Source organism: Triticum aestivum, chromosome 1B (assembly GCF_018294505.1).
Source record: "Triticum aestivum cultivar Chinese Spring chromosome 1B, IWGSC CS RefSeq v2.1, whole genome shotgun sequence".
Classification (NCBI taxonomy): domain Eukaryota; kingdom Viridiplantae; phylum Streptophyta; class Magnoliopsida; order Poales; family Poaceae; genus Triticum; species Triticum aestivum.
Genome location: NC_057795.1, coordinates 639660247 through 639732335, shown reverse-complemented (window position 1 = coordinate 639732335; position 72089 = coordinate 639660247). Strand labels below are relative to the sequence as shown.

The following is a 72089-nucleotide window of genomic DNA, read 5'->3' as shown; positions in this document are numbered from 1 at the left end:
ATGTAGAAGCCCTCCGTGGTGGATTCCCCCACCGGCAGAACGTCGACGACGGCTCCAAGATGGGATCTCGCGGATACAGAAGGTTACGGTGGCGGAAATATTTCTTTAGGTGGCTCCTGGATGTTTTTGGGGTACGTAGACTTATATAGGAGGAAGAAGTACGTCGGTGGACGCCCGAGGGGCCCACGAGACAGGGGGGTATGCCCTATAGGGGGGCGCCCTCCTATCTCGTGGAGGCTCCGGTTGTTTCTTGACTTGCACTCCACGTCCTCTGGATCACGTTCGTTCCAAAAATCACGCTCCCGAAGGTTTCATTCCGTTTGGACTCCGTTTGATATTCCTTTTCTTCGAAATACTGAAATAGGCAAAAAAAACAGCAATACGGGCTGGGACTCCAGTTAGTAGGTTAGTCCCAAAAATGATAATAATGTATAAAATAAAGCCCATAAACATCCAAAACAGGTAATATAATAGCATGGAACAATCAAAAATTATAGATACGTTGGAGACGTATCAAGCATCCCCAAGCTTAATTCCTGCTCGTCCTCGAGTAGGTAAATGATAAAAGAAGAAATTTTTGATGTGGAATGCTACCTAGCATAATTCTCAATGTAATTTTCTTTATTGTGGCATGAATATTCAGATCCAAATAATACAAAATAAAAGTTCATATTGACATAAGAAATAGTAATACTTCAAGCATACTAAGCAAAGTAATCATGTCTTCTCAAAATAACATGGCCAAAGAAAGTTATCCCTACAAAATCATATAGTCTGGCTGTTGCTCTATCTTCATCACACAAAGTATTTAATCATGCACAACCCCGATGACGAGCGAAACAATTGTTTCATACTTTAATAATCTCAAACTCTTTCAACTTGCACGCAATACATGAGCGTGAGCCATGGACATAACACTATATGTGGAATAGAATGGTGGTTGTGGAGAAGACAAAAAAGGAGAAGATAGTCTCGCATCAACTAGGCATATCAACAGGCTATGGAGATGCCCATTAATAGATATCAATGTGAGTGAGTAGGGATAGCCATGCAACGGATGCACTAGTGCTATAAATATATGAAAGCTCAACAAAAGAAACTAGTGGGTGTGCATCCAACTTGCTTGCTCACAAAGACCTAGGGCATTTTGAGGAAGCCCATCATTGGAATATACAAGCCAAGTTCTACAATGAAAAATTCCCACTAGTATATGAAAGTGACAACATATGTGACTCTCAATCATGAAGATCATGGTGCTATTTTGAAGCACAAGTGTGGAAAAAGAGATAGTAGCATTGTCCCTACTCTCTTTTTCTCTCTTTTTCTTTTTTTCTTTCTTTTTTTTTCTATGGCCTTCTTTTTTTCTTTTTCTTTTTGGCCTTTCTCTTTTTCTCTTTTTTTCTCTTTTTTTTCATTTCATAAAGTTTGAAGTCTCATCCCGACTTGTGGGGGAATCATAGTCTTCATCATCCTTTCCTCACTAGGACAATGCTGTAATAATGAAGATCATCACACTTTTATGGATTTACAACTCAAAACTAGAACAAAGTATGACTCTATATGAATGCCTCCGGTGATGTACCGGGATATGCAATGAATCAAGAGTGACATGTATAAAAATTGTGAAGGTGGCCTTGCCATGAATACAATGTCAACTACATGATCATGCAAAGAGCAATATGACAAAAGTAATGCGTGTCATATGAACGGAACGGTGGAAAGTTGCATGGCAATATATCTCGGAATGGCTATGGAAATGCCATAATAGGTAGGTATGGTGGCTGTTTTGAGGAAGGTATATGGTGGGTGTATGGTACTGGCGAAAGTTGCATCGTACAAGAGAGGCTAGCAATAATGGAAGGGTGAAAGGGTGCTTATAATCCATGGACTCAACATTAGTCAAAAGAACTCATATACTTGTTGCAAAAATTTAGAAGTCATCAAAAACCAAAGCACTACGTGCATGCTCCTAGGGGTATAGATTGGTAGGAAAAGACCATCGCTCGTCCCCGACTGCCACTCATAAGGAAGACACTCAATAAATAAAATTGTGCTCCAACTTCATCACAAAGCGGTTCACCATATGTGCATGCTACGGGATTGACAAACTTCAACACAAGCATTCTTTAAATTCATAACCACCCAACTAGCATGACTTTAATATCACTACCTCCATACCTCAAAACAATTATCAAGCATCAAATTGATCATAGCATCCAATTCACTTTCTATGATAGTTTTTATTATATCCAACTTGGATGCTTATCATTCTAGGACCAATTTATAACCATAGAAAATATCATGATGTTCTAAGAGGCTCTCAAAATAATATAATTGAAGCATGAGAGACTAGCAATTTCTTCAAAATTAATCCACCACCGTGCTCTAAAAGATATAAGTGAAGCACTAGAGCAAAAACTATCAAGCTCAAAAGATATAAGTGAAGCACATAGAGTATTCTATCAAATCCTAAGCAAATAGGCTTCTCACAAAAGGTGTGTTACAAAAAGGATGATTGTGGTAAACTCGACGCTCCAAGCAAAACACATATCATGTGGTGAATAAAAATATAGCTCCAAGTAAAGTTACCAATGAACGAAGAAGAAAGAGGGGATGCCTTCCCGAGGCATCCCGAAGCAAAGGCTTTTGGCTATCTTTGATTATCTTGGGGTGCCTTGGGCATCCCCAAGCTTAGGCTCTTGCCACTCTTTATTCCATAGTCCATAAAAGCTTTACCCAAAACTTGAAAACTTAACAACACAAAACTCAACAGGAAATCTTATAAGCTCCATTAGTGAAAGAAAAAAAACCAACACATAAGGTACTGTAATGAACTCATTATTTATTTATATTGGTGTTAAACCTACTGTATTCCAAGTTCTCCATGGTTCATAAACTATTTTACTAGCCATAGATACATCAAAATAAGCAAACAACACACGAGAAACAGAATCTGTCAAAAACAGAACAGTCTGTAGCAATCTGTAACTAACGCAAACTTTTGGAACCTCAAAAATCCTACCAAAATAGGTATTCCTAAACAATTTGTTTATTGAACAGCAGCAAAAATAATCAATGCAAAATATCGTTTATGTGATTTATTGAATTTTTTCTCGTGAGCACAAAGTTTCTGTTTTTCAGCAGAATCAAATCAACTCATATCATAGGTTATCCTATAGGTTCTACTTGGCACAAACACTAATTAAAAGCTAAAAACACATCTAAACAGAAAGTAGAAACACAATTTAACACTAAACAGGAACAGAAACAAAGAACATAAAGAAAATTGGGTTGCCTCCCAACTACCGCTATCGTTTAACGCCCCTAGCTAGGCATTGAGATTTCAATGATGCTCACACTAAAGACAACAATTTAAACATAAAGAGAGCATCATAAAACATGTGACAAACACATCTAAGTCTAACATACTTCCTATGAATAGGCATATTATAGTCAAACAAATTTGCAAGGCAAGCAAAAACTAGCATATGCAAGGAAGAAGAAAGAGACGATAGCAATCTCAACATGACGAGAGGTAATTTAGTAAGATAAAAAATTCTACGACCATATTTTCCTCTCTCATAATAATTACATGTAGGATCATAAGAAAATTCAACAACATAACTATCACAAAACATATTCTCAACACGATCCACATGCATGCAAAGTTGACACTCTTCCAAAATAGTGAGATTAACATTAACTAAAGTCATGACCTCTCCAAGCCCACTTTTATCAAAAATTTCATAAGATTGATCAAAATCCAAATATGTGGGATCTAAAGTTGACACTCTTCCAAACCCACTTTCAATAATATTGTAAACACTATTATCAATTTCATATTCATCATGGGGGTTAAATAAATTTTCAAGAACATAAGAAGAATCACCCCAATCATGATCATTGCAACAAGTAGTAAACATAACAAAGCTAGCATCCCCAAGCTTAGGGTTTTGCATATTATTAGCACAATTGACATCAAGATAATTTATATTAAAATCATTGCAATCATGCTTTTCATTTAAGGAAGTACCAAGTATGGGTGCAATAGCAACGATCTCATGTTTAACATAAGGAACTATAGAAAATTAATCTTCATAAATATTGGCATCATGGCCACAAGAATAGCAAGCATCATGTTCATCAAGGGATATTTCAATCAAATCATCGGAATCATCATTATCTATAGATTCATGTATATCATTTTTTTCTTCCAAAGCAACTGTCATTCTCTCAATAAATTCTTTTACATAGACATTATGAGCATAGTTTCATAGCAATATTGAAGTATGCCGGAATTTTCAGACTTGTTGAGAGTAAAATCATACTTTTCAATCAAAGAAGCAACTTCATGAGCACCCTTAAAAACGACAAATTTTTCAATTTGTTCGATATCATAGTAACTATAAACACCCTTTGCATAAGAAGATAAGATTCCATTATCATTGAACTCACATAGGTAGGGAAGGTGTTTTTTAGGGTTCTTAGAGCAACAAGTAAAATCACAAATTTCACAAAGATTCCAAGCATAGCATAGCAAACTATTTATATGATACCATAAGACCTTCCCTTTTTCAGACAAACGATGACGCACAAAATGAGCATGCTCATCTAAAGATTTCCCATTAATGAGGCTAGTTGGGGTTTCAGCACGAGCGCATAAGGATCAAAGATGATCCAAGTAGAACACTTTAAGTGGATCCATATCAATAGATTTTTAGCAAGCAAAGATGCAAGCACATAGAAGGCACATGGAGACACAAGCAAACAAAAAGGCAAGCAAAAGAGAGGAGATTGGGAAAGAGAGGGTGAATAAAACGGCAAGGGTGAAGTGGGGGAGAGGAAAATGAGAGGCAAATGGCAAATAATGTAAATGCGAGGGAGATGAGTTTGTGATGGGTACTCGGTATGTCTTGACTTGAGCGAAGACCTCCCCGGCAACGGCGCCAGAAATCCTTCTTGCTACGTCTTGAGCTTGCGTTGGTTTTCCTCGAAGAGGAGAGAGTGATGCAGCACAGTAGCATAAGTATTTCCCTCAGTTTTTGAGAACCAAGGTATCAATCCAGTAGGAGGCTCCTCAACAGGTCCCACGAACCTACACAAACAAACAAACAACTCGCAACCAACGCGATAAAGGGGTTGTCAATCCCTTCATGGCCACTTGCGAAAGTGAGATCTGATAGAGATAATATGATAAGATAAATATATTTTTGGTATTTTATAATATAGATGGAGAAAATAAAGATGCAAATAAAAGTAGATTGAAAGCAATATGATAAGAGATAGACACGGGGGCCATAGGTTTCACTAGAGGCTTCTCTCGAGAGCATAAGTTTTACGGTGGGTGAACAAATTACTGTCAAGCAATTGATAGAAAAGCGAATAATTATGACGTTATCTAGGCATGATCATGTATATAGGCATCACATCCATAACAAGTAGACCGACTCCTGCCTGCATCTACTACTATTACTCCACACATCGACCCCTATCCAGCATGCATCTAGAGTATTAAGTTCATAAGAACAGAGTAACACATGAAGCAAGATGACATGATGTAGAGGGATAAACTCAAGCAATATGATATAAACCCCATCTTGTTATCCTCGATGGCAACAATACAATACGTGTCTTGCAACCCTTTCTGTCACTGGGTAAGAACACCGCAAGATTGAACCCAAAGCTAAGCACTTCTCCCATGGCAAGAAAGATCAATCTAGTAGGCCAAACCAAACCGATAATTCGAATAGACTTGCAAAGTTAACTCAATCATATAAAAGAATTTAGAGAAGATTCAATTATTATCCATAGATAAATCTGATCATAAACCCACAATTCATCGGATCTTGACAAACACACCGCAAAAAGAGATTACATCGAATAGTTCTTCACAAGAGAGGGGAAGAACATTGTATTGAGATCCAAAAAGAGAGAAGAGGCCATCTAGCTAATAACTATGGACCCGTAGGTCTGTGGTAAACTACTCACAACTCATAGAAGGGGCAAGGATGTTGATGTAGAAGCCCTCCATGGTGGATTCCCCCTCAGGCAGAACGCCGGCGACGGCTCCAAGATGGCATCTCGCGGATACAGAAGGTTACGGTGGCGGAAATATTTCTTCAGGTGGCTCCTGGATGTTTTCAGGGTACGTAGACTTATATAGGAGGAAGAAGTACGTCAGTGGACGCCCGAGGGGCCCACGAGACAGGGGGCACGCCCTAGAGGGGGGGCCCCTCCTATCTCGTGGAGGCTCCGGTTGTTTCTTGACTTGCACTCCACGTCCTCTAGACCATGTTCGTTCTAAAAATCACGCTCCCGAAGGTTTCATTCCGTTTGGACTCCGTTTGATATTCCTTTTCTTCGAAATACTGAAATAGGCAAAAAAAAACAGCAATACGGGCTGGGCCTCCGGTTAGTAGGTTAGTCCCAAAAACGTAATAATGTATAAAATAAAGTCCATAAACATCCAAAACAGGTAATATAATAGCATGGAACAATAAAAAATTATAGATATGTTGGAGACGTATCAGCGCGTCGTCCTTCTCCTCCGCCTCGTAAGAAAGGAAAGACAGCCGCAGCCGCTCCGTCTGCTCCGGCGTCTAGCAGTACAAACCAGAGGCAGGCAATAGAGATACGGTCCTTCTCTGAAGACTCGAGAGAAGTTACCATACGAGAGGAGCCAGGAGGAAAACGCGAAGATCGTGCAAGCCAAAGTGACCAACTTCTTTGAAGGGGTCAAAGCAAAGAAAAATCCACCTCCGGAGGAGAAGATAGATCCGGTAAAAGCGAAGCGTACTCTGGCTGCCCTGACGAAACCACCAAAGTCTCTGGTGAAAGACAATTATGAGCGCATTCTTACAAAGTCATTTGTCGAAGCGGAGCGGTCGAGAAGTACTGTCAGTGCTCAAAGGTTAGCAAAACAACGAGCTGGGAAAAAAGTTGCCCAACTCGGTGAACAAGCGAACCAATCGTTGCCCCCGCTCCAGGTGTCTAGCGTCGTCACGAATCATCCAGGCGGGATGGTGCCCGGTTATAACGATCTTGGAGATTACCTGCCTGACGATGCACATTTTGATTTCTTGGAGGTGGACGAACACAGATACGTGTACGGGAAGCCTCTCGTCAAAGATGAAAAATCTCTAACAACGATGATGCGAAGATTCCATGATTGATATATGAAAACCTGCAGAGAGTTTGAGGGGAGGAATATTTTGACGCTCAGAGTTAAAGAGGAGCATGACCTCGTTGGAATTGATCTGTTGAATGTTCCATTTGAGGAGTTCTTCGAGTTTTTCAATCTAAAGGCCCTCGATAAGTTAATGATCACTTGCTACTGCCTATAAGTAGTACTACTTATGTCATTAAGTCTATATATATGGGTCAGCTCTTTCATTGCATGTATTTTTAATTATTCTTACTATATTATGCAAATTGAAGATCGCCGAATTGAAGAAAAGACAAATAGGTGATATTGGGTTCATTAACACAAATCTCATAGATGCATATATGGTTAAATTTCAGGCCAAAGATACCGAGGCCAAGCTGCTACAATCGTTTATATTAAATCAAAACAAAGCTATAATACTCTTCCCTTACAACTTCGAGTGAGTGTTACTGTCTTGTGCATATTCGGTTTCCCTTATTAGTTGAGGTTATAGTAATGTAATTGATGAGTTATGCATGCGTGCGCAGGTTCCACTATATTCTCCTAGAGATTAAGCTTGAGTAGGGACTAGTAACCGTCTTAGACTCGAGACGAAAAGATCCAAGAAGTACCCGGACATGACTGAAATTCTAGAGAAGTAAGTTAAATCGATCATTATCGCACCATATCGACAACTTCAATTTGTTCATTTCCTAATATCAAGTAATTGTTTTCTTTGTCTGGCAGGGTTTGGAATAAATTCACCTCAAAAACTCCAGGACTGCCGAAGAAGCTGCAATTTAGACACCCGAAAGTAAGTACTATAGTAGCATATATGTTCCACGCATCTCCTAGTGATTCAAGCGCTAGTTTCATCAATACCATTTAGCATGCTTGCTAATTATCAGTTTGATTGACCTCTATTTCTTGTAAAGTGGTTGTGGCAGGAAAAAGGGACTAATTACTGTTTATACTACATTTGCGAGTCCATCCGCCACACGACCTGTGAGCGGGGCTACTCCGAGAAATAATATGAAGTGCGTAAATAATTATATTCACAATTTTATTTTATTACCATCATTTGTGTTCAGTTTCATTTATTCATATATATGTATTGACCCCCTTCTTCAAATTAGATATTTCGGATGCGGGATGAACTCCTAGCACCAGATCGTATGCGAGGAATTCAAGAGGAATTGGCGGCATTCTTTCTTGACCACGTGATCGCTAAAGACGAAGAATACCATGTGGACCCTGATGCGTTCAATTTTAATTAAGAGATTATATTGTAAAAGATACTTATATTGTATATATGTAGCCAGTAGCGTCGGATAGATATACGAGAACTTGTTGTTCGACCAATCTCTCAGAGAAGGAGAGGTGGTCGATATCACTTCTCTTTGTATGCATCTGTTCATGACGATCTTCTGTTTCCTTCATTTGCTTAACTAGCTAGCATGTCTAGTCCTCTCTATACGTATCGTACGTAGCGTCGACCAAGCACGAAGATAAAAAATGACACTTCTCTCTATTAATTAGCTAGCTAACACAATATATGAAACACCTCAATTAACCCCCCAAAACCCCCAAACCCTCCCCCCTTTCAAAAAAAACCCAGCACCTGAGATGCTGACACGTGGATGCCTATTGGTCTCGGTTGGTGCCACCAACCGGGACCAAAGGGCCTCCTGCCTGGGCTTGCCGCATCAGCCACGTGGAGGCCCATCTGTTCCCGTTTATGCAAGAACCGAGATTAAAGATTTAGGGCATTAGTACCGACACTTTAGTCCCGGTTCAAAAACCGGGACAAATAGCCCTCACGAACCGGGACAATAGGTCCTTTTTCTACTAGTGTACAAGACAAAGTCACAATTGGCCTCATTATAGTGCAATCTCTCCGTTTTTATTTACTCTGCATGTTAGCTTTGGTCAAATTCAAACTTTATAAACTTTGACAAAGTTTATAGACAAAATTATTAACATATACCATAACAAATCAATACGATTAGATTCATTATTGAATACATTTTTCCATCATATAGATTTGCTATTGTAAATGTTCATATATTTTCCTATAAACTTGGTCAAACTTTGACTTCAGTGAAATCTAATATGCAGAGTAAATAAAAACGGAGGGAGTAATTAGTAGTACCAAAACCTTTTATTAGGCAGGTTAGTTAACATTTTTCTTATGCAAATGAACTTTTTTTGAGCAAATGCAAATTAACTTTTGTGATGCGTGGCATTACAACGACGCGGATTTTTGGGACATGCGGCCACGCGCAGCCGATATCGAGGCCGTCCTCCCGCGTGTCGCAATTCCTAATTTTAATAGGACCTCTGGCAATACGCCGCTGCATGATTCACAAAGGTGAGAATACGACTCGTTATATGTCGTGCCGCCTGGCCCATGTTGCATTTAAGTCTCGTATGAATACACGGGCGAGATAGCCCCCCGACCTGGGAATTACTGTTTCTGGGTGTCTGGTGGGCGTGTTTTGGAGGGTCATCCGGTGAACTCGCAGCACATCTAGCTTTCCCCACTCGCCCGTCGGCAGCAAGGTGTGGAGATGGAGTCCGCGGAAACGGAGATCAGGTCAGTACCTCTGCCCCAACATCTTTGTTGTGTTCTTCGTCTTCCCCGTAAGACTAGCCACAATGGAGAGTAACATACACTAGTAACATACACATATCCCTAGACTATATTACTACCTCAATAGTGGGTAGTAACATAAGCGTAGTAACATGCAAAGCTTCATTTATTAGGTTATATACTCATATTGCATTGGGACATGTGATGTTACAGTAACTAGCTAAGTTACTAGTACTACATCTCTCCTCATTAACTCATTGCCACATAAGCAAATTTGCTGAGTTGAACTCGATGTTAGTACCGAAGTTACTCCCATTGTGGCTAGTCTAAGTTCATGCTCACAGAGGAATTCGTGTGTTGTCTTTTTTCAATCCTCCAGTTTCTTGGCCCCCGGGTCTGGATCTGGGACATCCGATGGGTGGAGCGAGCCGCCAAATTCACCAGATTCGCCGGGTTTTGCAAGGCACTCGGGAGCACTGGGCAGAGTTCGAGAGGTCGCCGAAGATTTTTGGGACATGCGGGTGCGAGAGTGGTGTGGAACAGAGCGACGAATTGGGTGATGGGTGGATTTACATTCTGCAGGGGCAGCTGCCGCATTCATTAGTCCGTGCGTATTTATTGTGCTGCCCGAGTGATGAATTATTGCCGGTGCACTGCGGGAGGTGGGTGCGGTGTGTGGGTTTGGGTTAAATGCATTTTCATCCTCTCAAGCGATCCGTCGAACTTAATTAACAACATGCATCATTAACAAAGCCCGTTTTCTGCATCTAAACCGGCATGCATACACGGTACACACGTGATACAAATGAATGCCTAGGAGATAACTACTGCATGCTGGAACTACATCTAATCCAGTACATAAGCTGGAACTGATGACTCCACTACAAATGCTAGAACTGCTGAAACCACTACATAGCTGGAACTAGATATTGGGGGCGGTAGTTTTCAGAACTTCTACTTGTAGTTCTGACCGAATACAACATGTTGCTTCAAGAGAAAGTATCATGTGCAACGACAGAATCTGTGCACCTGATGCACCAAGTACTCATGGGCCTTTGGATGAAGAACAAAGGGACAAGATTCAGACCCGTGGTAGGCTGTTGGTACATTTGCAAAAAGCACCTTGTTCTTTGGTAGACCGCTATTTTTTTGCATAATGGAACAAAGCAGGAGAAAATCCGTTCCTCTGCAAACCAACTTCGCTACATGCCTACATCTCTCGTTATTTTAACGGTTCACAAGAGCTACTACGGGAAGGCGAGGAGTTCATTTCACATAGCTAAAGCTATATGCAGTCACGCCATGTCCTCTGTTAGTTGCATCCGTACTATGCATGTGCAAAGAAATGTACCAATAACATCTCGGATGTCTCATAGCAGATGCTTTGTACAGTTCTTACAAAACAGCAAAAAAAACATGGCAGTAGTATCAACGGATTGGGCAGAAACAAACCATTAATAATCTAGTTCATGACTTGAAAATCACATCACCAATTGATTGGATATATGTATAACTTGATGCGCATATTTGGCATACAAATTCTATATATGATGGCATACTTTACATGAAGCATTAAGTGCCGCTAATTTTTTTTTTTAGAAAATGTCTTCAAATAATTACTTCCTCTCACCGCACACATGGGAATACTCGTATTCCCTCTGTTCCAAAATAGATGACTTAACTATGTACTAACTTTAGTAAGTTGTACTTCATAAACAGGGTCTTTCAGACTATGCATTCATATCATAGAGTTACTTCACTGTTCTGTTACACAAAATTTTGAAATCATGAATCTGAAAAAAATTGGAATCATGAAATACAAAATGACTGTCAAAATAGAATGTTGTAATAGAATCAGAGACGAGAACAAGTAGTGATGCTTTCAGCTAGTTCTGTCAAACATAGAAGAACACTCTTCATTTAAGCTGTCGCTGTTGTGTCAAACATTTATATATAAATGGACATGATCCTTTTATTTAATTCAGAGAAACCACAAGGTTCAGTTTACAAGTGCACCAGCAGCCCAGATTGTACCTAGATCTTGTCCGCTCATTCTCAATCAAATGGCCCATAACTCGCTGGTGCATCTGGTGCACCAATTCCATCGTTGCATGGGATACGTTCTCGTTGCTTCAGAACTTGTGCATACAACATATGGCCATTAGCACCATGTTCAGCACGCCCAAGATGAAAATGTTCCTCAACCATGCTTGGTTCTGCTCAAGCAGAGTTACATGCCGACACACAGATGCATGTGCGAGAGTAGATGCCCCCAGTGAGTACTGAAGTACTGTACATACTTGTTCTCCCACTTCCAGAAATGGCATCCACCAAACTGAAAATACACAAAAGAAAGTTGGATTGAGACGACGATCTGCGGGACAGCGAGATGGACACAAAGAATCTCGAAATACTTACTCCATGGCGTTCGCACTTGTAGAAATGCCTCCCTAAGTTCTCTACCATTCCAGAGACAAACCAGAGCACATTGCCAGCGTTGCAGTCCGGGCAGCGGATCAGACGCAGTGGTGGCATCTGGGTGGAGCTATGGTGTGACGCCCGGGGGGGGGGGAGCTAAGCTCATACTTGGATGAACACATCCTTGCGAGGCAGAAGGGAGGAGGGGAGATATGAAAACTTGAGCGGGATGTGTATCTACAATGAGTGAGGCAGTTTAAAAAGACCACGGTGGAGCGTCGTGGAGATAGCCGTTGGAACTGCCATCCTGGACGCCCGCCAGGCTTTTAAATTCTTGCCCTGCGTCGTGGGCCACACACGGGGTGTGTCAGCGGCAATACAACGTGAATACTGATTCTATATGAATAAGTGATCTGATTATACAACAGAAACGTATTAATATTGCACGAATCTCGCGGCGTCGTGCGGTTGGATATCACCCGCGCATGATGGCATGTCCACACGTGATTATTCGGGCATTACAACTTTTAGTATCCAACTTAATTAATATAGTGAGTACAACAAGTACAGGTAAGACACCAAATTAAAATTAGGATTGACATCTCATGCGTGTATAGGACCTAGGAACCGAAAGGCTACTTAGACTAGAAATCGTAGGAGTTACTAGGAGTATCCGGCAGGTGAGGCACTGGCCGCTGGCAAATAATTTGAAATAGGTCCCACAGTTTGGCACATGAGGATAAGAATCCAAGGGCATGTACAATAGAAAAATACACACGAGCTCCTGGGTGTTCCACACCCCTAGAATATTACATGTAAAAAGTGTAAAAAAAACAAATTAATTTAGAAATTTGGGGATATCAAATATGGGTTCTCAATCTACTTCGGTGTGAAGTTTCGTGAAATAATGCCAAGAAACGTATATGTGGCGAAGGAAATATTGTCCGAACAAAAATCCATTCAAACAGTTTTTTTTTTACATAGGAAAGTTTTGTCTGTTTTGCCATGAATATGTTTTCTGTTTTTTTTTCACGAAATTTCACACGGGAGTAGATCGAGAACCCAGGTTTGATATCTCAAAATCCTAGATTTTTTTTTCAATTTTCTCGGTATTTTTTGATTTTAATGTTCGTATAGGGGTGTGGAGCACCGGGGTGCTACAAATCCGCTTCCATGTACAATGATGCTATAGTAGGAGTGTCACGTTGATGTGGAGGAGAGAGAAATAATAAGAAAAGGCTTATCTTCTCATAATTAAGAGATGATCTCTTAGCATAATATGTCTCACCATGTTTTTACGAATAGCTACTTATTGAAGTTAAGACTAAGAGATAACCTATTGTAGACATGCTTTTATTGTTATTATTTTTTTGCGTTCGAATTGAGAGCTTTTTATTCAACAAAAGAACTCCTAGCGTCATCAGCCAAGAGGCTGGTGAGTAGGAATGAAGGACTAGAAACTGTCCAGCTCTCGATGACCATCAACGAGCAAGCATGCTTCGCGCAAAGATGGGCCGGTACGTTGGCAGATCTACTTACATGCTGAATAACAAAGGAACTAAAATGAGTAGCTAGCTCTCCAATCTCTAAGAATAAAGGTGCCACTATAGAAAGACTATTGTGGCGAGTGTTCCAGAGGTTGACAACCTCTAGGCAGTCTGTCTCCATTATCACATGTGAGAAACCCTGCAAACTTGCAAAGATGACACCGTCACGGAGGGCCAGGGCCTCACCGATGAATGGATTCGTCACCCCATCATGGGGTTTACTCCAAGCTCCCAACAAAGCCGAGGCTGTGCGTGCGACACCTCCCGCTCCTGCCTTGTTGGAGTCCATGTTTATAGCCGCATCTGTATTGATTTTGACAATCTCACCTTCTAGCGGCCTCCACCCGTGTCCAGGAAGGATCGAGGCATGTGAAGAAGGGATGTCAAGTACCGCCAAATCTTCTCTGATGCATCTCACTGTAGTCAGAGGATCAAGCTTCTCTCCATCATGTGTGATTCTGTTTCTGGAGTGCCAAATCGCCCACATTACAGAGATCATTTGCGCCCTCTCCACCACTGTGAACTGACTATCACAAATCATGTCCTTAGCCCATGTATCTGGGTGCAACCTTGGTCTTCTCACACCAAGTAGTGTATGTGCTTGTTCCCAGAACAACTTAGCATGAGAGAAATGCACTAAAGCATGCATCAAATCCTCATCCATCGCAAGGCAGACGTTGCATCTGCTTATGGGTCGTATATGCCGATGTTTTAGAGTGCTTTCATCTGGGAGAATGCCCCTCACCACTCTCCACCAAAAGACACGAACCTTCGGCAATACCTTGAGTTTCCACAACAACTTCCACATCTGTTCATCAGTCTGTGAGGTATTAGTAACCGTCACTTCATCTAGAGCGACACGCTCTTTCTGATTCACTAGAGCACGGTACGCAGATTTGACAGAATAGATGCCATTGACTTCATAAGCCCACACACGGAAATCCTCACCCCCCATTGCGCAAGGGAATATTTAAGATTGCATCCGCATCAGGTGAGATGAAAGCATCACGAACCAGCTGAGATCGCCAAGTCCAGTTATCAGTATCTATGAGCTGATTGACAAATACCAAAGTTGTTCCTCCTGGCATCACCCTAGGAGTAAGCGAGGGGGTGTCCGGTATCCACTTAGCATTCCAAATGGAAATAGTAGTCCCGTCACCGATTCTTTTGATCATCCCCAACTGAAGAGCTTCATGTCTGGCCACTATAGCACGCCAGATAGCTGAGGCAGAGTGCGGTATGGTGGCGTCCATGAAATCACTGTCAGGGAAATAACGTCCTTTCATGACTCTTGCACATAATGAGTTGGGATTATTGATGAATCTCCAACCATGTTTTCCCAACAAGGCCACATTGAAGAGATGTAGATCATGAAAGCCCATGCCACCATAGGCCTTAGGAGATGCCAGTTTATCCCAAGACAACCAATGCAAAGATCTTCTGTCAAGGGAGCCACTCCACCAAAATTTTGCCATTGAAGACCTTAAGCTTTTGCAAACCTTTTTTTGTCAAAAGGAAGCAACTCATACTGAACGTTGGTATTGCCTGCACATTGGATTTGATTAGCGTCTCACGACCAACACAAGCCAACAAACACTCGGCGTAGCCACCCATCTTACTCCTGGATCTCTCGCCAATATGATCGAATGTGCCACTAGTAATTCTCCCCACCGCCATCGGAAGACCAAGGTATCTGTTGCTGAAAGTCTCAACCTGAATACCTAGAACTGTTTTCACCTCCTGTCTCCTATCCGCTGGCGTATTGGGGGAGAAGAAAACTGCACTTTTGTCGCGGTTTACTGCTTGACCTGAACATTCTTCATATATTTGCAGAATCATGTTCAGTCTCAGAGCACTATCCACTGATGTACTGATGAAGATTAAACTGTCATCGGCAAAAAGCAAATGATTGACCCATGGTGCTCGAAAGGACACCCGTATGCCTCTGTCAACGTGTGGGCTCTCAAAGTAGTTGAGCATGGACGTGAGGCCTTCCGCACAAAGAATAAACAAGAATGGAGACATGGGGCAGCCTTGGTGAAAACCCCTAGTTGGTGTGAAATAGGGTAGTAGCTCCCCATTCACTCTCACTGTGAACCTGACAGATGAGACACACTTCATCACCAAACTCACGAAAGATGGACCAAAGCCAAACTTCAGCATAATAGCCTGCAAATAATGCCACTCAACCCTATCATAGACTTTCATCATATCTAGTTTGACTGCACAAGAGTAATTCTTCCCCTTCTTCCTCCTTCTCATGGAATGGATACTCTCAAAAGCCACTAGGACATTGTCCGTGATCAGACGCCCGGGGATGAAAGCGCTCTGTTCTTCTCCCACCACTGTATCCATCAACTCTTTGAACCAGTTAGTAATCATTTTTGAAGCAATTTTGTAAGGCACTGGACACAAAGAGATGGGCATGTACTGTGTTATAGACTGTGGATGGCGTACCTTTGGTATGAGAGTAATGGAAGTATCATTAAAACCCAAAGGTAGTTCTCCACCATTAACAAAACTGAGTATCGCCGGCACCAGATCTAACTTGACAAGATCCCAATGCCTTTGAAAGAACCCAGCCGTGAATCCGTCGACTCCAGGAGCTTTGGACGATGCCATTTGGAACAGCGCCGTCTTAACCTCATCGGCCTCAAAGGGTTTATCAAGGAGTTGATTCATATCGGACGTTACACGAGCTGGTACAAAATGGAGCAGCTCATCCATGTCGTTATACCCTTGCGAGGTGTACAACGCCTGATAAAAGGACTGAACTTCCACTCTATCCTCTTCCTCATTCGCGCAGACGGAGCCATCCACGCGCTGAAGACTCTCAATGCGGTTCATCCTCTTCTCCTGCGCCGCTTGAGCCTGAAAGTAGGCTGTGTTGCGGTCGCCTTGTCGGAGCCATGGAACATGAGAACGCTGCCGCATCCATATTTCTTGCTGTCTTAGAGCCTCCCGCAGTTTAAGCACAACTGCTTTCTCTTCGTCAGAAGCGCCTCTGCCAATGGATCGGTGCCATAGCTGCTCAAGTTTTTGTTGCAACTTCCAAACCGTCTTGGCAAAACAACCAAATTCTCGGGCACTCCATCCCCCAAGCTCACCTTGGAGTTTCTGTAAAGTGTCCGTTATTGCTGCAAGTCCATGGCCTTTATGATTTCTTTTCCAAGCTTCAGCAACAATTTTATCATAGTCTGCATGGGACTGCCACACATCCTCGTACCGAAATTGTCTAGGTCCCTTTTTTTGCTGTGATTCTCTGGTCTCAACCAAGACAAAACAATGATCCGATTCCACTGAACTTAAAGGTCTCACTCTAGTAAGATCGAACATTTGCAGGAACGCCTCGTTCGCGACACCCCTGTCCAGACGGGATTTCACATTAGCGTCCCCCATCTGTTTGTTGTCCCATGTATATGGCACCCCTGTCCAACCTAAGTCTTGCAGGGAGCAATCATCAAGAGCTTCTCGAAAAGCCCGCATTTGCCACTCAGGTCTGCCCGCTCTGCTGAAATGTTCTGTGCCGTAGAGGGTTTCATTGAAATCCCCCAAGCAAAGCCATGCCTAATGTTGCACTGCATGCAGGTTACGTAAACATCTCCAGCTGTGATGCCGGTCCTCACTCCTTGGGGCCCCATAGAACCCCGTAAACCTCCAAGCCAGGGAGGTCTGATCAGCTTTCTGGACTATCACATCGATATGTCCAGCACTGAAGTTTTGTAACTCAACTGTAACATCTCTTGACCAAAAAAACCCGATGCCACCACTGAGTCCCACACTATCCACCGCAAAACTACCAACAAAACCAAGAGTGTTCTGTAAGCTCTCCACCCTCTTCGCCCTTATTTTTGTTTCCATCACAAAAAGTAGGGCAGGCCCTTCTTGCTTCACGTCATTGCGAAGCTCACGAACTGCCTCGGGGTTCCCAAGCCCCCGGCAGTTCCAACTTAAGCACCTCATTGCGCTTGGCAGGGCTGTCCAGCAGCCGCTGCCGAAATTTTAGAAGTTGTAGGGGTCGGTTTCTTCTTCTTTTGGCTAGGTTCAGTCTCCGAAGACTCGCCGACTCCACCTGGATCAAGCGAGCTCTCCCCTTTCTTTGCTTTGAAGATGACCATATCAGTAGTAGTAGCCCCGGTGTTTGCATCATCCAGATTTGACATGCTTTTATTGTTACCTCTAAATTACATGTAAGGCTTATCAATCAATGTACGTGCCCTAATACGATAGATTGTATTAAATCACCGACACTTATTCTGGAACAGAGGGAGTACTTGGTAAGCTACCAACAATATTTTGCAATTGATAAATTTGCAATCAATAATTTGATGTATTATATTATGGTTATAAATAGGAAGAATTATAAAATGATGTTTTATGAATAATAAATGGATTTTCGCTATAATATATAAATTAGATAGTAGTAAAAGAATATTTGATCTCACTTTAATGGAAGCGCACAGACCGATAAGTACATGACAACTTAAGAAGAGTTTAATGGAGACAGTGTTTGATTAGTTGTAACGAAAAATTAAATTATTTCAAAAAAGTTGTACTAAAAATAAATCAATGTATATTGCGTGCAAGAGAAAGCACAGTTGACCTCATTATATTGTAATTTGCAGTACCAAAACCTTTTAGTAGGCAGGTTAATTAAGATTTTTCTTATGCAAACTAACTTTTGTGGTCAATAACTACGCGTGGCATCACAACTTTTATTAGCCAACTTAATTGATATAGTGAGTACAGCAAGTACATGTATAACACCTAACTAAAATTAGGATGGAGATCTCATGCGTGTGCAGGACCTGTGAACCGAAAGGCTACATGGACTAGAAACCGTAGGAGGTATTTGGCAGGTGAGGCACTGGCCGGCTGGCATTAAATTTGAATTCGGTCCCATAATTTGGCATAGGCTGATAGGAATCTAATAGATAGCCTGGCTATATGAAGTTGCCACTCCACTTATAGACAAGTCCGCGTCACTTTAGCAAAGGCCCATGTTTTGCCGAGTGTTTTTTTTCCACTACGCAAAGGCTGCGGAGTGTCCGAAAAAAGACACTAGGCAAACAGGTTGATTCCGGTAGTGTGAAATCTATGACCCGTGCTTTTGTTAAATTGCACACGAACAAAATTTTAGTTGCACACGGTCGAATGAAGCAGAGCAACGAAGTACTCAATGCACGCATTTCACTGTGCCCATTCGTTTGTAATGTGAAACCACATCGCACGCATTTTTTTTTGTAACAACAGTGTGCAATGTTGGATCACCTTCCCAATAGGCTAGGACGTGCCCTCCTCACCAGCAAAAAAGCCGGTAGTGACAGACCCAGGTTCCGTGTGTGATGAGCATCTTCAACTGTGAGTGCTATGCCATTAATAGCCATCCTACTCTGCCGCAATTTTTTTCCACCATCCTAGTCATTTTTAGTGCATCTCCAACGGCAACCCGTAAATTTCCTTCCGCATCCGTCCCCGGACAGGGGCCAGTCCACGGACATGTCACATACATTTTTACAACAACTCAAACCAACTGGACAAAATTCGTGCAAACACGACTGAATTTTATATAAACATGACGGATCTCATATAAAAATGCCGGATTTTCATATAAACATGATAGATTTCAATACATTTACATCAACTAACGGTGCTAGTCCGGCTCTGGAGGTATAATAATACCTAATCTAAATGGCCGCCCGCGGATCCCTCTGTCTTCCTCATGTCCGACAACCCGAGCCCCAGAGGTATATGCTTCAACGCAAAGGACGGCTCGTTTCCCCACCACTCGCCGGAGTGGAATCCCCGGCTGATGCTTCAACGGGAGGGGAAGGCGGTGACTCCGCTTCTGTGGAGCCCATGTGGGATCGACGGAGGTCCTCGCAAGAGAAGAGTCGGGCAAGACACCCGATGTGTACGTTGGCGTTGCCTTAGCGGCGGCCTTCATGGTACCTAAGCGACGGCAACCTCCCGTGTTCTACTTCTCCTCAATGATGGCGGGGAGCGCGAATGTGATGCCGCCACCTCGTCGACATCCGCGCAGCCGGCTTCTTTTCTGCTTGCATGGCGCGGCTACGCGCACATCGACGACGGATGGCGTGGTCGCATGCACTGGATGCGGCGATGCCCGTGCTGCCAATTGTGCCGGTGTGGAGCAACTCGCCACTCCTCATCGAATTGGACTGGAGCGGTAAGTTGCTGAACCACGCTTCAGCTTGGGGTGGCAACTTGCTTCGTCGGGTCAGGCGCGAGAGGTGGAGCATCAAGCTGCCTCGCTCGTATCCAGCAGGCTCGGCGGGCCACCCAACCGGCTTGTATGCTGGAGAACCGCTCTTCGGAAGCCATCAGAAGAGTGGTGAAGGAGGAGATGGGGGGCGACGGAGGGTCTGATTCTTGTCCGGCGTCTGGCCTCGTTTAAATAGAGGGCGGATATGAGGAGCTTGGCCGGTGTTGCGTTTAATGCCGGCCTGCTCATGAACAGACGTGTGGTCGGAGTAGGTTTCTCGGCTTCCTAGCTGGTTTAATGGAGGCATATGAATGCGACGAGGAGGTGTGTTCAGCCGGGCGTGCAGCGGGCGGTGCCCTCGACTGACGCGCTGCTTCAGTGGTGGAGACAATGAGAGGTCACGTCAGCCCTGAGCCGCCTTCAATGCGGAGCGGCACACTCTACAGCTGCATGAATGCGGCCAGCTAGCGCCGGAAGTGATGTGTGTGTGTTGGGGGGGGGGGGGGAGGTTAGTGAGTGAGGGCAGTCAGAAGCGGGCTTGGATCGGTCCGGACTCCCGCAAACGTACCCACTTTTGTCTCCGGTTTAAGGAAGAAATCGCGTCCGGACCGCTCCGCAGACTGATACAGGTCGGCATTGGATGCCTTCCGCAGTCCGGACAGCTGGAGGTTTGCCGGTGGGCGTTGGATGCCCTTATCAGCAACAGTTGTCCTCACCCTTTATATTACACCAGCCACGCCATTCATGCATGCAGTGATCGATCGAGTGGCTAGTGACTCTTCTTGAAACTAAACTGGCTATGGGTAGTACCGGTAGCCCCTCCTCGGTAGCCGCTCTACCAACAAGCGGCCGGCCACTCCCGATACGCACGCCAAGATCAGCGACGGCGTCTGATGATTCCGCGGCGGAGGAGCCCGTGAGCCCGACTGCAATACTCATGGACGCTATATACATCGTGGTTACAATCGGGCTTGGCTGCCCCGTAAACCTCCCCGTCCTCAGGGCCGGCCTCGCCACCCAACTTGCGCGTTACCCGCGCTTCCGCAGCATTCAGGTACACATACATACAATACACTCTTACCATTTGATTGAAACCTATGCTTAGCAACACTAGCTAGGTTTAACCCGTGAGCGCGCGCTTGCATGCATGCATGCACGGCAGGTGACCGACGGGTGCAAGAACCCACGGTGGGAGCGCACGGCGGTGAACGTGGACGACCACATGATCGTCCCGACGCTGGACCCCGTCGCCGTGGAGGCCGACCCGGACCAGGCCGTGGACGACTACGTGGCCTCGCTGCCCGAGCTCCCCATGGACCGCTCCCGCCCGCTCTGGGAGTTCCACTTCCTCGACTTCCCGACCTCCGATGCCACCTCCACCGTGGTGATCCGCGTGCACCACTCCCTCGGCGACGGGACGTCGCTGATTATGCTCCTTCTGGCGTCCGCGCGCAGTGCCTCCGACCCGACACGCCTGCCGACCATGCGGGAGTTGACGGTGCGCACGGGCGCCATCTACAAGCCGTGGCGCCGGCAGCCACCGTCGGCGGGCGCCCTGGCGGCATCCGCGGCATGGGTCTTTTCCTATCTTGTGCTCGCGTGGAATACCGTCGTGGACGTCGCCTCCTTCGCGGCGACGGCTGCGTTCTTGGGAGACCCACACACTCTGTTCAGACGTGCGGATCACGATGTTGCGTTCATCTCCCCCAGGCGCTTCGTGCGCCGGAGCCTTAGCTTGGACGACGTCAGGTTCATCAAGAATGCCATGAACTGCGTAAGTAACTAAGTATATGCATGATCTAGCAATCTACCTACCAGTTTGATCGTATAAGGACAGCTCTAGCGGATCCCCTAAATTTAAGAGCAGTAAACGGCCAAGTAAACCTTATTGAAGTATTTTTACTTCTCTAATTTTTTATCGTTTCTAGCCAATTCCTAAATTTAGCGGAGTAAAAAAATCACAAATTATTCCAATTCTTGTTTACCTAATACTCCCTCCGTTCCAAAATAGATGACTCAACTTTATACTAACTCCAAAGTTAGTACAAAGTTGAGTCATCTATTTTGGAACGGAGGGAGTACATTGCAACTACATATTAGCACACATATAAAACCCAAACATAATAAATAAGTTCCACACAATTCATTGCAAATTGATAGTTTGCAAATCAAATTATTCAAATTCAAACACACCACATGGTTCAAATGAAGTAAATATCATGATAAAAGAACAAAAACGAAGTGCTATGGAGATGCCAACTACAATTTTGAAGTCATCATCATGTTCTTCCTCCTCGGATGACGATGAGTCCCCAAAGATCACCTCTCTTACCATCGTCATCTTTAATTCAAACAATCTGGTTCAATTTAGTTGGACAAAACAAAACAAGACACCCCCCCCCCCCCAAAAAAAAACCTCACCTAGGCAAACCGTCAAACACTTGCAAGGCGATGAAGGTGTACTAGCCGTCGACGATGTTGAGTCCAAACTAGCGGGCAGTGAGGCGCGGGAATGACCGACAGAAGTGCATAAGCATGTGAGATGCCGGGTAGCCAACGAGGAAAAAGATCCGAGGCGGTTTCCGTCAAATCGCTCAATGCACCAGCGGCGACGTTTCAGCTTGACTCCGGCGACGGCGACGAACGGCGAACAGAGATTCTATCCGGAGATTACACCACCATCCACGGCGGGAGGAAACCTTTCTAGTTGTATGCTCCAGCCGTGTAGATATAGTCATTCTCTTAATTTTGCAATTTTGTCTTTGTACTCACTTTTGTTATTATTTTGGTTTCCGGAGACCGTCAATGATGTGCTGGTCGGAGCGACGTCTGCTGCTCTGTCACAATACTACTTTCGCAAGTCTGGTAAGTGCTCTATGTATGGCAACGACGGGTGTACAATTTCTACCATGGTTCGATCTGTTTTAATTACTATATTCACATTTGTGTAAATTATCATCATTTATGTTAGGTTACTCCAAGACAGGCAAACTATGTCTGCGGTCTATCCTCTTTGTCAATACAAGGCCAACCACTAGCCTACAAGTAAGTCTTTTATCGAAACATGTAAAAAAATATCATCAAACGTGTGCCATCAATTATTGATTTTCATCCAATATATTTCAGTACCAAATGATTACTCCATCCTTGTGTAATTAGATGACATTTTAGGACAATCTCCAATATATGTGCAGGTTTGGTCATTACTTTTCGTACGAATATGTTATTGAATCAAAGTATGGTATTTATGAAATATGTTTCTTGACAAACTAATGAATTATATATGTTTAGCTGGCCAACCAAAACAGTTTCAGTGTATATTACTAGTCAATATTGGAATAACTAGTTAGATTACACATTTGATGAAACTTAACTTATTTCTGAATGGAGGTTTTAATTCTCACCAACAACTTGTAGCATTTCCTTATTTTAGTTTAATGTTTTCTTATAACTATGTACAGGCGTATGTTAATATGATAGAATCTGGTAAGGTTGATGACGTGGCATGGGGAAATCAACTAGGTTACATCCTTCTTCCATTTCATTTGGCGATGCACGATGATCCACTGGCATATGTCTGCAAAGCGATGAACACAGTGGACAGGAAAAAGAGCTCACTTGAAGTTATCTTCACATATAAGATGACTGAAATTTTTCTCAAAATGCTGGGTCTGAAGGTATATTTGATGCATACTGTACCATTTTTCAAAATTTAAATTTCACAAAAGTAAGCCACACCTTGTTAAACAAACTAACACTGCTTTTATTTAGTAAGTGTTCATGTTTGTAATTGTTCAACTTGACAATCCTAGCAGGCGGGCGCTTTTATCTTCAAACGTATGTTCGCCAATACAACTATTTCGTTCTCAAACATGGCTGGACCAACTGAACAAATTGAGTTTTATGGACACCCAGTTGACTTCCTCGCTCCTAGCGTTTATGGAATTCCACAAGTAAGACATCCAGGATCTTACATCAAAACCTTCAATTTTAAGCAAACTTTTTTTTACCTTTATCAACAAAATCATCTCTCAGAGAACCTACAATGCAAGGACATTTGTCCTCAACTGCTCATGTGTCGCTTCTGAACTGAAAACACTCTAGTCAGTATAAATTAACGAAACCACGCAGGTTAGTTACTCTGGTCTACTAGAAAAAAAATGAGAATAAGAATGCAAATCATCAACAACAACATGTGCATGCTTAATTTACCACTTCATGGTATAGTTATCTCCAAAACGATGAAGCGGTTCTGATGAACTATGTTGTGAGATACTTCCCCCATTCTGAAATATTTGTAGTTCCAATATTGTCCTAAGTCAAACATTTTTTAAGTTTGAACAAGTTCATAGAAAAAAAATGCTATGATCTATAGTATCAAATGAAAATATATTTCATAATGAATCTTGCGAAGCAAATTTCGTGTTGTATATGTTGATATATTTTTATTTAGACTTGGTCAAACTTAATGAAGTTTGATTTAGGACAAAGCTAGAACTTCAATTATGTTGAAATGGAGGAACTAGTAAATTAAGCATGCACCTGTTGTTTGTTTGGGCTATGGCTAAGCGGTTTTTGTTGTTGTGGGGAAGCTATTCTGGCAAGGAAGTGGTTGTGATGAAGGTTGGTTGTTTGGAAACTTGGCTATAGGAGTGGTTGTGAGCCGGGGAAATTCGAAAATATCTCTAGTGTGCAAGATCATTGTAATTCGTCGATTCTAAGCTAATAACCCGATTTATTGGTATTTTGACCCACAATGGATACAATATTTCACAGTCAATCTTGCCTTCCCCCTCTCTCTCATAAACCCGTAGCTACTATGAAGTTGCTCGTGGAAGTCCAAGGAAGGCCGGTGATGGGGACACGGCTAGAGCACAACTACCCCACGAAAGGAGGTGCCCTTGTACATCTTCACCTGGTTAGCACATCCACGTGAGAAGGCCAAGGAAGGTGGAGGGGTGGAGGTGGCAACCATGCTTGATGCAGTGGCGTCGTTGGCGTTAGAGCGCAATGAAGTGGTGGCTAAGTGTGGTGGAATGGAGGTGGGGCCAAGTGTAGTATGGTGATGACGCGATGTCTAAGAAATGGGTGGTGGTGCGGCCTAGCCTTACCTACAAGGATATGTCCTAGATTGAGAGGCAGAATGAGAGCGAGAAGGAAAACTCTTCAATAGTTATTGCTTTTGGTGGCAACTTTTTAGTAGTTCCTACCAGTATTGCTAGGAAAAACCATGGTTAGGTACCAAAGTATCTCAACAGATGGTTGTGGGCTTTATAACTAAAAGTAGCTTTGGGTTGTGACTTCACAACAGTGCAAAATAACATGTTTGATTGAGCTTTGGCTTTTTCCCGCTAGAAGTTGGTTAATTCCAACTAAACGACATATAATTAGAAGGAACATATTCGAGTTAAATAGTACTCAAAACAAGGTGAGGTGTACTAACACCTCTCGCCAATAGAGTGTTTAGAATAAGGACGATAAGTAAGAGTATATGTGTAGTTGTATTTCCTCTTCTTCTTCTCTTGTGAGTATGAACTTCAACCACAAGACCAACACATGTTTATAAGCAATTTTAAGTACCATCTATCTGCATAGTTTGCCACTAAATAGCTCCGTAGTTAAGGAGATGCCTTGACCTTGGGTAGGCATAAAACCTACTAACCAAGGTAAGATCAATTCCATGGAGCTATACAAGTACAACTTTAGCACCGCAAAACCTATAAAATTAACCATTCGGCAAACCTATTTTGTATTTAATCAACAAGGTTTATTTTGCAGGCATTGGTTGTGCACTACCAGAGTTACAATAACACTCTCAAAGTAATTCTATCAGTCGATGAGGAAGTATTTCCAGATTACACTGAGCTTTTGGATGACTTTGTCAAGTCCTTCGCACGAATTAGGGAGGCGGCGTCAAGGCTTTCAACATCTATCAAGAAAGAATGATCAACATGAAGATGCATGAGTGTGCTTTCTAAATCTGTATGATGCAAGCAATATACTCCTATATATTCTGTTTGTATGAGACCTCTAGTTATGATTAATAAAAGGCCATGAGGATCCTCACAGTATGCAGTCAAAAAAATATTCTATGTATGTATCAAAAGTCAGGTAATAAAAACCAAAAACTTTACCAACCTACTTCAAATGAAATTTATTAGGTACACTCTCATTGTTGGATAATCATGTATTGGGAGGGATAATATATAAAGCATAACATTTATACCATGACTACGCATTATACTCCTCTGAAATTTTGTTTTTATCTATTTTACTGCAAAAAATTATTGTTTTGTCCATTAACACCAAAATGAATACTAGGTCACTCCACTCTCTTAGACATGCTCCATTTATAATGTGGCACCAACTTCATATGATTTTCTATGTATTGTCACAATGTCACCCTCTCTTAGTACATTACATATATATCGATTCTTAAATATACAATTGATATGAAACAAATAATGACAATATTTGTTTTGAAATTACATTGAAATAGCTACAATTTTTACTAGCTTAAATGTATATCCACGCATAACAGGCCCATCAAACGTCAAAGTTTGTAGCGATTCATTCCTAAAATATATAGATGTAGCTCTGCATTCTCATCAGTACAGTTGGATGTTAAAACAAATGGCTTCAGTTGCTAGTTATTGGTGGTCTTCATACTTTTTGCAATTCTAGACTTCTAGACTTCTAGATAGTACAAAAACAAGTGTATCATTTGTAATTGATTCTAACTAGTAGTTTGTATGATCCAAATGTAAAATTAATAGATCAGTTTGTTGTAGACTCACAAGCGTCGAAAACAACGTCTTCTATCTTTTCCTTCTAGAGGAGAACCTAACCGTCTTGTGCCACTTCCGAATATGCTGATGTAGTTTAAGCACATAGTTAGTCCGCAAATTGCGTTGCCATCAACACCAAGCACTTGTGGAGGGGATTGCACTTTCAGGATTGCTTAGAAGTTGTTAACCTATGTGTTTTCGCACAAGTCTCATTCAGTTGTGACGTCTATCTCAAATGAAATAGCGAAGAAGTGGTCTACTTTTATTTATTTCTCGGTTAGGCAGGTCTCGAGGGATGCTAATAACTCAGTGGACCTTTGTGCGAAGCGCATAGGTACCCTGCTGGTCTCAGAGTGATGGTTCGAGGAGAGCCCATCCTTTCTAGTAAGTTGTCTTAGGGCAGATTGTAACCGGATTTCTCTAAAGCAATAAAGCTCCCCATGTCCATGGCAAAAAAAGGCACGTTCATGTGCTGCAAGGAAAAAACCTACATGTTCCGAGATGAGCCTTCATGTATCTCATAAGATATATTCATCTATTCTCAAAAAATTAAAATATAAATAAGTAAATTGATAGATAAAAAGAAGGAAACTGAAGGTGAAATAAGAAAAGGGGCTATTCGGGTCCATTTAGCTAGTTTTCACATTATATATGTATTTTGGGTCTTGTAAAAATCATTAGCACAAAAATTACGTTTTTTAAAAAACACTAAAAAGTCGCTGTATATGACTTTGAGTTTCCTGATCCCCTGATTTTTTAAGAAAAAAACAAAAACTTTATTACTAAAACTTAGTAGGCATATCGCCCACTACAATGAGTGCCACATGGGCGGGTACACGAAAACTCCCAATATTTATTCATAACCGCATTCCAGTTGTACCCGACTCTTGCTCGTTCATGGGTTACATGGTTCAGCTCCTGACTGCAAGCTACTACCTTACACGGAAACCCACAATTTCATCTGAAACTTATAACAACCTCAACGATAGGTGCATAAGGTGATTAATCCACTCATCTAAAGTCGGGGGCTTCAACAATTAATAATGAGTCTGTTCCAAAGACAACTCGAAGAACTCCTATATCCACAACATGGTCAACTGCATTTGCCATTGCACACAACTCAACACCGAAGGCGTCCTGAATATTCCGGCTCTCGCCTGCACCACATCCACAAAGCTATCCCGAGCCACAACACCCCATCCACATTTAGCTTTAACAACCCAAGAGGAATATATTTTAGTTTTGCATTTATTTTTGTTAATTACATCTCATTTCATCATGCCTAATGTTCATTTAACATTGAAATGAGGTTGATTCAAACCCTCAATATTATCACACACATTGAGTTCAACCCCAAATAGTATTCAAATGGGATTTATTTCACTAATAAATATTATTATGATTCCAAAAATATTTAATATTTTTTGGGGCTTTGAAGTAATCCAGAGAGACTTTTAAAAAATATATTTGAAACTCATTTGAACCACCAAACCTATTAATAAACATGAGCCTTTCCCTTGTATTTAATAAAAATAGAAAAGGAAAAGGAGGAAGCATGCACAGTGCCTGCAGCCCAAGCAGCTCACACCCTGTTCTTCTTCAACCATCAGTACAACAAGGCATCGGGAGAGGCCGAGTAGTTGTAGCTCAGATTCGATGGACTCCGGAGCTCCCACTTGCCCTATATGATGCCCGGACGGTGCCCTGGCCTCCCTTCCCTCTTTTCCCCTCCCAGCACCATCGTTCCCCACCTCTGTCGCCTGCCATCCTCGCGTTGTGGTTGATTAATGAAAATATTCCATTTGCAAAAGAAAATTAAATTGATAAAGCATGTTAGATTTAGGTAAAGAGGTAGTGTGTCTGAAAAAACTGAGAATCGTAACTGTCATGTGATTTTGGAAGAGCGAGTTGAGTGATAAAAGGAGTTCGATTTGTGGTTAGTAGGTATGTCAATCTATGTTTAGAAGAACATATTTTTCTTCCATTGGAGAATAAACATTGTGCGCCTAGAAATAGGGCTCAGAAGAGAAATAACATGTAATTATATTTCTTTCAAGGAAATAATTTTTTGAGTGGTTTGAAGAAAATAAATACTACCATGTTTGTATGTATATTCATTGCTTGGGCCAATAAAACGACGCGGCACCTTCCAGTGACGGCCCAAAAGATATCCCTGAAGGGCCCGAGGGGACTGAAGCTTGACTCCTCCACCGACGTCTCCCTCCCCCGGCCGTCCAGCCGCTCCAGCGCGCCGCCTCCATCCCCAATCCACCAGCTCCTCCCGCCTCCCCGTCGACGTCCAGCCGCCCCCTCGCCGTACAGCTACTCCGGACCCCGTCGACGTCCAGCGCCGCCTCGCTCCCCATCGACCGGCGACTCCCTCGTCTTCCAGATCCGCCTCACCGCCTCGTCCTCCTGTTTCCCTCCCAGCCTGCACTGCATTGCTCAAGGAAGACCCAGACAAAGGTAGCAGCAGCTTGTACACTTCTTTCAGTACGGGTGTCGAAACCCTAGCAGTAGCAGAGTTCACTACTAGCAGCAATGGTCATTGTTTAGTAGGAAGTAGTATTTGACACTTCTCTTGAGGTTAAAAAGTGCTCCCTTTTTTTGTCCTTTTGAAAAGATTGGAGTACAGCAACCCTGGAGACTGATTACTAGTATATGATTCTGTTCAAAATCCATATAGTTTTATGATCCCAGTGCAAAGGAATTGACATTTTTAGTTGCCATCTCTCTATGTAGTATAGTGTGCTTTGAAAGTTTGTATAGGATGCACTAAATTTAGCTGTTGTCCGTTGTTGTCAGTTGTCACTAATACCTACTCCGTTGTTGTCAATTGTTAGTGTCAAAAACGTTTTTATATTATGGGACGAAGGGAGTATATTTTATTTACCACCGCAATGCATATATTTTTTTGGCAAGTTTTTTTGAAAATTCTTGTCATTGATAGAGCTGTGATGCATATATGTATGAATATCAATACCTGCAAGCTGTAGCAACTGTACCCTGGTTAGCAAGATGTAGCTTATGTATGAATGTCCTATTGTTTTCTCTTTATTGAGAAGTGACACTGCCACAGGGCAACCCTCTCCGTTGACAGGTCCACTGCGCGCGGAAGTCTTGTACGCACGGCCGGCAATGTGCACGCCACAACCAGCCACCGGCCGCATCCGGCTGAACGTCGGTGGGCAGGTGTTTGAGACGACGGCCGATACTCTCACAGGCGCGGGCGAGGGAACCATGCTCGGCACCATGTTGGAACCTTGCTGGAATGCCGGTGCCACCGGGGGCGTGCCCGAGCACTTCATCGACCGCGACCCGGTTTGCTTTGCCTCGCTCCTCAACATGCTCCGCACGGGCGAGCTCCACGTCCCGGCTGGCGTCCCAGAGCGGATGCTCTTCCGAGAAGCGTCCTACTACGGCCTCCTCAACTGCATCCGTGCTGCTCGCATCGGCGAGTTTGACCTCGACAGGGCCAGGTTGGTCACGTCAGTGCCGCCGGGTCGGGCGCCGATGGCCCGCCCGGTGATCCGCGCGGCCCCGGACGGAGGGTGCTGCGTCACGCACGGCCCCGTCGTGCGGGTTTACAATTGGATGCTCGAGGAGCCTTTGCCGATCTGCTTGACGCCCACCGAGCCGGTCCGCGACGCAGCCTACCTCGGCGACTCCATGCTCCTCGTCGGGGGCGGTGGCTTGGCGGCTTTCTCCGCCCTCACCGGCGACCTGACTCAGCACTTCCGCTTAGCGCACGCCGGCGTGAAGAAGTCTCCACTGTTTAACGCGGGGGCACTAGTGGCCTTTGATCAGCAAACCAAGGTTTTTGCTAGCTGCAATTCCAGGGATAGCGGCTACTACGGCATCGGTGTCTGGGACTGCATCACCGGCGAGCATACAGACTCCTTTTTGAACCAGAATCTTGACTGCGCTCTGGGCAACGCCAGCAAGCTTCAGTGGCTGGCAAGCACCAACGGCTAATGGTGATCAAGGCATGCTCACCGGAAGATTCTTGGTCGTCGTCTTCCATCACTCTGGTGGATTTCCGGGATATGAGCGTTGTTTGGTCATGGTGCAGCGACACCAGGGGCAAGGACCACAGGCGCGTTGTCGATGCTGTTGTGATGGAGGACGAGAGGTCGGTCCGCTTGATCAGCCAGAAGCATGATCTTGGGTTCCTCGACATCCGTTGCGAGAGCTCCGGCCTGCAGCCTTGGCCGCGGACAGATCAGAGCATGGTGACGGCCCCGACGTGCCATCCGAAGCTCGCCGTGCACAGCGGACTGCTCTTAGCATCCAAGGATGACACCATCTCGGTGTATGGCGGCCCAAATCATGACCACCTGAGGCTGGCGCTGCGAGGGAGCCAAGGCGGTGGCGCCATTGCCGACTTCTCGGTTGGGGGCGACCGTCTCTTCGCGGTGCATCATGAGGATAATGTCCTGGATGTCTGGGAGACCCTGCCGCGGCCACCTCCCATCGCCTAATATTTACTCCCTATCGTCATTGATTCACATTCGTACTAGTCTACTGGGTTAGATAGTGAGCCGGCTGTCATGGTTGTTTGTTTGGTTAGTGGTAGTCTGTGTGACTGACTTATTTGTGCTTTGAATTATATATAAAAAAGAAGACTTATTTGTGCTTTTGCTTTCATGATGAATTGTTGGGTGGCTAGTTGTACGTCTCAGAAGAGAATGAACTGACATCAGATGAAGGGTTTAATTTGAGTCCCAGTTTTATGCGCTTGAACTTCAGCTGCTTTGTTTCAACTTCAATAAAAATGGATGCGTGCATTGTAACCATGCAGAGGTTAGCGATTTCAGCCTCCTTTTCAAAAAAACGTACGTTTTGTGTCACTCTGGTAAACTGTACTCCCTTCGTAAACTATAAGAATGTTTAGAATACTAAAATAATGATCTAAATGATCTTATATTAGTTTACGGAGAGAGTATTTGTTATGTCGCTTCAAACTTGCAAGACCACATCTCATAATGAAAACGATAAGAAATCACAGGCGTAGACACACATGCTCCTAGCACTTGGTTTAGCTGCTTAGATAACATGACCGGTGAATCAGACACTGATACCTTTTTTTAGTACGAAGGCTCGCGGAGAGCCCGGCTTTGAATTAACAAAGCTATCAACCGGTTAGGAATTACAGACACACAACAGACCATATCGGGCCGACGATACAAGGGAGCACTCTAGGAAGCTTACAACTCAATGCAGCGCACAAGCACGAAAGGAAAATAAAACAAAGCCCATTGCTTGCACTAGCCGAAGATCACAACAGAACTGGTACCAAGGGTAGCGACCGGCAAGAGCAGGATGAGGACCTGCTAATACAAAATGTGAGAATGAACTAGGCTGGCTCCCGGGATGAAGAAATCCAAGCATGTTCCTCCTCTTGCGCCGCAGAGGGACCCTTCCCTCTCGCCTTGGGTCGAAAGGCGTCGAACCAACGGACCTGAGGAGCACCTAGAGCAGCAGAGGTGTCGACCTCGAGACCTGGAGCAACCGCAGAGCACAACCCCTTGGACATTGAGCACACAACATCCACCATACCGCTGCAACTTAGGACACCAGTAAACTGCAGGAAAGCCACCAGTAGATATAGCTGTTGAAGAAAGGCCGACAAGGACATCAAGGAAGACCGCGGAACATCGAGAAGCAAGGCCAGTCGGCCGTTGAAGAAGAGAACCAGGAGCCTACAGTCGGAAACGTGTTGCTATTGCTAGGAAGGGGAACCCTATCCCCTACCATCGGATCGAAGGCGCCGCACCGCCAGTCTTGAGCCAAACACACCGCAACCAATGGGCACCATCCTTGAGGGGAATGGAGGCAATGCTAGCCATGCAGATCCCGACGGAACCGTCACCGCCAAACAACCAGAGCCGCCCAAAGCTCGGACCTTTGACACACCTCACCCGAACACTGGACCCTCCCTAGGCGTCACCTCCAAGGAGGAGCACGGCACGAAACGCGCCGTTGCCGCCCAGGCCTAGCTGGATTTTCGGCTTTCACCCGAAGGAAGAACGAGGGTGGAGAGGGGAGGACCTCGGCTACACCTCCAAGGAGGAAGAACGATGCCAATGGCGTCACTGACGCTGGGCCGATCAAGCCGACCAACGGTTTCCCGCAGTCCCAAGCCTCACCACCGAGCACACGTACGCCAGCTCCAGATCTGGCGCTCGCGAGACCACTACTAGGGAAAAGCCTAGCAGTAGCGATGGTTTTTGGCTATCAGTAGCGCGGGTAGCCGCGCTATTGATACAACGCTACAACTAAAGCTTACCAGTAGCGCCTGCTGGCACGCGCTACTGCTATATCTACTTACTAGTAGTGCTTTCCCAAACAACCGCTACTGGTAATTACTAGTAGCGCTTCTCTCCACCCGCGCTACTACTATTTTTCCGTATTCTATTTCTTTTAAATTTTAGGTCGTATTCATACACCTTTATACGATTTTTCATACAGTAGCAATTTGGAGATTGTTTTTACATTATAATGAGTTATTAAATCACTAAGTGAAAGAATCGCGGATTAGTTTCACTTAGGATCCATCCACTTAAAACTAATCCGCGGTTCTTTCACCCAATGATATAATAACTTACTCATCATCATCATCATCATCATATTAATATAAAAACTCATGCATCATATCATCACGAATAACACTAGCTAATAATCATCATAGTTATTACCACCAACACTATTTAATCATCATAGTCATAGCTAATCACCATCAACACTAGCTAATATTAATCATTATAGTCATCACCACCAACACTCATTCTAGCTAGCTAATCACTCCTACTGCTCTCTCTCGGGTAAAATAGCATAGAACATGTGGAGCGCTCCTGATTCATCATATTGAAGCATGCAGATGAACCTGTCTCCTAATTGTGGGTTGCGCTTCTGATTGCTGCCCCCAAGTACTTCTCTGCGATCCTTTACAATTTTGTTTCAGCCTTTGACTATTAAGACTTGCTCGCTTCTAGAAATCCTGAATGCACTCATGTGCAATATAGGAAGTCTTGGCCGTATGCTAACCATGGACATGCGACCTTTAGCTTCGATCCATTGAGGCACAGCTATCATCGAGAGTCCCTGTTGAAGAACATCGTAGTAACATACTTAGCAATGAAGTTTAGCTTAAAAATAATGTATGCAAAAGATGCACTAAGGACAAATAGTAAAAATCTTACCATCTTTCCTAAATAGATGTGACTGTAGTTCAGTACGAACACTATTGGTCGCATCGTTTTGAGTACTAAGATTTATAAGTCCAGGAAAATAATTTGTCTTGACAGTATGAAGATCCTCAAGCCATGAAACATAATGACTTGTCTCCTCGCAGTTTAGTTCAGCCCCGGGACAATAGTAGGTCTTGTGTACCAAGCGCTGGACATGTTTGCTTGAATGGAAATAAGCTGTCAATAGAAATTAGTTGTCAAATATTTTTGAATAAACAATATCCAAGACATAAATATGGTTGAGAAAACTTACATAATGGTAGAACTGGAGGCGTCTGCACATCGACCCAGATGTCGATATTATTGTCAATATCATCTTTCGGACGAATATCAAAGGTGATAGGCATATCAAGCTCAAATGCATAAGCCTTGCATAGTGCTCTCCATTGTTTGCATTCAAAATGGGTATAGGTGTCTGTATTGTATAATTTTGCGGCAAAACTATAACCATGCTCGGTCCTCAAGTTAACTCTTTTTTACCTCCATAGTTTCCATAGTATTGAAACCAACCTTATCCAAGACATATATTCTTGCATGGAGGGGATACGCTAGTAAAATAGTAAAAAAATTAAATTATAAGTTGAAGCAAAAGAAGCAGAAGTCATGCTTAATTACGAAAAAAAACTTGTCGTACGTTGTGACTTACTCTATGCATTTCGAAGGTGTCATCCAGCTTGATGCTGAAGCGCCAACCACCAACTAGGTGAGGCCTGTCGCACAGGCCGCGCTCGTCTTCGCAGTATTCGCACATACCTAATTCCTTTTCGTCGTCAAACATTTCCTATGTTCATACTTGAAACATTAATTAAAAATCGACCGAAGGCAACTACCAAGGAACTCAACACACATATCACTATTACTCAATATGCAACGGGTTCACTTTAGGTCTGTCGAGTCTTCCTTCCTAAACTCTCATCTCACGTATATGGTGGGCACTCCCTCTCTGATATTGCGACCATTGGTGATGGTCGCTACTCCTCCTTTCCCTAGTGCATTACAAATATCTAGCACAAGGAAAAGAAGGAGAAGCGACCCCCACGACAACAGTCGGCATTCTTCTTCTCTCATATATGGTGGACACTCCGTCACCGATTTTTCGACTGTCGATGATGGTCGCTAATCCTTCTTCCCCTAGTGCATAACAAAGGTCTAACACAAAGAGAAGAAGGAAAAGCGACCCCAACAACAACAGTCGGCATTCTTCTCTCATATATGGTGGAGACTCTCCCTCACCGAATTTTGGACAGTCATGTATGGAGCCCCGACAGACTTAAAGTCAACTTGAAATGTCATTTAATTCTCTTTCTAGAAAATCCGGGGGACTCAATATTTCCTACATATTGTAGCACAAGTCATGCTTAAATTCACGGAAAAATCCGGCAGGACCTTTGCTAAAATAGGACATATCGAGAGCCTAAAATTTGCCGGAACAGAAATGAATCAACACTCCGGCAAAACATAGGTCACTGGGAAATGAATGAACACCTCGCACATTAGCATAAACTGGTGGTCATTGCATTTCAATGGTTCAATATTGACAAAAACATTTCAATATATCTTATAATCCGAACATTTCATTTGATTAAGAAGCATAACTAAATACCCTAGTTCGGATGTAGAGGAATGTGGAGGAGGAGGTGGACTTTTAGCTCACTGACTCGGGTGTAGAGGAAGTGGAGGTAGCTCGGATGACTATCACTCCAAGGAGACATAACTAAGCCTGCATACTCCATCAAGTAAAATTTTAATCAGATCATCAAATCTCATATACCATTCTTTGATGACAAAGTGATAATGACATAAAAAATAAACTAGTTTTATTTAATTTTCTTACTAAAAATAAACTAGTTCTATAGTAAAATTTTAATTAGATCATCAAATCTCATATACCTAAATTTTCTTACTAAAAAACTAGTTATATTAATTCAACTAGTTCAACTTAACACTTACTAAAAATAATAATAAACTAGTTCTTACTAAAAATAAATTAGTTCTTACTAAAAGTAAACTAGTTCTATTAATTTAACTAGTTCAACTAAGCACTTACTATAAATAAAAATAAACTAATTATTAGTAAAAATAAACCAGTTCAACTAGTTCTATTAATTTTCTTACTAATTCTATTAAACACTTACTAAAAACAATAAAAAATTTACATTATACAAGAACAGTGGGCGGCCGGAGGAGGAGGGAGGAGGGGCGAACGGGGGAGGAGGGAGGAGGGGGCGGCCGAAGGAGGAGGGCGGAGGGGGTGGTGATACGTCTCCAGCGTATCTATAATTTTTGATTGTTCCATGCTATTATATTACCCGTTTTGGATGTTTATGGGCTTTATTTTACACATTTATATCATTTTTGGGACTAACCTACTAACCGGAGGCCCAGCCCGTATTGCTGTTTTTTTGCCTATTTCAGTATTTCGAAGAAAAAAATATCAAACGAAGTCCAAACGGAACGAAACCTTCGGGAGCGTGATTTTTGGAACGAACGTGATCCAGGGGACTTGGAGTGCAAGTCAAGAAGCAGTCGAGGCGGCCACGAGGGTGGAGGGCGCGCCCACCCCTACAGGGTGTGTCCCCTATCTCGTGGGCCCCTCAAGCGGCCACCGACCTACTTCTTCCTCCTATGTATACCCACGTACTCCGAAAACATCTAGGGAGCCAACGAAAAGCTATTTCCACCGCCGTAACCTTCTGTATCCGCGAGATCCCATCTTGGAGCCTTCGCCAGCGCTCCACCGGAGGGGAAATCAACCACGGAGGGCTTCTACATCAACACCATAGCCCCTCCGATGAGTTGTGAGTAGTTTACCACAGACATTCGGGTCCATAGTTATTAGCTAGATGGCTTATTCTCTCTTTTTGAATCTTAATACCATGTTCTCCTCGATCTTCTTGGCGATCTATTCGATGTAACTCTTTTTGCGGTGTGTTTGTCGAGATCCGATGAATTGTGGGTTTATGATCAAGTTTATCTATGAGAAATATTTGAATCTCCTCTGAATTCTTTTATGAGCAAGTCTCGTAGCATGCACATATGGTTAAAGTTGTGTAACAAATTTGAAACATGAGGTGTTCTTAGATTGTGCATCCTTATGAGTGGCGGCCGGGGAAGAGCGATGGTCTTTTCCTACCAATCTATCCCTCTAGGAGCATGCGCGTAGTGCTTGGTTTTTGATGACTTGTAGATTTTTTTCAATAAGTATATGAGTTCTTTTGACTAATATTGAGTCCATGGATTATACGCACTTTTACCTTTCCATCATTGCTAGCCTCTTTGGTACCGTGCATTGTCCTTTCTCACCTTGAGAGTTGGTGCAAACTTCACCGGTGCATCCAAACCCCGTGATATGATATGCTCTATCACATATAAACCTCCTTATATCTTCCTCAAAATAGCCACCATACCTACCTATTATGGCATTTCCATAGCCATTCCGAGATATATTGACATGCAACTTTCCACCGTTCCGTTTATCATCATGACACGCATTATAATTGTCATATTACCATTGCATGATCATGTAGTTGACATCGTATTTGTGGCAAGGCCACTTTGCATAATTTTTCATACATGTCACTCTTGATTCATTGCACCATCTTGGTACACCGCCGGAGGCATTCATATAGAGTCATATCTTGTTCTGGTTTTGAGTTGTAATTCATAAGTTGTAAATCAATAAAAGTGTGATATCATCATTATTAGAGCATTGTCCCCAAAAAAAAGGCCAAAAAGAAAAAAAAGGCCAAAAAAAGGCCCAAAAAAGGAAAAAAGGAAAGAAAGGAAAAAAATAAAAAAATAAAAAGGGGGCAATGTTACTATCTCTTTTCCACACTTGTGCTTCAAAGTAGCACCATGTTCTTCATATAGAGAGTCTCATATGTTGTCACTTTTATATACTAGTGGGAATTTTTCATTATAGAACTTGGCTTGTATATTACTACGATGGGCTTCCTCAAAAGGCCCTAGGTCTTCGTGAGCAAGCAAGTTGGATGCACACCCACTAGTTTTCTTTTATTGAGTTTTCATACATTTATAGCTCTAGTGCATCCGTTGCATGGCAATCCCTACTCCTCATGTTGACATCAATTGATGGGCATCTCCATAGCCCGTTGATTATCCTCGTCAATGTGAGACTTTCTCTTTTTTGTCTTCTCCACACAATCCCCATCATCATATTCTATTCCACCCATAGTGCTATATCCATGGCTCACGCTCATGTATTGCGTGAAAGTCGAAAAAGTTTGAGATTATTTAAGTACGAAACAATTGCTTGGCTTGTCATCGGGGGTGTATAATTTGGGAGCATTTTTGTGTGACGAAAATGAATCATAGCCTAACTATATGATTTTGTAGGGATGAACTTTCTTTAGCCATGTTATTTTGAGAAGACATGATTGCTTTGATTAGTATGCTTGAGTATTACTATTTCTTATGTCAATATGAACTTTTATTTTGAATCATTTGGATCTGAACATTCATGCCAAAACAAAGAAAATTACATTGAGAATTATGGTAGGTAGCATTTCACATCAAAAATTCTGTTTTTATCATTTACCTACTCGAGGACGAGCAGAAATTAAGCTTGGGGATGCTTGATACGTCTCCAACGTATCTATAATTTTTGATTGTTCCATGCTAGTATATTACCCGTTTTGGATGTTTATTGGCTTTATTTTACACATTTTATATCATTTTTGGGACTAACCTACTAACCGGAGGCCCAGCCCGTATTGCTGTTTTTTTGCTTATTTCAGTATTTCGAAGAAAAGGAATATCAAACGGAGTCCAAACAGAATGAAACCTTCGGGAGCGTGATTTTCGGAACGAACGTGATCCAGAGGACTTGGAGTGCAAGTCAAGAAGCAGTCGAGGCGGCCACGAGGGTGGAGGGCGCGCCCACCCCTACAAGGCGCGTCCCCGTATCTTGTGGGCCCCTCGGACGGCCACCGACCTACTTCTTCCTCCTATATATACCCACGTACCCCGAAAACATCTAGGGAGCCAACGAAAACCTATTTCCACCGCCGTAACCTTCTGTATCCGCGAGATCCCATCTTGGGGCCTTCGCCGATGCTCCACCGGAGGGGGAATCGACCATGAAGGGCTTCTACATCAACACCATAGCCCCTCCGATGAGTTGTGAGTAGTTTACCACAGACCTTCGGGTCCATAGTTATTAGCTAGATGGCTTCTTCTCTCTTTTTGGATCTTAATACCATGTTCTCCTCGATCTTCTTGGAGATCTATTCGATGTAACTCTTTTTGCGGTGTGTTTGTCGAGATCCGATGAATTGTGGATTTATGATCAAGTTTATCTATGAGAAATATTTGAATCTCATCTGAATTCTTTTATGTATGATTGAGTTATCTTTGCAAGTCTCTTCGAATTATCAGTTTGGTTTGGCCTACTAGATTGATCTTTCTTGCAATGGGAGAAGTGCTTAGCTTTGGGTTCAATCTTGCGGTGTCCTTTCCCAGTGATAGCAGGGGCAGCAAGGCACATATTGTATTATTTGCCATCGAGGATAAAAAGATGGGGTTTATATCATATTGCATGAGTTTATCCCTCTACATCATGTCATCTTTTTTAATGCGTTACTCTGTTCTTATGAACATAATACTCTAGAAGGATGTTGGATAGTGGTCGATGTGTGGAGTAATAGTAGTAGATGCAGGCAGGAGTCGATCTACTTGTCACGGACGTGATGCCTATATACATGATCATGCCTAGATAATCTCATAATTATTCGCTTTTCTATCAATTGCTCGACAGTAATTTGTTCACCCACGGTAATACTTATGCTATCTTGAGAGAAGCCACTAGTGAAACCTATGGCCCCTGGGTCTATCTTTTATCATATAAGCTTTCAATCTACTTTTATTTGCATCTTTACTTTTCCAATCTATATCATAAAATACCAAAAATATATTTATCTTATCATACTTTCTCTATCAGATCTCACTTTTGCAAGTGGCCGTGAAGGGATTGACAACCCCTTTATTGCGTTGGTTGCGAGTTCATTGTTTGTTTGTGTAGGTGCGTGTGACTGTTGAGGAGCCTCCTACTGGATTAATACCTTGGTTCTCAAAAACTGAGGAAAATACTTACACTACTATTGCTGCATCACCCTTTCCTCTTCAAGGAAAACCAATGCAAGCTCAAGACGTAGCAGGTGGCCGGTGGAGGAGAGAGGAGGGGCGCCCGGTGGAGGAGGGAGGAGGGGGCGGATGGAGAAGCAGGGAGGAGGGACTACCTCAGTGGAGGAGGAACGGCGGCTGCGGGCGACGGCGGTCGTTGGGGAACGGCGGCGGCGACGGACGACGAGGGCGCGAGGGAGAAAGTGAGTGAAAGGGAGAGTGAGGGGGTCTCGGTCGCGCAGAGATGATAAGGTAGGGATAATAGTAGTGCGTGTCGAAGAAAAGCGCTACTACTACGGAGAATATCAGTAGTGCGGTATCTGGATACGCGCTGCTACTAAGTGGGGCTAGCCATTATGCCCCAGTTCAAATTTAGCAGCAACGCGTTTTGCTAAAACGCGCTGCTGCTGAAAGGATAGCAGTAGCGCATCATACTGACACGCGCTACTACTAAGTAGCACAACGCCTCATTTTACCCAACGCGTGCTAATATTCTGTGTATAAACTTTTCCCTAGTAGTGGACACTAGCAGCGGGAGACGGCGGTGCAGAGGGAGTCAAAGAGGAGGGAGACAGACCTCAGATAGAGCGAGGAGGGGGAGCTCCGCGCCGCAGCCAGCCCCTATCGGCAGCTCACCACCCGCGTGGTCAAGCAAGCCGGCCAGAATCACCCGCAACCGGCTCCAGCCTAGAGGACCCCATTGCCTCGCCAAGAAGGACCGCCGCCCCAGATCCGAAAACCTCCGCCAGGAACGAAGCGTCGGAGGCCTCGCCGCCACCTTCCCCTGCGTCCGCGGGAAATTGCCCGGCGATATCCTCAGGTGGCGGCGAGGGAGAACGAGGGATGGGGGATGGCGGCGCGGGGGCAACCCTAGTCGCCACCCGTGTTGCCCAGGCGGACGACGCAGGCGTCGGGGGACCAGACACTAGTACTTGCTACTCCCTCCGTTAAGTTGTACCAAGTCTCACCCCGGAAAAGAAAAAAATTGTACCAAGTCTCCTCTGCTAGAACAAGTCCTGCCTCCGGTGAATCAGACACTTATTTTGTACAGGGAGGGTAGATGTAGTTCTCTGCTAGAAAGTCCTGCCTCCAACATCGAGTCTGTTCACTTTGCCCAAAATCACGACCAGAAACCACTATCTTTCCCCAAAAAATTTCTCCAACCGAGCCTCGCCCCTTAACAGAAATATAGAGTCTTTTTCCAACACCGTCCAAGCAGTAGCGAACCTAGAAAAACAGAGAGACGAAGCGAGTCGGGGGCACTAACAGGAAACCTGCTGCTAAGAGCTCGAAATCAGGACTAAGCTACAGGGCAAAAATCTGTTAACCACGCATCTAAAGTTATGAGGCACAAAGGACATAATCTGCCGGACACAAACATCAAACAGGAAACTAGCAGACAGCAATATGATAAGCCATCAACATGCATCATCCCCAGACACGTGAAGATGCCACCAGAAGCTTCGGTCTTCAGTATTTGGGAGAGAAGAAACTGATCATGCACCAGCTTCAGACACGGGCGAAGTCGAAGAAGCAAGCCAAGAAGCTTCGGCCATCAGGACCTGTACTCCTTTCTGAAGCACCTTCCCATCAGCATCTTTCAAGACACCTGACCAATACATCAGAAACGAACACACGGTAAAAACCACACTTGTAGAGGATCTCACTATATGATTCTCAAAGGCGATCTTGTTCCTCACTGTCCAGACCCCCCCAACAAACAGCAGCAATAGCAACCATGCACAGTTTACTCCCCCCGGCAAATATGAAAACAGCCAAGTGAAACTTTGCCACAAATTCTTAGGCACGCAAGAGGCCCCAACAACATTACCAGTAGTTCCCCAAACCGCTTTTGCAATAAAAGTCCAACTCCAACGCACAACCTTAAACGGACGTCCGTTTTGCCTGGATTCTGTCCGTTTGGGTAGGGCAATGAGATCGTGTCTGGGTCTGTTCTGGGATGCGATGGTCGTGCGCCCAACGCACGGACGAATCCTTTGGCCTCATCTTGTCCGCCACGGCCAAAAATGCCCATATATACATATTTCAATGTTCAAAACTAGTTTGCACGTCCAAATATTAATTGTCTGAAAAAAATAGTTTTAACAACCCAATCGAAATTGCCTCTAATAAAATAGTTTTACAATCAAATCAAAATTGTCTTGAATGAACATAAATGAACCAATACATCTATTGGTTGCCAATGTGATTTCACATGTGTTTAACCAAGTCATTTTGAAAATCCAAATGAGTGTGCCAATCACGCATTTCAGGATGAAATTTGGCAAACTGTTCAAACGTGGTTGGTTCTTGGTGTAGGGGCTCAACATTTTCACATTGAAAATCAAATCCTTGGTCGAAGATGTTGTTATCACGCTCGTCCTCGACGATCATGTTGTGCATGCTCACACAAGCAGTCATCACCTCCCAAAGCTTCCCTTCATCCCATGTCAGTGCAGGGTTTCGAACGATACCCCATCGGGATTGAAGCACACCAAAAGCACATTCCACATCCTTTCTAGCACTCTCTTGCATTTGGGCAAATCTCTTTCTCTTCTCACCTTGGGGGTTCAAGATTGTCTTTACAAAAATTGACCACTGAGAATATATACCATCAGCTAGGTAGTATCCCTTGTTGTATTGGTGGCCGTTGATCTCAAAGTTGACAGGTGAGGAGTGGCCTTCTGCAAGCCTTGCGAAGACTGGAGAACGCTGCAGCACGTTGATATCATTGTGAGAACCTATCATGCCGAAGAAAGAATGCCATATCCAAAGATCTTACGAAGCCACCGCTTCTAATATGACAATGCACGCTTTAACATGCCCCTTGTACTGGCCCTGCCAAGCAAATGGACAGTTCTTCCACTCTCACTGCATACAATCCATGCTGCCAAGCATGCCTGGAAAGCCTCTAGTTGCGTTGATCGCCAACAACCTTTCTGTATCAACGGCATTTGGCTGCCTCAAGTACTCAGGGCCAAACACTGCCACCAGGCCTTGCAGAAGTTGTACAGTGACAACAGACACGTCGACTCACTCATGCACACGTAAGCATCCACCAGATCGCCTGGAATTCCATATGCAAGTATGCGGATGGCTGCGGTGCATTTCTGGTAAGAGGAGAATCCAAGCTTGCCAAGTCATCCGTCTTGCACTCAAAGTATGGGTCATGAGCAACCACTCCCTATCGGATACGATTGAACAGATGCCTTGCCATACAAAAACGGCGACGGGATTTATCCGGCTTGAAGAGCGGGGTATTCGCAAAGTAATCAACATAGAGCAGGGCGTGGGTTCCCTCTCTGTTGCGGTTCAGGTTGGGAGCACGGCCAGGGACTGATCCCCTGTACCAAGGAAGTTGTCGTTCAATGTGGTCGTGAATGACCAGTGCAACCACCACAAAATCTTCATCATCTGCGAAAGAATCGTCCGATGAATAAATGAAGTGGTGGAAGAAAAATTCATCTCCACTGTCCATATCTTTGTGGGCAAAGTGTCAAAAACACCTTACATTCGTGGTGGCAAAGAGGTCGCGATGATCACCTCGATGCAGTAGGGGTGGTTGGCGGCCGGCTACTGTTCGCTCCGGAGCACCCAACGGAAGCTGTCGTGGTCCAGATCTATCGCCGGCGGTCGTATCCCCTATGGCACCGGCTACGACGGCGATGGCCAAATCTCCTCCAAGCGACAGTCAGAACTCCTACGAAAGCGCGGGCATGGTGGCGGCCATGTCGAGACGTGGTTTGGTATGGGCGGTCGGGGGGGGGGGCGGGGGGGGGGGGGGGTGAGTAGTGAGGAGGCGGCCGGAGAATACTGGTGGCACTAGCGGCGGGGTGGGCGGGGGAGAGCGGGTGAAGGCGTTGGAGGCGAATGGAGTGCCAGTGTCCCCGACAGGCGGGCCACGGGGAGGACAAGGGCGTGCGTCCAGCCCATCCGTGCGATATCTGTTTCACCCCAAACTCGGCACAAGTTTGGGCCGGAAATGGATCGAAAGCGGACGAAATCTGGACATTTGTCCGTTTGGGGCCGCACGTTGGGCCGCGCTATTTGTCTGTTCTATCCTAAATGGACGCATCCGGACGGAATGGGGGCGCACGCTGGAGTTGGCCTAACACCCAAAGAAATGATGGTTTGCATTTCCCTCGGTTCCATAATATAAGAGCGTTTTTTTTAATACTCAGTATCATGTTGTATATTCATCGCTTGGGCCAATAGAGAAGGTGCCGTTTGCACTGATGGTGGCGGCCCAAGACATAGCTGAAGGGCCCGAGTGGACTGAAGCTTGACCCTACACCCGCTGCCGCCCCCACTCCTCCAGCGCCGTCTCTCTCCCCTTCCCCTCCAGCCACTCCAGCGCGCCGCCTCCATCCCCAATCCACCGCCGCCTCCGGCCTCCTCCATCGTTCCAGCGCTGCCTTGTCGACGTCCAGCCGCCCCCTCGCCGTCCAGCCACTCCAGACCCCCTTGACGTCCAGCAACTCCAGCGCCGCCTCTCTCCCCATCGACCGGCGCCTCCCTCGTCTTCCAGATCCGCCCCACCGCCTCGTCCTCCTGTTTCCCTCCCAGCCCAGCGCCTCCCAACCAACGTGCATTGCTCAAGCAATACACAGAAAAAGGTAGCGGCATCTTGTACACTTCTTTCAGTACGGGTGTCGAAACCCTAGCAGCAGCAGAGAGTTCTCTACTGGCAGCAATTGGTCATTGTTTAGTAATAAGATGCACTATATTTGGTTGCTGTCCATTATTGACACTTCTCTTGAGGTTAAAAAAATGCTCTCTTTTTTTGTCATTTTGAAAAGGTTGGAGTACAGTAACCCTGGAGACTGTGATTACTATACGGTTCAGTTCAAAACCTATTTAGTTTTATGATCCCAGTGCAAAGGAATTGACATTTTAGTTGCCATCTGTCTATGTAGTAGTGTGCTGTGAAACTTGATTGAAGTTTGTTTGTACTAGGATGCACTATATTTGGTTGCTGTCCGTTGTTGTCACTAATGGAGCTGAATGCATATGCAAGTTTCTTGAAAACTGTTGTCATTGATAGAGCTGTGATGCATATGTTTGTGAATGTAGCTACTGAGTTGTAGCCTATGCATATGTTTGTGACTGTCTTATTGTTGTCTTTCTATTGAAGGTCTTACGAAATCAGGAAGGTGTAGCCCAACGAAGGCCAAGTTTGAGAAGTGACAGTGCCGCAACACAACCCTCTCCATTGACAGGTCCACTGCGCCCGGAAGTCTTATACACACAGCCGGCCATGTGCACACCACAAACAGCCTCCGGCCGCATCCGGCTGAACGTCGGCGGGCAGGTGTTCGAGACGACGGCCGACACTCTCAGAGGCGCAGGCGAGGGAACCATGCTCGCCGCCATGTTGGAACCCTGCTGGAATGCCGGCGCCACCGGGGGCGTGCCCGAGTACTTCATCGACCGCGACCCGGCCTGCTTTGCCTCGCTCCTCAACATGCTCCGCACGGGCGAGCTGCATGTCCCGGCCGGCGTCCCGGAGCGGATGCTCTTCCAGGAGGCGTCCTACTACGGCCTCCTCGACCGTGTCCGCGCCACTCGCATCGGTGAGCTCGACCTCAGCAGGACCCGGCTGGCGGCATCCGTGCCGCCGGGGCGGGCGCCGGTGGACCGCCCGGCCGTCCGCGCAGCGCCAGACGGAGGGTGCTGCGTCACGCATGGCCCCATCGTGCGGGTCTACAACTGGATGCTCGAGGAGCGTCAGCCAGTCTGCCTCACGCCTGTTGAGCCGGTCCGCGATGCTGTCTACCTCAGCGACACCACGCTCCTCGTTGGGGGACGTGGCATGGCAGCATTCTCCGTGCTCACCGGCGATCTGAGTCACCACTTCCGCATAGCGCACGAGGGCAAGAAGACAGCTCGGCTTTTTAACGCGAGGGCGCTGGCCTTTGACCAGCAAACAAACGTCTTTGCTAGCTGCAACAACTCGGGCATAACTCCAGAAATTGGCTACGGCATCGGTGTTTGGGACTGCATCACCGGCGAACAAACAAGCTATTTCTTTGACCGGAAGTACGTCTACGCTCTGACCGACGCCAGCAAGCTTCAGTGGTTGGCAAGCACCAACGCTCTCATGGCGGTCAAGGCATGCTTACCGAAAGATGCTTTTTCACCGTCTTCCATCACTCTGGTGGATTTCCGGGATATGAGTGTTGTGTGGTCATGGTCCGTCGGCAGCCGGAGATTGGATGAAAAGCATGTTGCCGATGCCGTCGTGATGGAGGACGAGAGGTCGGTCCGCTTGATCAGCCAGAACCATGATCTCGGGTTCCTCGACATCCGTTCTCGGGGCTCTTTCCAGCAGCCGTGGACATATCAGAGCAAGGCGACGACTCCGATATGCTATCCGAAGCTCGCCGTGCATGGTGGGCTGCTCTTAGCGTCCAAGGATGACACCATCTCGGTATATGGCGGCCCAAATCATGACCACCTGAGGCTGGCGCTGCGTGGGAGCCAAGGCGGTGGCGCCATTGCCGACTTCTCGGTTGGGGGCGACCGTCTCTTCGCGGTGCATCATGAGGACAACGTGCTGGATGTGTGGGAGACACTGCCACCTCCCATCGCCTAATATTTAGGCTATCGTCATTGATCTACATTCGTACCAGTCTACCGGGGCTTGGATAGTGAGCCGGCTTGAGATCGTAATATATATTTGTGCTTTGGTGATGAATTGCTGGGTGGTTAGTTGTACGTCTGAGAAGAAGATGAACTGAGGTAAGATGAAGTGTTTAATTTGAGTCGCACCTGCTTAATTAGTTTTTTTAGGGGTACCTGCTTAATTAGATTAACTGAGGTAAGATGAAGGTAGACCTCACTTGCCAGCACTCCCCTATAACTTATGGGTTCTAGTCAGCACATTGAGAATTAAATTAGGATTTGATCACCCGTGAGTGATGCTATTTTTGCTTCTAATTTTATTCTCCGTTACTGAATACTAGGACCTTTTTTCTTAGTTTTCATGTTATAACAAAATCAAAGTTGGTAGCGTACTTGCTGCATTCAAGACTACCCGAGGAATGCAAGATCCTGTCAATATCTCCCCTTCGAGGACTCTTTCACCTGGTCTTTTAAAGGGCAAGCAGGTATCATTGCACAGATCAAGGGACTGATTTATATTCCTTAGAAGGCCTTGAAATCCATTTTATGGTGTGCAAAATTATTAGCTTCTATGGAGTTAAAAAATTAAGGACCATCAAGTCAATTAGCATCACCCAACCGAATCAGTGGACCTGGATATAGTCACAATCCGAATTAAGACCTTGCACTCCTAGGAACACACTTGAAAACAGCTCCACTAATTTGCTGGGCACACAATAGCTCGGCAGATAGGTTGAACTGAATAATTAGACGCAATGGGTAGCAACTTTTATATTATCAGCCGTGGGCATCAATAGCATACCTCTAAGGAACTGATATCCAAGAAGGTGGAGTCTCATCTGACTTAATATGCATTGAAACATTGACATCCCCAATGTCAGAAACCCACTGAACAACTGCATAACGCTCAACGCGGGACTGGGGCGTCAATTCAGGAGACATAAGACGCGTGTTAGTGTTAAAATTGCATACTTAATATGATCAATGCAGCAAAAGTCTTGCGTGTACCACCATGCCCAGAAACAAAAAGCACACCTCCCACTCAAGCATCAATGGCCTGTATAACTTCGTTTTAAACAACCCTTTGATCATGATTTAACTTCCTCCGCAACAATTCTGCTGGGACTTTCAACTCAGCCTTATTGTATTGCAATTCCTCGGCTACCAATATAACAGTCCTGGTTGGCTAGAACTGCCCGTGATGATAAGTTAAAAGACGCATGCAGGGGATGCTTCATTTCTGAAAACAACAAGTATATGATCAAGTAGAGATGAATATAATACAGACAGAGTCCCAGGAACTTGTGAGCATTAATTCTTACACAAAATTATCATGCACCGTTCCAATGTATGGAGTACCACCAGCAAATCAGTTGATCAAACACAGAGGTGACTTAATGTGCTGTTTTATCCACCATTGCATCACATCACGACTCACAAACCATGCAATGCAGCTAAAGAGTCAGGACAAAGAGTAACCAGGGACAACGATGAGAGCTTTGCAATCATTACCAGCCACCACTCTTGGTAAACAGAGAGCGACTATCACGGCACAAATCAAACAGATAAGTTTTACAAAACGGATCAAGTCACTCCATGTCCCCACCTAACCAGTAGCCCCTACAACATCTTGGAAGCCTTGCTTGGTACTACTGATCTGCTCTCTCGTCTCCTCGCACGCCCTCACTCTCCACCCCTGCACCTTCGGCAGGTCCAGACCCAGCCCCAGCCCCAGCCCTAGTGCTTCCGCCTCCTCGCCCCACCACGACCCGCCTCCGCATCGTCGTCGACGACCAACAAGGGGTTTGGGACTTGGGTGGCCGATGTGAGGACGGGTTCCTGCACGCCTCCAGGGCCAGCTTCCCCTTTTTCAGGCACCAGCATATCATCATCGCAGTGGCGGAGCCAGGAAAAATGTATAACACGGGCCGACTGAAGGCAGCAACACTTCCGTAAAAATTTTTGGCCGAAAAAACAGTGAAGCAGATGTAATAGCATAATATTTTTCATTGATTACACCACCATGCACCGTTGATACAAGAGGATATGCAAAGTTCACAAGGCTGCAAACAGAAGGCTGCAAACAGAAGCATAGTGTGAACTCCACCTAGTATCACAAGGCCGTTGTAAAGTTCCGACTTGATTAGCCCCACTTCTAGTTTCAAGCTCACTGAGCTCAATCAAATGCTCCATTTCAGCAACTTTATTTGCTTGCAACTCATCATGTCTCTTACTAGAAGACACAACCGTATTGATAATAAGAGCAAGATGATCAAAAAAAGTTGTCAACATCGGCTACTTCTTTTGATGCAGCAACAAGAGCTAGCTGCAACTGATGAGCAAAACAATGGATATAATATGCATAAGGACACTCCTCCATGAACTTTTCTTGTAGTCCATTCCACTCTCCACGCATGTTACTAGCCTGGGTCAGCATGGGGTGTGCCTGCATGCACAAGGATACACCATGAAATGGAGCTATTGCTAACTTTCAGTTGTCTGAACATTTTCACTTGATGTTGCACACTACTATTGAGCTTACTCTCATTTATGGCGTGCAACTATTATCTCTACTCTGTAGCTAGGTTATATATGAAGTTACCTTCAGATGAGTATGATTGGATGTTGATTGAAAAGTTTGGTAATGTGACTGAGATTTTAGAAAGTTGCAGGCAACTTATGAAGAGAGAAACCAAAATCAAATCCGGCTATCAAATACTCACAAAATTCAACCAAGTTCTGTAAAAAAAAATCTTGTTATTGTTACTAGTACAGTCAAGTTCAATCATGCTGCAACCAGGGCAATATTGTAGTGATCTCAAATTTGTGTGTTTATATGTTTCAAAGGGTGTGGGTCAGAACTCAGAAGGAAATTAAAGAGAGCCCTGCTTGGGTACCCCCCCCCCCCCCCGCACGGTTAACGTATAAGGCCATTTGTGTGTCCGCATACACGTAGAGCCGAACACACAGCTCGAGCCGATACGGCAGACTCGCATCTACCCCGCGCCCCTCACGCGAAAAAACAAGATCCACGACCTACCCGCGATCACGCAGCCCATTCCAACGTCGCCCCTTCCGGCCGATCGCCGCCCTTCCCCGCCGACCGCCGACCATCTCAGTTTTCTCCCCGTCTTCACCCGGGATCTGGCCGCCGTGGACGTTGTTGGAGTGGCCGCCGTACGCGATCTGGCCTCCGTGCATGTCGTCGGGGTGACGTGGCCTACGCGGACGCCGTTGCCGTCCGCAACGGCGTGATCAACCTTCGTGCACGTCCTTCGCCGTCGCCAACAACGTGATCTACCTCCGGGCACGTCCTCGCCGTCCGTAGGCAGGCTGGAGTGCACGTACCTGAACGCCTTGCCGCCGGATATTGGGACCCGCCAGTGTCTAGGTTTGCCCTGTAAGCCGTCTAGTTTGTCAAAAAAAATTAGTAGCTGTAAATAATTATTTACAATCATTTGTTTGTTATGAACTATTCATTGGTATGACTGCAGTACATCTAGTTTTATTTTGAATTGATAGATAAATTTTTATTTTAAATGTTGCAGTGTTGGTAGTGAGGTTATTCAATGGAGAAAGAAACTGGATTTACAGATGCGTTCTTGGAGACGAGTGAGTGGTATGGTAGCGATAGTGTTGATCGTACGAATGAAGATTGTCGGGGGGATGAACCCCGGGCAGGCAACGGAACCCGAATCCTTTTCAAAAACAACAGGGCCAGCATCGCCCCTCAAGCCGGCCCGCGCTTGGCCGGATCGCTCGACCCGGCCAGGCCCCTCGACCCGGCAGAATTCTCCGACCCGGCCAAGCTCCTCGACTCGGCCTCGACAACCCGCACAAGGCAGCCGAACCCGGCGTACCAAGACTTCCCCAACAAGCCAGCTCCACCCTTGGCGTGTTCGTCAACCCGGCCATGGGTCAGCTCCCGTCCCATCCAGGCCGTACAATGGGACGAGTCTTCATCCACCGATGACCGAGGCAACAGTGCCCCGCCCATGCCTCCGGTCAGCCGGCACGTGGCAACAATGCCCCTCACCTACCCGCTGACCGAGGCCGGTGTGGCAACAGTGCCCCCAGTGCTCATATTAGGTGCTCCCCGTAGCTTAATTACCCGCTACGTGATATGAATATCTAGGTCGTATGATCAGTGATCAGATGGCACATGTGTAGTACTTGTACTTTCTGCGCATTTTCCAAACTCTCTCAGCCGTATATTGCAAAAACATTCAAACCTCGTACTGTGGGCCGTTAGATCTCAGTGAACTAGTATCACCATAGAATCTACGGTGCGGGATCACCTCACATTCTCCCATGCGAGAAAACATAAGGTGCTATCGCAGCTTGGATGCTACGGTGATACGAGCTTAGAGATCGTCTGATGTGAGATCCAATGGCATCTGAGCAGTCTTTGTGCTTGTAAGCAGTTGCCAAACTCTTTTGGGGCTTTTCTGCAAAAAACCATTGGAACCACCGAGGAGGTGTTCGGTCACAAATCCAACGGCTCCGAAGAGCTTGTATCACCAAAGCATCTAAGGTGTGGTAGCACATGATATTCTTACATACAGGAGAATATGATGTCCTCCTTCATCTTAGATGCTACGGTGATACGAGCTTCGAGGTCATTGGATATGGGATCCAAGGGCATCTAAGTAGTTTTTGTATAAATTGTGTGCAATTCTCAAACTCATCAAGGTTTCCTGTAAAAAATATTAAGACACATCATGTGAGATGCTATATCTCAGATCTACAAGCTCCAAGCAACTCGTATCGACATATAGCATCTAAGGTATGGGGGCACATGATATTCTCCCGGGGAGGAGGGGTGGGGGGTGCACAACCAATCGGTGGTTGGGAGGGTGGGGACAAATATAATCTAAAAAACCCTAAACAGAGCTCCACAATTTTATCTAAGGTCGAGGGGTTGACCCCCGACAATCATAGCTCCGCCTAAACACAACATTTTCATGTACTGTAATACTAGACTTAATATTCATGTTTCACACTAGTAGAAAATAGGGCATTTGTCCCGGTTCGTAAGGGCCTTTAGTCCCGGTTCTTGAACCGGGACTAATGGATCGTTACTAATACCTTCCCCCTTTAGTCCCAGTTCTTACACGAACCGGGACATATGGGCATCCACGTGGCCGCTACGGGCAGCCCAGGCAGGGGGCCTTTGGTCCCGGTTGGTGACATAAACCGGGACCAAAAGGCTTCCACGCGTCAGCAGCTGGCTGGAGCTGAGGTTTTTCTTTTCTTTTCTTTTTAAAAAAGTGGCTGGTTTAGGGGTTTTGGGGGTTAATTTTAGGTTGTTATTAGCTAGCTAATAGAGAGAAGTGTCCTCTCTTATATCTTCGTCCTTGGTTTACCAACGCTACTGCTATGTTTATTTCACCCGCAGATATATAATAACTCATGCATGCTCGCATCATACATCATCATATATAATAACAAGTCCTACTAATCATGCATCATCATACAACTTCTACTCGTTATTAATAATAAGTCATACGATCATCATCCTCATAGTCATCAAACCCAAACCTACATAATTGTTCTTAGCACATGATCATCAGTATCAGGTAGGACCTAAACACCCTTAAGGTAAAATAGCATAAAACAATATAGACCCTGACTCTCCATTATGAAGAATGGAGATCATCCTGTCTCCAATTCTTGCGCTTCGCTTTCTTTTGCTTCCAAGAAGTTCCTTACGACTGTCCATACATTTTTTTTCCATTCTTTGATTGTCATGTCTCCACTTCTTTTAGAAATCCGGTATGGACAGTTGAGATTCGTAGGACGATCTGGTTGTATGTTCAAAACATGAAGGCTACCGTGCATATACATCAGATGAGGCACACAATCATTCGGGATTATCTCTTGAAAAACATAGTAATAACTTCGTAGTTAGCAATGATGTACTAGTTTTAGAAGTATGCAAAAAGATGCACGGATGTCGTAATAGTAAAAAAAATCTTACCAGGGTATCTCCATGGTAGTTACCGTAGTTCAACACGTGCACTAATGGCACGTATTGACCATAATGTTGAGGAGTTCGATTGTAGACATTGTAATTCTCAAGATCAGTACAAAATGCGATCAGATGATTTTTCTCCTTATAAGTTAATTCGGAGCCATCGGTGTAGTGGGTTTTGTCTACCATCTTCCGCACATTCTTTGAAGAATGAAAATAAGCTGTCAATGAAAATAAGCTGTCAACTTTTTTGAAATAAATAATATAAATTACTTAATAACTATGTTAAGCTCACATGGGGGAAGAATTGGAGGTGTATCCACAAGGACCCAAATCTCCATATTGTCTTGCTCGATTGTAGGATCACCAAGATCCATGGTGACAAGCATACCCTCATCAAAACCATACATCTTGTAAAGTGCTTCCCAATTTTTGCAACCAAAATGGGTTACACTCTCATCATTGTACAACTTTACTTGAAAATCCACACCATGATGGGTCCTTAGGAGAATTATTTTGGTTTCCATACTTTCATGGTCTTCAAAACCCATCCTCTCCAAGACATAGCGTCTTGCGTAGCATGGGATAAGCTAGTCGAATTGGAAAAGATGGAAAATACACGTTAAAATAGTTGAAGTCGTGCTTAATTACGAAAAAAACTATTGTCGTCGTTGCGTACCGTATGAAAATCGAAGGTCTCCTCGAGCTTAATGCTGAAGCGTCGATCTTCGTCCAGCTCAATGAACCTGTCGCACATACCTCGGTCGTCGTGGCACCAGTCACACTCCCCCGGGCGGTTTTCGTCGTCCGAGTACGACATTTCTGGCCTATGTTCATAATTCAAATATTAAACTTGTACAATTAAATATATGTACTAAAAAACTAAATTGATCATTATTATTAATCACGAGTTTACTATCAGTGATGCTACATAGCTCCTCCTTTCATTCCCGAGTGCATTATTACACCAAATTGTCTAGCACACGGGAATGAAGGAGAAGCTACCCATCTAAATTACTACACATCTAACAAAAAAATCTATAAACTAAAAAAATCTAACAAAATCTAACTCAATTAACTACACATCTAAATTAACTACTACTAACATCAAATTAAATTAGTTGCCCACGGCAACGGTGTCGGGGATGACGACAGCGACGGCGAGGTGCGGCGCGGGGCAGGGCGGCGCGGCGACGGGCAGGGGCGGGGCGGGGCGGGGCGGCGCGGCGACGGGCAAGGGCCGGCGGCGTCACGGGGCGGGGGGCGGTGACGGCGTCGATCGGGGCAGCGCGGGACGTCACGGGGCAACAACGGCGACGGCGAGGCGGAGACGGACGGGCAGCCTGGCGACGTCGGGCGGCGGGGAAGAACAAACTAAACCAAATTTTTGTGAGTGCCGCTTATATAGGCACAACATTGGTCCCGATTCATGGCACCAACCGGGACCAATGCGCCCCTTTTGTCTTGGTTTGTAGCACCAACCGGGACAAAAGAGAGGCATTGGTCCCGGTTGGTGCCACCAACCGGGACCAATGCACCATGTAGTCCCAGTTGGTGCCACCAACCGGGAACAAAGGTCGTGTGCTGGAACTGGCGCGGTGCGGTGCTATGTTTAGTCCCACCTCGCTAGCCGAGAGGGGCTCGAAGTGGTTTATAAGCCCTGCCGAACCAACCACTTCGAGCTCCTCTCTACTGCAGGCTTACAGGCCTAAAATCACTCTCTGTGCTTGTTGGCCTATTGGGCCTACTGCGGGCCTACATCCTGGCCCTAGTAATGGGTTTCTAGTCATATGCAGGCCGTGGTGGCCCTGTAGGTGGCATTTTTTTTAATTTTCCCCATTTTTTTGCTTTCTTTTTTATTTCTAATTACTTATTTATTTTCTTTTACGATAATTCTTTTTGCTATTAAAGTTTGTAACAAAATTCTAATTACTTATTTATTTTCTTTTATGATAATTCTTTTTGCTTTTAATGTTTTGAACAGAATTCTAATTACTTATTTATTTTCTTTTATGATAATTCTTTTTGCTATTAAAGTTTGTAACAAAATTCTAATTACTTATTTATTTTCTTTTATGATAATTCTTTTTGCTTTTAATGTTTTGAACAAAATTCTAATTACTTATTTATTTTCTTTTATGATAATTCTTTTTGCTATTAAAGTTTGTAACAAAATTCTATATAATTTTAGTTTCAATAATACTAGAGGTTTATAAAAGCTTTTTAGTTGATTCCTTTAGTACCAGTTCTAACGCTGTTACAAAGGCATTTTATTTGGTACAGGTTTTAGGGTTGGGGCCCCACGAGCACCTTTTAGTAACGGTTCGTGACATGAACCGGTAAAAGAGTTTTTTTAGTTGATTCTTTTTGCAGCTGTTTTTTATTCCCACCTCGCCAAGTGAGAGGCACTCGCAGCGGTTTATAAGCCCTGAGTATAGAGACGATGAAGGGAGAAGCGCAGTGCTCACCTGCACGTTGGCCTGAAGCTAAGCAACGTGCAGGTGAGTATTGCGCCTCTCCTTCATTTTGGCCTGGTATATATAGGCATATCATTGGTCTCGGTTGGTGGCATGAACCGGGACTATAAATGAAGCACTTACTATAAATAAAATAAAGTAGTACTTACTAAAAATAAACTAGTTTAACTATAGTTCTATTATTTTTCTAACTAATTATATTAAACACTTTCTCTTCTTATTTTTTCCTTTTCCCTCTATTCTAAATATGAACATATTCATAAATGACTTATATCATTCACAATTTTCCTATACATACATAATAAATTGACAAAGAAAATACTATGAACAAAAAAATCATTAAAATTCTATGAACCAAATTACAACATAAAAAATCATAAAAATTCTATGAACAGAAAAAAATCATAAAAATTTGACATCTAAATTACTTACACAATATGAAAAGTTGGCATCTAAATTACAATAGAAAAAAATCATAAAAATTTGACATCTAAATTACAACAGAAAAAAATCATAAAAATTCTATTAACAGAAAAAAAATTAACACAATATGAACAAATTAATTAGGCATATCATTGGTTCCGGTTGGTGGCATGAACCGGGACTAAAGGGCAGACTTTGGTCCCGGCTCAAGCCACCAACCGGGACCAATGATGGTGGGCCAGGAGCAAGGCCCATTGGTCCCGGTTCGTCCCACCAACCGGGACCAAAAGGTCCAGACGAACCGGGACCAATGGCCCACGTGGCCCGGCCGGCCCCCGGGGCTCACGAACCGGGTCCAATGCCCCCATGGGTCCCGGTTCTGGACTGAATCGGGACTAATAGGCTGACCCGGCCTGGACCTTTGCCCCCTTTTCTACTAGTGTCAGTTTCATGTTCATTTTAAATATTGAACCGAGGACCATGGATGTCTTACATTTTACTCCCTTCGTTCCTAAATATTAGTCTTTTTAGGGATTTCAAATGGACTAGCACATACAGATGTATATAGACATATTTTAGAGTCTAGTTTCACTCATTTTGCTCCATATGTAGTCACTTGTTGAATCTCTAAAGGACTAATATTTAGGAGTAGGAGTATTTTTGAATTCGTGTCACACATGCATGGTTTGGAAAAATAGATGCACTATACTTATTGGATTGTTGTTGTGTTCGTGCGTGTGTGTCTCTCTCTGTGTGTGTGTGGTCATATGCTTGATACATACAAAGTTTTCTCACCTCCATATTGTTCATCTTTGGAATTTGAATTTGCATTGGAAAACTTACTAGGGATACCATGAAATGTGAAATCCACGTTGAGATCACTATATCACAAACTTACTCTAATTCAACACTCGTCATAAATCAATTACCACATTGAGATTAGTATTTGCAAGGAAAATACGGACATTGTAATACACATAGATTCGTTCGGCAATTTAAAAGGTTCCTTTTGTATTCTCGAATGGTAGGACCCAACGTCATACCAGCCAGACCTTGGCTCGTGTTGATCCTAAAAAAAATAAAAAAATAAAAAAAACCGGGCTCGTGTCCTTCGGTGGCGTGCGTGTTACGCACATTAGGCAACCCCAACCAGTCGAGGCTCAACGTTTCAAGTCGAAATATCTGGCGGCCAGAATTCCAACCCTAGGAAATTCCCCTCATGTCCCGTGTCCATAATAACTACCGATGAACAACGGATGGATGCTTTAGTAACTAGACAACGTTACCTACCGTGCCGAGCACAGTTCAATTCCCTCGGTTACCGCTCGTCAAGGTCACCCGTCAACTGCATTGCCTAGTACTACTACTACTACACTAGGATGAGCACAAAATGGAGCCCATTTATTTGTGCCTAGTACTTGAGTTAATATATCAGGCAATGCACTGGTATGGAGAGATTATCCTTTTACCCTGCATATATAACTTGTCTGAAGTCTAACTAAGAAAAATGTTTGACCAAATCCTTTCTTAAGAAATACAACAGCACAGATGTATGGCTTGAAAATTTATTGCATGATGCAGGTTATGATATTGTTTCGAATCCTGGATCTTAAATTTCAGAAAAATCCAAAAGTGAGCATAAATTCTTGAAACTGAGCATGGTCATATGATATGGCACAAATATTACTTCATAAGTTTTTTCTTCAATTTGAGACAAGCTGCTTATGACAAGTTGCACAAATGAAGAGCCAAGGTATTTTGGAACAAAGACCGGTCACGTTAAGGTGAACGCTTTCATTATTGAAACCGTGGGCATTTACGTGCCGCCACGAGTCCCCACTTCTCATCGGCAGGTGCCGTCTGAGCAAGCGTGTGAGCCGACAGGAGGCGTGAGAGCAGACTGCTCCGCCGGTTGACAGGGAGGCGTGTGAGCAGAACGTTGTGCAGGCTCACCGGGAGGCGAGCCCTTTGACCAGGCTCCGCCGCCCACCTTCGTCCCAACTGCTCTCACTTTTAATGTCGCCTGTGCCGCAGTTTAAAATCAACCCTGCACTACCCGGTAGCGCTACAATCTTCTTTCTTCCTCTCTGATTCTCCTGTCGTCTACCTCCAACTAGCCTGACCTAAACGTACGCCATGCCGCATCATGATGGTCTGCCCTTAGTCTTCTAGTTTCCTGAGGAAGACACCCAGCCGGAGTCTCAAGAACATGAGGCGCTTTGGGACGAGCTTGAACTGGCCTTGCGGGAAGACGTTGTGCCTGTCCCCGCTCCCGTTCCGGTTCCCATCGCCCCGACTGCGCCAGCGCCCATTCCCGTGGCATTGATGGGTTGGGAGCCGCACATTGTCGCCGAGATTGACCCCACGGGGTTCCACGAGGTCCCCGCCGACTTTCACTCGCCCGTGCACCTACCAGCGCATGCGCCTGTGCTTGCACTGACGCGCGCGTGCGTGCCAGTGCCCATGCACCTGCCAGCGCATGCGCCTGCGCGTGCACTGACGTGCACGCCCATGCCGGTGCCCGTGCACATGAATGTCTCCGCCGCGCCGTTGACAACGCCTGTCCCCGCGCGGGTGCCAGTGCTCCCCTCAGCGGCATGGATGGCCGTCGTCCGCCGCTTCCTTGCACCGACACCAGTCGCCTCCTCCCGCCAGTTGAATCGCTTCGAAGTCCAGAACATTTTGGCCTTCCTTGAAGCTAGGCCAACGTCCAGGAGTACGCCAACAACGGCGCAAGACGCCGCTATCGCCGTTGGTTAGTGGCCCGACGACATACAGAGCACGACAAAGGAGCCACTTCCCACCGCAAGACGCCCCTGTCGGGGGTTGGGTGCGACATATGCCAATGGATGGCTTATCATGGTGGGAGCGAGTAGAACGTTGCTGGTGCCTGGAAGCGGGATTAGGCGTAGACACGTACGCCATCGCACTTTACCCAGGTTCGGGACTCTCCTAGGAGATAACACCCCTAGTCCTCCTCTGCAGGGTCTCCGCATGATCACTAAGGCACAAGTGATACAATGGCGCTCCTTGAGCTGTGTGCTAGAGGCAGAAGGAGGCAAGGCTAGCTCTCTTCCTGCTCTATGGTTGTGGCTAGTTCTAATGGAGTGGGAACCCTTTGCATGGGTGCCCTGGGGGGTTTATATAGGCCTATCCCCCAGGGGTACAACAGTAATCTGGCAGGGTGTTGGACCCGGCTGTCAGTGTCTCTGGTTTCCGGCTTCTCCGCCAACTACTGGGGCCCGCCGCCTGGTGGGCCCCGCCGACCGGTCCGATACGGAGCCGACAGGCCGCTCCCACCGCTGGTGGGTTGATACATCTCCAACGTATCTATAATTTTTGATTGCTCCATGCTACTTTATCTACTGTTTTAGGCAATATTGGGCTTTATTATCCACTTTTATATTATTTTTGGGACTAACCTATTAACCGGAGGCCCAGCCCAGATTTGCTGTTTTATGCCTATTTCAGTGTTTCGAGGAAAAGGAATATCAGACGGAGTCAAAACGGAACGAAATCAACTGGAGAAGTTAATTTTGGAAGGAAACCAACCTGATGGGCTTGGAGTGCACGCCAGGGGAGTCCCGGGCTGTCCACGAGGGTGGAGGGTGCCCCTGGGCCCGCCCCCTACCTCGTGAGCCACCCGGAGGTCCACCGACGTACCCCCTGCACCCATATATACCTATGTACCCTAAAACTTCCAGAACAGAAGATAGATCGGGAGTTCCACCGTCGCAAGCCTCTGTAGCCACTAAAAACCAATCGGGACCCCGTTCCGGCACCCTGCCGGAGGGGGATCCCATCACCGGAGGCCATCTTCATCATCTCGGTGCTATCCATGACAAGGAGGGAGTAGTTCACCCTCGGGGCTGAGGGTATGTACCAGTAGCTATGTGTTTGATCTCTCTCTCTCTCTCTCTCGTGTTCTCTCTCGTGTTCCTCTATGGCACGATCTTGATGTATCCCGAGCTTTGCTATTGTAGTTGGATCTTATGATGTTTCTCCCCCTCTACTCTCTTGTGATGAATTGAGTTTCCCCTTTTGAAGTTATCTTATCGGATTGAGTCTTTTATGAACACTTGATGTATGTCTTGCGTGGGATAACCGTGGTGACAATGGGTTATTCTATTGATCCACTTGATGTATGTTTTGGTGATCAACTTGCGGGTTTCGTGACACTTGGGAACCTATGCATAGGGGTTGGCACACATTCTTGACTCTCCGGTAGTAGCTTTGGGGCACTCTTTGAAGTACTTTTATGTTGGTTGGATGAATCTGAGATTGTGTGATGCATATCGTATAATCATGCCCACGGATACTTGAGGTGACAATGGAGTATCTAGGTGACATTAGGGTTTTGGTTGATTTGTATCTTAAGGTGTTATTCTAGTACGAACTCTTTTATAGATCGATCCGAAAGAATAGCTTTGTGGTGCTTTCGTACCCGACCATAATCTCTACGTTTGTTCTCCGCTATTAGTGTCTTTGGAGTGACTCTTTGTCGCATGTTGAGGGCTTGTCATATGTTGTATCTATGTTATTATTGTTGAGAGAACTTACACTAGTGAAAGTATGAACCCTAGGCCTTGTTTCCTATCATTGCAATACCGTTTACGTTCACTTTTATCGCTCGCTACCTTGCTGTTTTTATTATTTCAGATTACAAAAACCTATATCTACTATCTATTTTGCACTTGTATCTTCATCTCTTCGCCGAACTAGTGCACCTATACAATTTACCATTGTATTGGGTGTGTTGGGGACACAAGAGACTCTTTGTTATTTGGTTGCAGGGTTGTTTGAGAGAGACCATCTTCATCCTACGCCTCCTACAGATTGATAAACCTTAGGTCATCCACTTGAGGGAAATTTGCTACTGTCCTACAAACCTGTGCACTTGCAGGCCCAACAACGTCTACAAGAAGAAGGTTGTGTAGTAGACATCACGGGTCTGGTTAGTGGCTGATCACTGTAGCCGTGCTGCTAATGACGCGGGCTTGGTTAGCTTAGTGTGGCTACAGTCCCGCCGCCTGGTGGGAGATCACTGTAGCCACACCTTGTCTCATCAGGTTAATGGTGCACTTACTTTGAGGGAGGGGATGGCCGCCTGCTGGAGGCCGGCCTTCCCCAGGTCTGACTGGTTCGGCATTCGCCGTCTTCCGGGCTATCACTGCCTGATAGGGCCCGTAGCCTGCAGGCCATACCTACAGGTCGATGTGGGGAACAGGGCTCCGCCTGTCTGGAGTGACATCAAGGGGGGAGTGGCAACAGTGCCGCGACGGGCAGAGATCTCCGCCTGTACGGGGCACTATGGCCACGCCAAGCCCAAGATTCGGGGGTGAGGGACTTCACTGTAGCCACGCCCTGTCTCGTCTTCTTGATGGGGGTGCAGACTCTAAGGGCGTCAGGTGGCCGCCTGCACGACGCTGTCCTCTCTAGAGGCCGGCTGACTGGAGCTGACCGCTCTTGGTGCCGTCTGCTGGTGGTTGGTGTTAGGGAACGTAGTAATTTCAAAAAATTTCCTACGCACACGCAAGATCATGGTGATGGCATAGCAACGAGAAGGGAGAGTGTTGTCCATGTACCCTCGTAGACCGTAAGCGGAAGCGTTATCACAACGTCGTTGATGTAGTCGTACGTCTTCACGACTCGACCGATCCAAGCACCGAACGTACGGCACCTCCGTGTTTAGCACACGTTCAGCTCGATGACGTTCCCCGGGCTCCAATCCAGCAAAGCGCCGGGGATGAGTTCCGTCAGCACGACGGCGTGGTGACGATGATGATGTTCTACCGGCGCAGGGCTTCGCCTAAACTCCGCGACGATATGACCGAGGTGGAATATGGTGGAGGGGGCACCGCACACAGCTAAGGAACGATCCGTAGATCAACTTGTGTGTCATGGGGTGCCCCTGCCCCCGTATATAAAGGAGCAAGGGAGGAGGAGGCGGCCGGCCAAGGGAGGGCGCGCCAGGGAGGAGTCCTACTCCCACCGGGAGTAGGACACCCTCCTTTCCTAGTCCAACTAGGAGACCTTCCATGTAGTAGGAGTAGGAGAGAAGGAAAGGGAAGAGAGAAGGGAAGGAAGGAGGGGGTGCGGCCCCTCCCCCTAGTACAATTCGGACTAGGCCTTGGGGGGGCGCACGGCCTGCCCTAGGAAGCCCCTCTCTCTTTCCCGTATGGCCCAATAAGGCCCAATACTTCTCCCAGCGAATTCCCGTAACTCTCCGGTACTCTGAAAAATACCCGAATCACTCGGAACCTTTCCGAACTCCGAATATAGTCGTCCAATATATCGATCTTTACGTCTCGACCATTTCGAGACTCCTCGTCATGTCCCCGATCTCATACGGGACTCCGAACTCCTTCGGTACATCAAAACTCATAAACACATAACATAACTGTCATCGAAACCTTAAGCGTGTGGACCCTACGGGTTCGAGAACTATGTAGACATGACCTAGAACTGTTTCTGGTCAATAACCAATAGTGGAACCTGGATGTTCATATTGGCTCCTACATATTCTATGAAGATCTTTATCGGTCAAACCGCATAACAACATACGTTGTTCCCTTTGTCATCGGTATGTTACTTGCCCGAGATTCGATCGTCGGTATCCAATACCTAGTTCAATCTCGTTACCGGCAAGTCTCTTTACTCGTTCCGTAATACATCATCCCACAACTAACTCATTAGTTGCAATGCTTGCAAGGCTTTAAGTGATGTGTATTACCGAGAGGGCCCAGAGATACCTCTCCGACAATCGGAGTGACAAAACCTAATCTCGAAATACGCCAACCCAACATGTACCTTCGGAGACACCTGTAGAGCACCTTTATAATCACCCAGTTACGTTGTGACGTTCGGTAGCACACAAAGTGTTCCTCTGGTAAACGGGAGTTGCATAATCTCATAGTCACAGGAACATGTATAAGTCATGAAGAAAGCAGTAGCAACATACTAAACGATCGTGTGCTAAGCTAACGGAATGGGTCAAGTCAATCACATCATTCTCCTAATGATGTGATCCCGTTAATCAAATGACAACTCTTTTGTCCATGGCTAGGAAACTTAACCATCTTTGATTCACGAGCTAGTCAAGTAGAGGCATACTAGTGACACTATGTTTGTCTATGTATTCACACATGTATTATGTTTCCGGTTAATACAATTCTAGCATGAATAATAAACATTTATCATGAAATAAGGAAATAAATAATAACTTTATTATTGCCTCTAGGGCATATTTCCTTCAGTCTCCCACTTGCACTAGAGTCAATAATCTAGTTCACATCACCATGTGATTTAACACCAATATTCACATCTGTATGTGATTAATACCCATAGTTCACATCGTCATGTGATCAACGCCCAAAGGGTTTACTAGAGTCAATAATCTAGTTCACATGGCTATGTGATTAACACCCAAAGAGTACTAAGGTATGATCATGTTTTGCTCATGAGAGAAGTTTAGTCAACGGGTCTGTCACATTCAGAGCCGTATGTATTTTGCAAATATTCTATGTCCATAATGCTCTGCACGGAGCTACTCTAGCTAATTGCTCCCACTTTCAATATGTATCCAGATTGAGACTTAGAGTCATCTGGATTGGTGTAAAAGCTTGCATCGTTGTAACTTTTACGACTGGCTCTTTTATCACCTCCATAATCGAGAAACATCTCCTTAGTCCTCACTAAGGATATTCTTGACCGCTGTTCTAGTGATCTACTTTTAGATCAAAATTGTATTCCTTTGCCAAACTCAGAGCAAGGTATACAATAGGTCTAGTACACAGCATAGCATACTTTATAGAACCTATGACTGAGGCATAGGGAATGACTGTTCATTCTTTTCTATTTTCTGCCATGGTCGGGTTTTGAGTCTTACTCAACTTCACACCTTGCAACACAGGCAAGAACTCTTTCTTTGACTGTTCCATTTTGAACTACTTCAAAATCTTGTCAAGGTATGTACTCATTGAAAAATCTTATCAAGCGTCTTGATCTATCTCTATAGATCTTGATGCTCAATGTGTAAGCAGCTTCACCAAGGTCTTTCTTTGAAAAACTCCTTTGAAACACTCCTTTATGCTTTGCAGAATAATTATACATTATTTCCGATCAACAATATGTCATTCACATATACTTATCAGAAATGCTGTAGTGCTCCCACTCACTTTATTGTAAATACAGGCTTCTTCAAAAGTCTGTATAAAACCATATGCTTTGATCAACTCATCAAAGCGTATATTCCAACTCCGAGATGCTTGCACCAGTCCATAGATGGATCGCTGGAGCTTGCACACTTTGTTAGCATCTTTAGGATTGACAAAACCTTCTGGTTGCATCATATACAACTCTTCTTTAATAAATCCATTAAGGAATGCAGTTTTGACATCCATTTGCCAGATTTCATAAAATGTGGCAATTGCTAACATGATTCAGACAGACTTAAGCTTCGATACGAGTGAGAAAATCTCATCGTATTCAACACCTTGAACTTGTTGAAAACCTTTCGCAACAAGTCGAGCTTAGTAGATAGTAACACTACTATCAGTGTCCGTCTTCCTCTTGAAGATCCATTTATTTAACATGGCTTGCTGATCATCGAGCAAGTCAATCAAAGTCCATACTTTGTTCTCATACATGGATCATATCTCAGATTTTATGGCCTCAAGCCATTTCGTGGAATCTGGGCTCATCATCGCTTCCTCATAGTTCGTAGGTTCATCATGGTCTAGTAACATGACTTCCAGAACAGGATTACCGTACCACTCTGGTGCGGATCTTACTCTGGAAGACCTACGAGGTTTGTAGCAACTTGATCTGAAGTTTCATGATCATCATCATTAACTTCCTCACTAATTGGTGTAGTAGTCACAGGAACAGATTTCTGTGATGAACTACTTTCAATAAGGGAGAAGGTACAATTACCTCATCAAGTTCTACTTTCCTCCCACTCACTTCTTTCGAGAGAAACTCCTTCTCTAGAAAGGATCCATTCTAAGCAACGAATGTTTGCCTTTGGATTTGTGATAGAAGGAGTACCCAACAGTTTCCTTTGGGTATTCTATGAAGACGCACTTCTCCGATTTGGGTTCGAGCTTATCAGGTTGAAACCTTTTTCATATAAGCATCGCAACTCCAAACTTTAAGAAACGATAACTTTGGTTTCTTGCCAAACAACAGTTCATAAGGTGTCGTCTCAACGGATTTTGATGGTGCCCAATTTAAAGTGAATGCAGCTGTCTCTAATGCATAACCCCAAAACGATAGCGGTAAATCGGTAAGAGACATCATAGATCGCACCATATCCAATAAAGTGCGGTTACGACGTTCGGACACACCATAACATTGGTGTTCCAGGTGGCGTGAGCTGTGAAACTATTCCACATTGTTTTAATTGAAGACCAAACTCGTAACTCAAATATTTGTCTCCGCGATCAGATCGCAGAAACTTTATTTTCTTGTTACGATGATTTTTCCACTTCACTCTGAAATTCTTTGAACCTTTCAACTATTTCAGACTTATGTTTCATCAAGTAGATATACCCATATCTGCTCAAATCATCTTGTGAAGGTCAGAAAATAACGATACTTGCCACGAGCATCAACACTCATTGGATCGCATACATCGGTATGTATTATTTCCAATAAGTCAGTAGCTTGTTCCATTGTTCCGGAGAACGGAGTTTTAGTCATCTTGCCCAAAAGGCATGGTTCGCAAGCATCAAATGATTCATAACCAAGTGATTCCGAAAATCCATCTTTTATGGAGTTTCTTCATGCGCTTTACACCAATGTGACCTAAACGGCGGTGCCACAAATAAGTTGCACTATCATTATTAACTTTACATCTTTTGGTTTCAATATTATGAATATGTGTATCACACGATCGAGATCCAACAAACCATTTTCATTGGGTGTATGACCATAGAAGGTTTTATTCATGTAAACAGAACAATAATTATTCTCTAACTTACATGAATAACCGTATTGCAATAAACATGATCAAATCATATTCATGCTCAACGCAAACGCCAAATAACATTTATTTAGGTTCAACACTAATCCCGAAAGTATAGGGAGTGTGCGATGATGATCATATCAATCTTGGAACTACTTCCAACATTCATCGTCACCTCACCCTCAACTAGTTTCTGTTTATTCTGCAACTCCCGTTTCGAGTTACTACTCTTAGCAACTGAACTAGTATCAAATACCAAGGGGTTGCTATAAACACTAGTAAAGTACACATCAATAGCATGTATATCAAATATACCTATGTTCACTTTGCCATCCTTCTTATCCGCCAAATACTTGGGGTAGTTCCACTTCCAGTGACCAGTCCCTTTGCAGTAGAATCACTTAGTCTTAGGCTTAGGTCCAGACTTGGGCTTCTTCACTTGAGCAGCAACTTGCTTGCTGTTCTTCTTGAAGTTCCCCTTCTTCCCTTTGCCCTTTTTCTTGAAACTAGTGATCTTGTCCACCATCAACACTTTGATGTTTTTCTTTGATTTCTACCTTCGCCGATTTTTGCATCGCGAAGAGCTTGGGAATTGTTTTCGTCATCCCTTGCATACTATAGTTCATCACGAAGTTCTAGTAACTTAGTGATGGTGACTAGAGAATTCTGTCAATCACTATCTTATCTGGAAGATTAACTCCCACTTGATTCAAGCGATTGAAGTACCCAGACAATCTGAGCACATGCTCACTAGTTGAGCGATTCTCCTCCATCTTTTAGCCATAGAACTTGTTGGAGACTTCATATCTCTCAACTCGGGTATTTGCTTGAAATATTAACTTCAACTCCTGGAACATCTCATATGGTCCATGACGTTCAAAACGTCTTTGAAGTCCCGATTCTAAGCCGTTAAGCATGGTGCACTAAACTATCAAGTAGTCATCATATTGAGCTAGCCAAGCGTTCATAACGTCTGCATCTGCTCCTGCAATAGGTTTGTCACCTAGCGGTGCATCAATGACATAATTCTTCTGCGCAGCAATGAGGATAAACCTCAGATCATGGATCCAATCCGCATCATTGCTACTAACAATTTTCAACACAATTTTCTCTAGGAACATATCAAAATAAACATATGAAAGCAACAACGCAAGCTATTGATCTACAACATAATTTGCAAAATACTACCAGGACTAAGTTCATGATAAATTTAAGTTCAATTAATCATATTACTTAAGAACTCCCACTTAGAAAGACATCCTCTAATCCTCTAAGTGATCACTGATCCAAATCAACTAAACCATAACCGATCATCACGTGAAATGGAGTAGCTTTCAATGGTGAACATCATTATGTTGATCATATCTACTATATGATTCACGCTCGACCTTTTGGTCTCCGTGTTCCGAGGCCATATCTGCATATGCTAGGCTCGTCAAGTTTAACCTGAGTATTGCGCGTGTGCAAAACTGGCTTGCACCCGTTGTAGATGGACGTAGAGCTTATCACACCCGATCATCACGTGGTGTCTGGGCACGACGAACTTTGGCAACGGTGCATATTCAGGGAGAACACTTCTTGATAATTTTTAGTGAGAGATCATCTTAAAATGCTACCGTCAATCAAAGCAAGATAAGATGCATAAAGGATAAACATCACATGCAATCAATATAAGTGATATGATATGGCCATCATCATCTTGTGCTTGTGATCTCCATCTCCGAAGCACCGTCGTGATCACCATCGTCACCGGCGCGACACCTTGATCTCCATCATAGCATCATTGTCGTTTACGCCATCTATTGCTTCTACGACTATCGCTACCGCTTAGTGATAAAGTAAAGCAATTACAGGGTGTTTGCATTTCATACAATAAAGCGACAACCATATGGCTCCTGCCAGTTGCCGATAACTTCGGTTACAAAACATGATCATCTCATACAATAAATATAGCATCACGTCTTGACCATATCACATCACAACATGCCCTGCAAAAACAAGTTAGACGTCCTCTACTTTGTTGTTGCAAGTTTTACGTGGCTGCTACGGGCTTAGCAAGAACCGTTCTTACCTACGCATCAAAACCACAACGATAGTTCGTCAAGTTAGTGTTGTTTTAACCTTCACAAGGACCGGGCGTAGCCACACTCGGTTCAACTAAAGTGAGAGAGACAGACACCCGCCAGCCACCTTTAAGCACAAGTTCTCATAACGGTGAAACCAGTCTCGCGTAAGCATACGCGTAATGTCGGTCCGGGCCGCTTCATCTCACAATACCGCCGAACCAAAATATGACATGCTGGTAAGCAGTATGACTTGTATCGCCCACAACTCACTTGTGTTCTACTCATGCATATAACATCTATGCATAAAACCTAGGCTCGGATGTCACTGTTAGGGAACGTAGTAATTTCAAAAAAATTCCTACGCACACGCAAGATCATGGTGATGGCATAGCAACAAGAGGGGAGAGTGTTGTCCACGTACCCTCGTAGACCGTAAGCGGAAGCGTTATCACAACGCGGTTGATGTAGTCGTACGTCTTCACGACTCGACCGATCCAAGCACCGAATGTACGGCTCCTCCGTGTTCAGCACACGTTCAGCTCGATGACGTTCCCCAGGCTCCAATCCAGCAAAGCGTCGGGGATGAGTTCCGTCAGCACGACGGCGTGGTGACGATGATGATGTTCTACCGGCGCAGGGCTTCGCCTAAACTCCGCGACGATATGACTGAGGTGGAATATGGTGGAGGGGGGCACCGCACACGGCTAAGGAACGATCCGTAGATCAACTTGTGTGTCATGGGGTGCCCCTGCCCCCGTATATAAAGGAGCAAGGGAGGAGGCGGCCGGCCAAGGGAGGGCGCGCCAGGGAGGAGTCATACTCCCACCGGGAGTAGGACACCCTCCTTTCCTAGTCCAACTAGGAGACCTTCCATGTAGTAGGAGTAGGAGAGAAGGAAAGGGAAGAGAGAAGGGAAGGAAGGAGGGGGTGCGGCCCCTCCCCCTAGTCCAATTCGGACTAGGCCTTGGGGGGGGGGGGGGCGGCCTGCCCTAGGCTGCCCCTCTCTCTTTCCCGTATGGCCCAATAAGGCCCAATACTTCTCCCGGCGAATTCCCGTAACTCTCCGGTACTCCGAAAAATACCCGAATCACTCGGAACCTTTCCAAACTCCAAATATAGTCGTCCAATATATCGATCTTTACATCTCGACCATTTCGAGACTCCTAGTCATGTCCCCGATCTCATCCGGGACTCCGAACTCCTTCGGTACATCAAAACTCATAAACACATAACATAACTGTCATCGAAACCTTAAGCGTGCGGACCCTACGGGTTCAAGAACTATGTATACATGACCTAGAACTGTTTCCGGTCAATAACCAATATTGGAACCTGTATGTTCATATTGGCTCCTACATATTCTACGAAGATCTTTATCGGTCAAACCGCATAACAACATACGTTGTTCCCTTTGTCATCCGTATGTTACTTGCCCGAGATTCGATCGTCGGTATCCAATACCTAGTTCAATCTCGTTACCGGCAAGTCTCTTTACTCGTTCCATAATACATCATCCCACAACTAACTCATTAGTTGCAATGCTTGCAAGGCTTTAAGTGATGTGTATTACCGAGAGGGCCCAGAGATACCTCTCCGACAATCGGAGTGACAAAACCTAATCTCGAAATACGCCAACCCAACATGTACCTTCAGAGACACCTGTAGAGCACCTTTATAATCACCCAGTTACGTTGTGACGTTTGATAGCACACAAAGTGTTCCTCTGGTAAACGGGAGTTGCATAATCTCATAGTCACAGGAACATGTATAAGTCATGAAGAAAGCAGTAGCAACATACTAAACGATCGTGTGCTAAGCTAACGGAATGGGTCAAGTCAATCACATCATTCTCCTAATGATGTGATCCCGTTAATCAAATGACAACTCTTTTGTCCATGGCTAGGAAACTTAACCATCTTTGATTCACGAGCTAGTCAAGTAGAGGCATACTAGTGACACTATGTTTGTCTATGTATTCACACATGTATTATGTTTCCGGTTAATACAATTCTAGCATGAATAATAAACATTTATCATGAAATAAGGAAATAAATAATAACTTTATTATTGCCTCTAGGGCATATTTCCTTCAGTTGGCCGTCCTCCGGTGGACAGCCGTTGAGCCAGCCGGCCTCCGGAGGGCGGAGCTTCAGTTTGGGGTATTGTGGGGTGAAGCCGGCCCGAAGTTTTGACAGGTTCAGGGACTCGGGTGAGGCTACCCGTGGCCCATTACTCCGACAGTAGTCCCCGAAACCGATGAGGCATTGCGGTCGAGGGGTCGCGAAGTCTCAACGGCTTCCCCCCTCACCGAGCTCTGGGAGAATGTTCGGTCCGCCTTGCGGCGTGCCGACTGCTGGAGTTGGTTTTGACAAGGCGGGATAGTCGGCCAATTTTGAACACCAAGGCGGGAAACAAGTGGCGTGCCTGCTAAGCTTCCTAGGCCCGCTGCCCGCCACGAGCGCGCCACGTGGCACACGTCAGCCCGGCCAGCCTGCCACCCCATGCTCCTGATTGGATGTGACAGTGGGCCGGGCCCGCCACTATCGGGCCTCGGCACACGGGCGGATCTGCTGCGGCCGGGGCGGGCGGTTGCGGTTCCCGCGAGCGTTTAAGGCGTAGTAACTTCACGCAGTAATCGGGGGGTCGTGGGCGCAGTTAATCCCATGATCCCACGCCCCGTCCCCTCGGCTTCGCAGCCCGAGGGCTATAAGTAGGGGGGGAAGGGGAGAGGCGGAGCACACGCGCCCTCTTCCCTCACTCTCTTCCTCCTCTAGCTCTCTCCGCCACTGCTTAGTGCTTGCTGTGGTGCTGCCGCCGTTCACCGCCGTCGTGATCCTCCTCCCTTCGCAGCTCCACTCGAGGCCATGGCGCGTGAGAAGGGCGGCGACTGGGACGGATCGACAGTGATTGAAGACCACCTCACCTTACTCCAGAACACGTACCGGATGCCCAACACGACATTCGTCAAGGAGCGGGTGCCGCCGGCGGAGGAGATTTCGCCGGCGCCGAAGGGGAACGAGCGGGTCGTCTTCCGCTTGCACTTCCTCTGCGGCTTTGGCCTCCCGGCGAGCGGCTTCCTCCGCTCGTTCATGGACTTCAACCACCTCCAGCCGCATCATCTGATGCCCAACACTGTGACGCTGCTCTCCGCCTTCGTTACGGCGTGCGAGGGCTAGCTCGGCATCCTCCCCACACTCGAGTTGTGGGGAGCGTTCTTCTACGGCAAGCTGGGCACCTCCGCCAAGGAGACGGCGACCGAGTGTGGCGGATTCGTTGCCGTGCGCCGGCCGGCGAAGAGGAATGCCTTCCCAGTCATCAAGATGTCACAGTCGGTGAAACTGTGGCAACGGTCTTATTTCTATGTTGAGAACATCGACCCGGCTGTCAACTTCATCAACCGGCCGGCCTACGAGGCCGGCCCCCTGTCGGGCTTCGGCCCAACTGGGGCTACAAGCCGAAGCCGGTGTCGGCGGACGCGGCAGCCACCATCGGCCGACTCCGGGTGCTCCAGGAGTCAGAGGGCCTCGTGACCTCTGACCTCCTCATCGCCTTTGTCGAGCGCCGGGTCCTCCCGCTTTAGGGCCTCCCTAATCTGATCTGTCGGATGAGCAGGCACCGCGACCCGAGCAGGTTGTGCACGAGGGAGATGCCGACCGCCGAGGTTGCGAGCATGGTGAATGAGATCTCCGACCTCAAGGTGTCGGAGGGAGCCTGGCGGTTCGGGAAGCGGCCGTATTCCCACGACAACCCGCCGCCTGCCGTAAGTCCCTCGACTTCTTCTTTTAGTTCTGACTTTTAGTCTTGTTCCTGGTGTGATGCAACTTCTTTTCTGGAGCGCAGATTTATATGTATGTGGCGACAGCCGCCATCGTGGGGCCGGGTGATGAATACCTGCCGGATCGGGCAGTGAGCAACATGGACAACCCCGACTTGGGGGCGGCCGCCTTGGAGGACGACGCAACAGGCGGCGGCGATGGAGCAGGCGGCTCCGAGGAGGGCGGCGGCGTGGAGACCTGGCCCGATGACGACGATGACGAAGATGAGCCGCGCCCCTCCCGGAGCACTACCAACACCGGCGCAGGCCCCTCTACAGGGCCGCCCGCCCGAGGCGGCAAGTGCAAGCGGAAGCAAGGCACTGCCCTATTTGGCAGCACGCCGAAGAAGCCCAAGAACCCGGCCGCGGCGACCAGGCGGAAAGAAGCCGCAGACAATGTGGCCAAGTTCCAGAGGCAGCCGAAGGTGCCGCTCACGATGTCAGCGTAAGTGCTTCTCTTACGCTCCATCCTCTTTGTCGATCTGGCCTAGGAAATTCTTTATTCTTCCCTCCTATGTCAGGGCCCCGCTCACCCTCGAGAAGTCGGCCGCCACCTCGGTCATCAGGTCGGCGGAGACCTCCACCACCAGCCGACGAATCGACCCGGCCGCCGACCTCTGGGAGGCGCAGGAGCGGA

The 72089-nt window shown here is 45.3% G+C and overlaps 2 protein-coding genes and 1 pseudogene across 3 annotated transcripts; all 3 read left to right on the top strand.

Annotated features, from left to right (window-relative positions):
• Window positions 1-20696: 20696 nt before the first annotated feature.
• Window positions 20697-26069, top strand: LOC123097975 (wax ester synthase/diacylglycerol acyltransferase 11). 2 transcript variants are annotated; one of them, XM_044519849.1, is made up of 7 exons: window positions 20697-20982; window positions 21091-21702; window positions 22727-22793; window positions 22900-22973; window positions 23390-23605; window positions 23744-23881; window positions 25707-26069. In XM_044519849.1, the coding sequence occupies exons 1-7, from the start codon at window positions 20728-20730 to the stop codon at window positions 25872-25874; spliced, it is 1530 nt and encodes a 509-aa protein (XP_044375784.1). In that variant the 5' UTR covers window positions 20697-20727; the 3' UTR covers window positions 25875-26069. The 2 variants fall into 2 exon arrangements, with proteins under 2 accessions (XP_044375784.1, XP_044375777.1); XM_044519842.1 differs by having other exon boundaries at window positions 23741-23881.
• A 3744-nt stretch (window positions 26070-29813) lies between these two features.
• LOC123097965 (BTB/POZ domain-containing protein At2g24240-like) lies at window positions 29814-31197 on the top strand (annotated as a pseudogene).
• A 13185-nt stretch (window positions 31198-44382) lies between these two features.
• Window positions 44383-47142, top strand: LOC123097955 (BTB/POZ domain-containing protein At2g24240). The gene is made up of 2 exons (XM_044519820.1): window positions 44383-44723; window positions 45242-47142. The coding sequence occupies exon 2, from the start codon at window positions 45365-45367 to the stop codon at window positions 46700-46702; it is 1338 nt and encodes a 445-aa protein (XP_044375755.1). The 5' UTR covers window positions 44383-44723; window positions 45242-45364; the 3' UTR covers window positions 46703-47142.
• The last annotated feature ends 24947 nt before the right edge of the window (window positions 47143-72089 follow it).

Excerpts from the sequence above, each read along its gene's own strand:
- LOC123097975 (XM_044519842.1), top strand. The coding sequence starts at position 20,728 with ATGGGTAGTACCGGTAGCCCCTCCTCGGTAGCCGCTCTACCAACAAGC. Across the intron at positions 21,703-22,726 it reads TCAAGAATGCCATGAACTGC|ACCGTCAATGATGTGCTGGT; the intron begins GTAAGTAACTAA and ends TGGTTTCCGGAG. Across the intron at positions 22,974-23,389 it reads GGCCAACCACTAGCCTACAA|GCGTATGTTAATATGATAGA; the intron begins GTAAGTCTTTTA and ends AACTATGTACAG.
- LOC123097955 (XM_044519820.1), top strand. The coding sequence starts at position 45,365 with ATGTGCACACCACAAACAGCCTCCGGCCGCATCCGGCTGAACGTCGGC.